Source organism: Dendropsophus ebraccatus, chromosome 9 (genome assembly GCF_027789765.1).
Source record: "Dendropsophus ebraccatus isolate aDenEbr1 chromosome 9, aDenEbr1.pat, whole genome shotgun sequence".
Classification (NCBI taxonomy): Eukaryota; Metazoa; Chordata; class Amphibia; order Anura; family Hylidae; genus Dendropsophus; species Dendropsophus ebraccatus.
In genome coordinates, this window is record NC_091462.1 from 83,103,481 (window position 1) to 83,167,976 (window position 64,496).

The window sequence follows — 64,496 nt, forward strand, 5'->3', positions numbered from 1 at the left end:
GCTATTCAAACATAAAGACAGTGTAGCATGGGCTTTAAATAAAAATACAAGACGACATCGGTGATGGTTATTAAGGAGAAACTTCTTAAAACTTTCTATACTGTTTGGAATTTCCAGAGTCACCTGAATATTCCTCTTATCATTAGAGGATGATCTGTTCAGATTGGTTACAAGGGGATCTCCCATATAGCTCTTGTTCTGAATTTTATATTTTAATTTTACACAATATGAATTGGTTTAGCTTAGGAACCTAAGCTGCTCCTGCTATATGTTAAACCATATCTTGTAATTTGTTCAGTACATATTTCTATATAACGGCCTTGTCTACCATTTCTTTGCACCATTGTTTCTGCACCATTGTTTCTCCTTGTTGTGACCTGGCAGAGGCCATAAATAAAAATACGGGATGGAGACAACCGTCTGCAGCTCCGGATGGTGATTTCCCTGAACCTAGACCCGGAGTGGACGCTGTGCCTTAGTACCCCATGGGCAAACTGTGTATTCCAGTAAGTTTTGGTGATACATATTACATCAATGTTGTTAACATATTGGCCAATGTAAATGTGCTATTCAAACATAAACACAGCATAGCATGGGTTTAAAAAACAAGATGACATTAATGATAGTTATTCAGGTGTACCACAATATCTGTCAGAGTTAAGACAAGTTTTGTAGTCTTGCATTAAACTATCTGCATTTGACAGAGTTTGCTACCTGGTATAGGCAGGGCTGTATTAACAGCTGCTGCTGCCCTATGCACTAAACCTGAAGACGCCCCATCTTCACTCACCAATCAGCAATGATTTTCTAGCTTCTGAGCATCATATTGATATCTGATCAGTCTTAGGCCGGGTTCCCAGATTTACTGTACGTCCCCACATGCAGCCGAAACCAGACCCTCATGAGGTAACCAATAGGCGTATGGCCAATAATTCTGGTAACAGCACATGACTACTGGGGAAGAAATGGGAGCGTGGTTTTGGCCAAATGCATTTCTCTTTATGCAGAAACATTGAACCACATTTTTCATGTTTTTTAACTGCTTAAAACATAAATAAAATTGCACATTGAATCACTGATAAAGCAGTCTGCATATATTTAACACCGCCGCACCAGACCTGGCCAATACCACCATAACCCCACCGGCTCGAAAAGACACCAAATTTACTGGCAAGTCTGAATGGGAGATATGAGACTAAAAAATAAAATAAAATCCTTCTCCCCCTGCTCCCTGGTGCTGCCCCCCTGCAAGGTGCTGCCCTAGGCACCAGATTACGGGTGCCTAGTGGTAAATACGGCCCTGGGTATAGAGGTAAATACAAGTTCAATAAGTGAATTGCATCTATACTTAGCTATCTCTTATATGGGTTAATACGACTTGACTACACACATTTTACATAGTTTTAATGATTTTTATTAGTGTAATAAAATGAAAGTTCAGAAAGGGGTACAGGGGTACATGTAATTGACGTCCAGCTGTCCTTCATTGCGATAATACTATGAAACTCCACCATGTGAGAAGATACTTTCAATTACACCCAAGCATTTCAGATAATGACAAGAGTTTCTGAGCGCGGCCGGTGACAAGCGATTTATATTACCTATCCAGTCTGCAGGGCTCCTTTTGCGCTCTTCTTCTCCCTGGGTCCCACGCACTCCAGCTTCAGAGCTCAGCCAATCACTGTCCGGAACCGCCACGACCAGTGATTGACTGAGCGGCCTGTGACCTGAGACAGGCCGTCCTAAAGCTGGAGCGCGCGGGACCCGGGGAGAAGAAAATCGCAAAAAGAGCCCTGCAGCCTGGATAGGTAATGTATAAAGTTTAAGCAAGGGCTGCAAAAACATCGGTAACGATGTCCATGCAGCCCTTGATAAATGATAATCGGGCCGTGGAATAGGCCCAGTAAACGAGCGCCAATCTAGCAGACCGGCGCTCGTTTACAGTTATTATCGGGGCTCCATTGGCCCGTAGAATAACACCCTAACTTGTCTCTCTATACCCTATATCAAGTCGAATCCTTAGTATCCCTAACTGTTGATGGTGTCATAGGTCCCCTTTATTGTTTCTCCTTATCATCACCTTGTAGAGGCCACACATAACAGCTTATAAATTGCTCTTTTTTTGAAAAATAATATATTAAAAAAGAAAATACAGGATGGAGACAACCGTCTGCAGCTCCGGCTCGACTGCCTCTTTCCTTTGAGTGGCCCCTCAATGTTCTGGAAACGGGTGGAGGACATTGTCTCTATTAGAATGGGCTCCCCTGTGATGCTGAGGCAGTTTGGACTCCACTTCTAGAAGGCCTAGCGGGATGGTGATTTCCCTGAACCTAGACCCGGAGTGGACGCTGTGCCCTAGCACCTCATGGGCAAATTGTATATTCCAGTAAGTTTTGGTGATACATGTTATAACAATGTTATTAATGTATTGGCCAATGTAAATGTGCTATTCAAACATAAAGACAGCGTAGCATGGGTTTAAAAAAAAAAGCAAGATGACATTAATGATATTTATTCAGGTGTACCCCAATATCTGTTAGTACCTCTTCAATAGTCCATTGTTCAGTGTAGACAAATTCCAAAGTCTCACATTGAGCCAGCTGCATTTTATACAGCTAAACTACATCAAAGACGTGTACCCCAATAGTTGTCTGTATGTTCTGAGTGGTCCAATCTACAGTGCAGACAAGTTCCACAATCTCACATTGAACTAGCTGCATTTCATACAGCTAAAGTACATCACAGGGGAATATCCCAATAGTTTAGGGTACGTTTTGAGTTCAATAAGTGAGATTCTTCTACAGTTTCCTATCTCTTATAGGGGTTAAAGTGGAACTCCAGGTAGAGGTTAAAAAAAATGAAACTTCTGCAGAAGCATAACGCATTACTTACCTATCTATCCCAGTTTTGAAACTACCAAAAATCCATTTGTTTTGGCGGGTTTTGTTTTGTATTGTGTTTCTGTACTTCCTGGTTGAGCAGTTCCCAGAATCCAGTACTGGTTCCAGAATGTAATGCTTTCCCTCAGCTGTTCATCAAAGTCCACAGTCTTTGCTGCACCTGCTTCTGGCCGGTCAGAGATGGTGAATCACTCAGGGGATTGGGGGATCCAGCCAAGCCTCCTGGGACATCACACCCTGACCCCTGTCTGCATCATCAGCCTGTCCTCAGCAAACACACACAATCTAAGACAGAGGCATGGAATATTTGTCTCCTAAGGTGAAAGAGCAGTGGGATCAGGAGACAATGTGAATTGGCACAGAGGCCATTTTTTTCCCTTCCTGGATTTTTATCAGGTACCAGTGTGGCAGAACCGCACAGATATGGTAATACATTGTATAGACACATATATTTAACTTTTAATAGAAATGTACTTTTAATAGAAAACAAATTTTCCTTATGTGGAGTTCCCCTTTAATACAAGTTGACTACACACATTTTACCTAGTTTTAATTCTTTTTATTAGTGTAATAAAATTAAGCTTCAGAAAGGAAAAATGGACATTTGGACAATTAATTGTAATCTAGTTCTGTTAATTAGTTTACATACTATAATTCATCATGTAATTAACGTCCAGCTCTCCTTCATTGCGATAATACTATGAAACTCCGCCATGTGTGAACATACTTTCAATTACACCGGAGCATTTCAGATAATGACGAGATAAATTTCTGAGTTTCTGAACTCAGAAATGTTTGTTAAGTCCATGCCTGTCATTACCGCATACATTAAGTTGTCTCTAATTTGTTGGCTCTTTAAGTTACAAGAACAACCCCGTAGCATTCCCCCCTCAACAGGACAAGGTACAAACTGTCCACCCTTGCCACATTGACAGCGAAGGCAAACCAGAAGGGTTCTGGAAGAGGAAGACAAACCCTGATCTTTCTGTCTAGCTTTTCTTTTTGATGGTCTGCATGATCTAAGAGTAACTAGTTTCTCTATACCCTATATCAAGTCATTTTAATCCCTAGTATCCTAACTACTGATGGTCCAAAAAGTAAAAGAAAAAGAATGGAGAGGGCACTCACCATAAAAATCTTCTTTATTCAGTCCAAAATATAAAATTCATGCAGAGTGTGTAGCAGTCGGCGGGGACGCCATACAATCACAGAAAGGGTGTGACAGCCGTTTCACGCGCGCATGCGCGCATCATCAGGTCTGATGATGCGCGCATGCGCGCGTGAAACGGCTGTCACACCCTTTCTGTGATTGTATGGCGTCCCCGCCGACTGCTACACACTCTGCATGAATTTTATATTTTGGACTGAATAAAGAAGATTTTTATGGTGAGTGCCCTCTCCATTCTTTTTCTTTTGGGAAGTTCGTTTTGTGTCTTGCAATTTCCGAGAGGTGCACCCCTGTTCTTAGGTGCTTTAGGTGTTGTTCCGTAGTTATCATTACTATATGTTTTGCCGATTGTTCGGAGTGGTTAGCTGCCGGCCTGCTGTCTCTCTTGCTCTGCTAACTACTGATGGTGTCATAGGTTCCTTCATTACTAAGAGCCTTCCTCCAATACACCACTCCAAATCCACCTCAATAATCCTATACACATTGACGCGTGTACTGATCTAGCAATGTTGACATATGAAATGTTACACTTTCTTTCTAGTAGTTTCAATTAATGGCCACGTGAGAACCAAGGGTTTACTTTGCTATAATTCTTCTTTATTCTCAGATCAAATCTATAACCAATATAGAGTGTAGTCCTTTTTGCTGGCTCAGAATGTCTAACCTGCCTTAACTGCCTAATCTGATCCTCTACCTATGTGACTACAATTACTCCTATCACCCCTAGTACTGCACTGACTTTCCTGCTCATGATCCAGCCAGATGACCTGGTATATTTGGCCTGTTCCCCGGAGCCTCGCACCAACTCCTTCTGGTCCTTGGGGATAGGCTGCTACTCATACCGGGACCACACTTGTGGAGCGACCTGGTGTCCTCTAGCCGTAGAAGTCCAGCTTCCGCATCCTGGAGTGGGATAAAGAGTGAAGACCTAGAGGGCACTTAGACTCCGCTCCCTGGTGTGGCCCAAAGCCAAACCGATTGAGTAGCACAGCGGGTCCACACTCGCTGTCCATTACACTATCACCTGCTGGGGAATGTATAACATTTACTTGCAGCCAGTCCTGATAATCCTTTAGTATTTGCAGTAACCTCTTTGTTAGGACACAGCTGTCTACATCCCGACTGGTAACTATGACACTACACCTGTTCATGATCCTTTGTCTTGGATAGCTCATCCTGCTCCAGCCTGCTCCTAAATATGTCTATAGACAGCCTTACAGAGTACCAGATAGTTGTGGCTACCATTTTCAAAATGCTTGAGAGTCCCAGCTTTGTGATTGGTTAAGGGCCAGTGATGTCATTGTCTCTTTCTATGCTTGCAACTTATTAATTCCTCTGGTCAGCAAGATAGACGTCCTCTGCCATAGATGGTCGTCCCCCATTCCTTCATTATGCTATTATATTAGAAGGACTGACTACTAGCATTAAGTCTGTATTTACATGCATATATAGTACACAGTGTGTGGGGTCAAACAGAGTGCTGCTGAGGTCACTGAGACTGCTGCTGCTGACATCCATAACAATGCATCATGTGTGCATTATTGCCACACCCCACAAGTATACACTCCTGCATAAAAGCATTGTCTATCAATTCTCTGCACCAAAGGTCTACATTGTTTCTTCTTGAAATCGCCTTGTAGAAGCCAAAGCTTCTACATATAACTACTAGAAGGCCTAGCAAGATGGTGATTTCCCTGAACCCAGAACCTAAGTGAAGTCTCTGCCTTAGCACCCCACGGGCAAACTGAATATTTCCAATTTAGTTGTAAGATGTCTCAACAATCTTTTTGACTTGTTAAGGGTGTCAGGCGGGTCTGCGTCAGAGGGCTGGGCACCGGGTGAGTCTATGATAGAAGGTTGGGGCCTTAGTAGCCCTTGGGCAAACTGTATATATTCTATGTAAAGATGATATAGTAAGGGTTTTAGATAATTTATTGCCAAAATTTAATTCAAACATAAAGACATCGTCAGATGAGTTTTAATTAAAAATACAGGATGGAGACAATCGTCTGCAGCTTCGGCGCAACTGCCCCTTTTCTTTGAGTGCCTCCTCAATGTTCTGGAAACGGGTGAAGGACATGGTCTCCATTATAATGGGCTCCCCTGTGATGCTGAGGCAGTTTGGAATTCACTAATAAAAGGCCTAGAGGGAGGGATGGTGATTTCCCTGATCCTAGACCCAGAGTGGACTCTGTGCCTTAGCACCCCATGGGCAAACTGTATATTTTCAGTTGAGGTGTTAAATGTCTCAACAATATTTTTGACTTTTCAATGTTAGGAGGCTGAGGTGGGCCTCAACAGCCCTTGAGCTAACTGTATATTTTCTATGCAAAGACAATATAGTAAGGGTTCTAGATAACTTATTGTCAAAATGAAACGTACTATTAAAAAAACAAAACAAGACAACGTAAGATGAGTTTTAATTAAAAATACAGGATGGAGACAACCGTCTGCAGCTTCGGCTCAACCGTCTCTTTCCTTTGAGTGGCCCCTCAATGTTCTGGAAATGGGTGGAGGACATTGTCTCCATTAGAATGGGCTCCCCTGTGATGCTGAGGCAGTTTGGACTCCACTACTAGAAGGCCTAGAGGGATGGTGATTTCCCTGAACCTAGACCCGGAGTGGACTCTGTGCCTTAGCACCCCATGGGCAAACTGTATATTTCCAGTTGAGGTGTTTAATGTCTCAACAATGTTTTTGACTTGTTAAGGGTGCTGAGTGGGTCCGCATCAGCGGCTGGGGTAGGTGGGGGCTGGGCGCTGGGTGGGACTATGTTAGGAGGCTGGGGTGGGCCTTAGCAGCCCTTCAGCTCTCTCTCTCTATTTAAATAGTTGATGCAAAGATAATATAGTAAGGGTTCTAGATAACGGATTGTCAAAATTAAATGTGCTATTACAGAAAAAAAAAGACCATGTAAGAAGAGTTTTAATAAAAAATACAGGATGGAGACAACCGTCTGCAGCTTCTGCTCGACTGCCCCTTTCCTTTGAGTGGCCCCTCAATGTTCTGGAAATGGGTGGAGGACATTGTCTCCATTAGATTGGGCTCCCCTGTGATGCTAAGGCAGTTTGGACTCCACTACTAGAAGGCCTAGAGGGATGGTGATTTACTTGGACCTAGAACCGGAGTGGACTCTGTGCCATAGCAACCCATGGGCAAACTGGACATATTCAATTAAGTTTAGGTGTTAGATTTTGTTAGATTTCCCAACAATGTTTAACAAAATTTTAAGGGTGCTGGGCAGACCTAGGCTGGGATTGCCGCTGAGCGGGTCCTCGTTAGAGGCTGGGAAGTTCCTGGAGCCTTAAAGGAGTTCTCTGTGGGTTTTTACGAAGGATAGGTAAATTAATGTTCAGAATGGGTAAAATTGGGCTAGGGAGGAGGGGCTCCCTCTTGGTGCCTTCACTTTGACGTGGTGAGGGAGCTTGCGTGCCTTGGTGATCCATTGAGCTAAGCTGGTGGGAGTAGTACTCCCGGTGGGGTCACCCGTGCCAGACTGGTCAATGGGGAGAGGCCAGACTAAGAAAGGCACCTGGAAGAAACGGCTGACAACTTTCTCCTGTACTCTGCCACAAAATCTCTATGGATAAGTGTAGTTCGGAAACGTTAACCCCTATGGAAGACAATAAATGTGTAAGTAAAGAAGAGCCTCCGACTGATGGCGTAGATGTGACCTCATCTGCTGTGGAATATGCTTAAGGGTAGCTTCACACGTACTGTATCGTTGTGTTTTTAACGCTGCGTTTTTATTGCTGCGTTTTTGGTGTGATTTTTACATGCAAGTTTTGATTTTCACATGGGTAATAGTAACAAGACTGGGCAGTGCTTTAAGGAATTCTATTAGACCAATTACCTTTTCCTCTATATGGGCCCTATTCCACAGGACGATTATCGTTCGCATAATCGTTAACGATGAATGATCCAAACGGCCGCTAATGCAAAAGACCTGAAATCGTTCACTTATTTACATGGAACGATAATCGTTACTTATGATCGTTCTTATGCAATCTTCAATGCGAACGATTTGTGAATGAGCAACAATAAAAATAGGTCCAGGTCTTATTAAACAATCAGCGATTTCTCGCTTGCAATCGTTAATCGTTAACTGCTATTCAAACGAACGATTATCATTAAGATTCAAACGATTTAGCGAAATCTGAATGATAATCGTCCAGTGGAATAGGGCCCTAAGGCTATGTTCCCACTACATCTATTGTCAATGACAGGCTCAAATAATGATCATGATCAATAGTTGGACACATTTTATCGCTAAATGACGGCACATTCCCATTGTAGGAACATATCCCAAGGGTGCCTTCACACCTACCGGATCCACAGCGGATCTCACTTCTGCGGATTCGAAGCAAGAACCGCTGCAGATCCGGTATCAATTCACCCCTATGATAGCACATATTCGCAGCGGGATTGACATCCCGCTGTGAATATGTGGTTTAACTCCCTGGTGCCCGCAGCCCCGACGTCGAATCCTCGGCGCATCACCCCCATCAGCCCACCCCCAGCCCGCCGCCACCCGCATCCCGCCGCCGAGAGCATACAGTACCTGCTCGGCCGCGCGGCTGCAGTGAGGCCAGAGCCGGGAGCCTCACTGCAGCCGTGCCACCAAGCAGGTAATTTATGCTCTCGGCGGCGGGATGCGGGCGGGGGATGGGGGATGCGACGGCTGGGCTGCGGGCACCAGGGAGTTAAAGCACATATTCACAGCGGGATGTCAATCCCGCTGCGAATATGTGCTATCATAGGGGTGAATTGATACCGGATCCGCAGCGGTTCTCGCTTCGAATCTGCAGAAGTGAGATCCGCTGTGGATCCGGTAGGTGTGAAGGCACCCTAACAATGTAATTGACTGGCCAGTGATCAAATTGCCAGTTCAAGTTGGGAAAGCACAATAATTTTAGCAAAGATAAAGCTTGGAAAAAATACAGGGTGACACCAATGAATATTTAGGAGAAATTTCCTGAAACATTCAATACTGTTGGTGATTTCCCTGAACCTAGAGTTCGGTGAGTAGGGCTGAGTCAAGGTATTTTGCTACCTTAGAAGAGTATTACACGGCCCTATGAGCAATGTAAGTGAGAATGGACTGTATATACAGTATCTCATTAGCGATGTCCGTGCAGCCCTTGCTTTCACATAGGCAATAATAAAGTTTATACTTACCCTGGCTGTCCGGTGTCCTAGTGTTTTTTCCCTGCGTTTCCTTCTCCCCGCAGCCACTTTATACACGTCTATCTCCATGTCTTCAGTGACAGGCCATTCATCCCCGCAGCCAGTGATTGGCTGAGTGTCCTGTCAGTATAGATCTGGGGCCAGAGATGTCTGAGGCGGCTGCGAGGTGCAGGAAACGGTTCAGAAGTCCTAGTGGTGTCTGCGGGTACAGGACAGAAGAAAGGACACTGAAGAGCTCAGAGAGGTATTTATAAGGGGTCAGGTATGTATGGACTTAATTTCTTTACACAGCCGTCTGCTGTCAGCCACGCATCACTATTACATGTAGCGATACGCAATCAGTAGCTGATGATTTTAGGTCAGGACATAAAGACTTGATTATGGTTGTCATCAGCTGATCATTGTCTTTATAACACTCAGCAATAATCTTCCAAATTGGTCGATTACTATGACAGCGTACAGGAAATTAGGCACTGTATAACCACAACAGCAGTCATTCCACTTCATGACCTCGGTATAGAGCTGTCAGCAATTCTCATGCCTCTTTCTTGTTAAAATGACTTGATTAATATTAGTGAATTTGTTGTGTAAACCGTACTGCTGTTCAAAGCGAATGTACTTTCAGTACATTCGCTTTAAAGGGGTACTCTGGGCTAGGGGTATTTTTATGGTGTGGCTGGGAAGGGGGTGGATATAGATACCACCGTCCAGTTACCTCCCCGGTTACCTCACGCCGGGTCCCGGATCGCGCCGCCCCGTTTTCCCGTCCCGCTGCCGCTTCCTGGTCTTAGCTTGTTACGTCTCAAGGGCGCTCAGCCTCGGCCACTGAATGGCTAAGCTTCCTTAAGACGTCACGTCTCAAGCCGCAGCTTAGACCAGGAAGCGACAGTGGGATGGGAGTACGTGTCGGTGCGATTTGGGACCCAGTGCTGGAACCGGGGAGGTAAGTGGATGGAGTGGGAAGACCCAGGCTTGGTGAACAGCCGTGGGTCTGTGGTAAAGTTATTCCGCTCCTGCTTGGTTCCCCCGCATGGTGCAAGTTTCGCTTCCTTCCAGTATCACCTATCATTTATAAAGTACATCTAAGCAAAACCTGCACCATCAGTCAGAAGCGCCAACCTCTAAAAGGCAATTGTAAAGCTCCCTTACAATTAGCAAACCTCTAATACCAATCAAGAATTCAAATACTACAACATATTTTTTTCCTGAAATAGAGATGCTTACAACTCCACTAAGGTCTCACCTTTCTGATTTGTTTGCAATCCACAGCCAAAGCTTTCATTTAGGAGAAATAATGGTAATAGGCCACCACATACATTATAATGGTTCCTCATCGGGATATTCATTGTAGACATCTCCAAATGCAAAGTTAAAAAAAATTGTCAGAGAATTCAGGTAACCGCGGAATGTTTATCTGGATCCCTCAGGGTGGAATGATGGATTACATGCCAGCTTAACCTACTAGCTATTCACACTAACAGTTATAGGGTATTTCCGGAGTCAACTCTGCCGGGTTTATTTGCATCAGTAGTGCTCAATCCTAAGGCCATGTTCACATGGCGTATAACACCGGCCGTTCTGTGACCTGGACGCATCAGAGAACGGGTGGTGTTACTGAAGATCATCCCGGCCGGTACTGATCTTCATTTTTGCTGAATTCGGATGCGGGCGCATCAGTGTGCGCCTGCATCCGACTTTGACCGCTGCACACAATAGAGTGCGTGGATAGAGCCACATGCTCCATTGTGTAAAGTGACAGGTTCTCTGCGGCCGCTATTCAATGAACCTAGCGTTCCTGGTCGGAGTGTATACTGTGGGGGGCATTTATCATCCCAAAAAGATGTATTTTTTGGCAGAAAATGGCCAATAGCTGTTTTGCAAATAAATTTTTGCATTTGGCCATTTACCGGGGGGTGTGGAATTGGGGACGCGGACTCTGGGTCCGCTTAATTTATCATTTTTCTCGCTGAAAAATGATAATGAAACCTACGCCAGCTCAGAGCTGGCATGTGTTTCGTTGGCGCACACACTGGTGCGCACTGTGTTTATGTAGAGGCAGTGTGCCTCTTTGATCAGTTGAAGTTTAGGTGTTCAAACCTGCATCGATCACTAGAACGAGCCAGGAAAGCTTCTCACTAAGAGCGTTCTCTCCCATTTCTGTGCCATGTGACTGAGATGGACTCCAATTGTCTATGTCTATGGAACTATCTTGGTTGCAGGGGGAGAGACGTGATCCTCAATGATCAATACGTTTGACACGTCTCTACAGGTACACTTTTTAACTAGTGACAGTGTCACAGCCGCGGCGGCGTCCCGCGTTCCGGGCCGCCGCCGCGACCGCTTCCTGCCCCATGCAGCAGCCGGTGTCCATAGTCGGGGACCCGGCGCTGCTATCACCTCGGCCCCGGGGGGCGCCTCACCTCTCCACGCTCCTGTCTCCCGCTGTGCCGGCCGGCGCGCGCGTCCCCGCCTCCTAGGGCGCGCGCGCGCGCCGGCTGTCTCAGATTTAAAGGGGCAGTGCGCTCCTAATTGGTAGTTGCACCTAATCACTCCCCTATAAATCCCAGCTTGCCCTGTTCCCTGTGTTGGAGCCTCTACATGCTTCCCATAGCGTTTGGCCCAGCTCCCTGTTGTTCCTGTGTCCTGTCCGTTACCTGGTCCCAAGTCCCTGTTCCTGAGTCCTGTCCGTTACCTGGTCCCAAGTCCCTGTTCCTGGTTCCTGTTCCCCTGTCACTCCACCTGTTCCCGTGTCCAGCCTGTCACGTGCTCTCTCATCTGCAGACTATTGCCTGTGCCATCTCCTGCCACGCCTCGCCTGCCGACACCAGCAACCAAGCCAGGGGTAGCGACCTGGGGGTCGCCTGCCGCAGCAAGTCCATCCCGCCTTGCGGCGGGCTCTGGTGAAAACCAGCGGCCCCTTAGACTCCGCTCCCTGGTGAGGTTTGTGCCATCGCTGGTGCCGGTCCAGTGGATCCACTACTCCGGGCGTTACAGTAGGCTCCAACCATGGATCCCGGCGAGGTGCCTGATCTCCGTGACGTCGCCAGAGTGGTCACTCAGCAGGCGCAACAAATCCAGAAACAGTCACAGCAGATCCAGCAACTCACTGCCGCCTTACAGCAGCAGACTACTGCCCAGCGCACACCACCTCCTGACGCTTCTTCTTCACTCCGACTGGCCCTCCCAAGCAAGTACTCTGGGGACTCTAAGTTGTGCAGAGGATTCTTGACTCAGTGCACCATGCACATTGAACTTTTGAGTAGTCAGTTTTCCACCGAGCGCTCTAAAGTGGCTTTCATCATCAGCCTATTAGAAGGTAGAGCCCTGGCCTGGGCCACGCCACTGTGGGACCGTGATGATCCTGTTGCTGCCAATCTCCGGGCCTTCCTATTCGAGTTTCGCTCCGTCTTTGAGGAACCTGCCCGTGCTTCTTCAGCCAAGACTGCTCTCCTCAACCTCTCTCAAGGCAGCTCCTCTGTTGGTGACTACGCCATCCAGTTCCGCACCCTGGCAGCCGAATTGGACTGGAACGAGGCCGCCCTATTGGCCACCTTCAAGAAGGGCCTGTCTAGTCGTGTGAGAGACGTGCTCGCTGCCCGAGACCTGCCTACCTCCCTGAACGAACTCATTCTACTGGCCACCCGAGTTGATACTCGTTTTTCGGAGAGGGAGGAGGAGGTTCGGCATGAACATTTACTAACCCGTTCTCGTCGCCATCCCCAGCTGGCGCCGGTTTTCCAGAATCCTGACCTTTCGATGTCCCAACCCTCTCCTGAGATTCCTATGCAGGTGGAACGGGCTCACCTGACGCCTGATGAAAGAATCCGGCGCCTGGAGCAAAATCTCTGTCTCTATTGCGGTGGTTCCGATCACTTCCGGCTGGGATGTCCCCTACGTCCCCAAACATCCGGAAAATGCTCGCACCTAGGTCCGGTGGGACAGGTGTCCCTAGGTGTGAATGCCACCATTCCAAGTCTGTCTATGCCAGTTTCCATCCGGACTCTCTCAGGACGAAATCATCAGACTACTGCCTTCCTCGATTCTGGGTCAGCAGGCAGTTTTATTGCGGCAACATTGGTCCAAAGATGGCGGCTACCCGTGACCCGACTAGCCAGGCCCCTGACTATCTCCTCGGTCACAGGCGAAATTCTTACCGACCGTGTGTACTACCAGACCGCACCTTTAGTCCTCCAGGTGGGTCCTTTACATCAAGAAGAGATATCCTTCTACGTCCTGCCCCATTCTTCCCCCGCGGTCCTCCTGGGACTCCCGTGGCTGCAAGAACATGCCCCTCAACTGGACTGGAGAACCGGGGAGATTCTCAGTTGGGGTCAGGACTGTTCCAACCAGTGTCTCAGGTCACCTCAGACCAAGTGTACTATGTCGTTTCCTGTCCCAGCCAAGCCTCTATCCGACCTACCGGCAGAAGACCAAGACTCGGCGGATGCCTTCTCTGCCGAGGTGTACCCTCTCTCCGTACCCAAGACTAAGGTAGGGTCCTCTCACCACCGGGAGAACTTACAGAAGGTCCTCGTCCACAGACCCACAGTCCCTTGCCATGTTTTACCGTCTGATCGCCTAGCATCAGTCGTCACCTCCTCGCTTCGGAGAGTACCCCCCGGAAAGACTCATGTTCACCCTGCGCTTCGAAGAGGTATTTTGAAGTGGGGTCATTCCTCGTTGGAGGCCGGGCACCCTGGAGTCCGTAAGACCGGCCAACGGATCTCTCGCCACTACTGGTGGTCCAGTTTGTTTCAAGATGTCAAAGACTTTGTGGCTTCCTGTGCCATCTGCAGGCAAGAAAGAGGGGGAGGCCAAAGGGGGGGGTACTGTCACAGCCGCGGCGGCGTCCCGCGTTCCGGGCCGCCGCCGCGACCGCTTCCTGCCCCATGCAGCAGCCGGTGTCCATAGTCGGGGACCCGGCGCTGCTATCACCTCGGCCCCGGGGGGGCGCCTCACCTCTCCACGCTCCTGTCTCCCGCTGTGCCGGCCGGCGCGCGCGTCCCCGCCTCCTAGGGCGCGCGCGCGCCGGCTGTCTCAGATTTAAAGGGGCAGTGCGCTCCTAATTGGTAGTTGCACCTAATCACTCCCCTATAAATCCCAGCTTGCCCTGTTCCCTGTGTTGGAGCCTCTACATGCTTCCCATAGCGTTTGGCCCAGCTCCCTGTTGTTCCTGTGTCCTGTCCGTTACCTGGTCCCAAGTCCCTGTTCCTGAGTCCTGTCCGTTACCTGGTCCCAAGTCCCTGTTCCTGGTTCCTGTTCCCCTGTCACTCCACCTGTTCCCGTGTCCAGCCTGTCACGTGCTCTCTCATCTGCAGACTATTGCCTGTGCCATCTCCTGCCACGCCTCGCCTGCCGACACCAGCAACCAAGCCAGGGGTAGCGACCTGGGGGTCGCCTGCCGCAGCAAGTCCATCCCGCCTTGCGGCGGGCTCTGGTGAAAACCAGCGGCCCCTTAGACTCCGCTCCCTGGTGAGGTTTGTGCCATCGCTGGTGCCGGTCCAGTGGATCCACTACTCCGGGCGTTACAGACAGCAAGTACAATCCCAGGTAAAAGTTCTATTGAAAGTCTTGGTCACACACCATGGATGCAGAGAGGTAGCTTTATTCATTTATTATGGTAGGGGAGGGTCAAATAGTTTTTTCCTTTATAGGTCTCCTATTTGTTTGTTTTTTCTTATCTAGTCTTGGTTTTCTAGGGTATTTAGAAATGAAAACATATATTTTGTTTTAAACACCTGAAATCTATGCAGATTATTTAGTTGCTTTCCAGAATTAGACTTGGAATTAGCTTTTTAAGCAGCTGATGATTTCAATGAAAAAAAAACCAAATCAAAGGCAAAATTAGTCATGTTAATGGGCCCTTATGGTGGCCAAGCACTTTTATTGTTCCAAAAGAAGAGCCCATGGAGCCTCATTTAAGAGTCTCAATCGTTCCAAGTTGACAGCTGTTTGTCTCAAAACACCCATATATATATAAAACCAGTGAGCACTGCTATAATTAAAAGAGTGCTAGACCAATGCATACAAATGACACAAACCCAAAAAGAACAAAAAGCATATGCACAAATAGGTAGCACATCACAAAAATACTTTATTATAATATAGACACAAGTACAAAAATAACACTAAATAGTTTATGCAGGAGTATAGCAAGGAGGGAGACAAACCCCAATACCACTCTACATTAAAAACAATTAAAATGTCCACATAAATCCGGCCGGTGTACCAGCAAGGACTATTAAGCCACCCTGACCCAGGACTGTGCAAGCAATATTAGAATGTAACCAAGCTGCCAAAGCAGAGTCCCTGTAACATGTAACCTACCATGTGCAGGAGAATCCGGCGTCCAGCGGTAGCGGGCGCCATCTTGGAGAGGCCGCGCATGCGCAATAAAAAAAAAAAAAAAAAAAAAGATTTATTGCGCATGCGTGGCCTCTCCAAGATGGCGCCCGCTACCGCTGGACGCCGGATTCTCCTGCACATGGTATGATATGATATCTCATTAGGATTGTAATTGTTCTCACATGTTTAAGATACATATATAGTATGCCCCCTACTCTACCACCCACATCCCTGAGGAAGCCGCTGGGCGGCGGAACGCGTGGGGTTATTCTTTTCCCACCTGACCCGTTCTTTATATTTTTCTAGGACTGACATGGTGACTATTTTTACTCCCCTACCTCATGTATATACCATTGTGGTGTTGTTATAGGTTACATGTTACACGGACTCTGCTTTGGCAGCTTGGTTACATTCTAATATTGCTTGCACAGTCCTGGGTCAGGGTGGCTTAATAGTCCTTGCTGGTACACTGGCCGGATTTATGTGGACATTTTAATTGTTTTTAATGTAGAGTGGTATTGGGGTTTGTCTCCCTCCTTGCTATACTCCTGCATAAACTATTTAGTGTTATTTTTGTACTTGTGTCTATATTATAATAAAGTATTTTTGTGATGTGCTACCTATTTGTGGATATGCTTTTTGTTCTTTTTGGGTTCAAAACACCCATACACATGTATGCTCAGCTCAGTCAAGTATGCTAAGTGGTTAGGTGTAAGTCCACGCCTGTGGTGATTGGCTAAGATACAGCCGTACCTTTGAGCCAGTGCCGATTGGGCACACAGGTGTGATGGCACGCCTGCTTTTAGTTTACAAGGCCGATTTTACCCTTTTCCCCTGTGGTCAGTGTCCTGACGGGTTGTTACGTGGTCCCTTGGGTAATAAGATTACAGATGGCCAGATTGGTGTAGTGACCCTCCCGGAGTATAGAAACCTTCACCCACAGAAAGGGGAAGTGTCCCAAGGTTGCAGTGTATGCTGTGTCGGGGGAAGCAAAGAAATCACAGAGTCTCTTTACCTTAAATGCTTACAGTAGGGTACAAGATTATGATGTTTCTCTTGATAAAGAGACAATTTGACAATACTTACAGACAAATACTGTACTTGACTGAGGAGGAGATTGGCATTGTTTCTGGAAGAAAGCAGCAATGTTTTTCTCCATTTATAGGGAATCTATGAGGTCTGTCCCAGGTATGGAGTTGTAGATCCTGGAAAACAGGTGTGGGGGAGATATAAGAGCCATGACCTTTAGTCTAGTGTAAACTTTTATAATAATCCTTTTAATTACCTGCTAAAGTGTTATGACGACAGCTGCAGCACTGCCCTGTATGTCAATCAGTCAGAACATGAGGTGCTGCTGTGGCTGGGCTTTGCCTCTGTGACACGTCAGCTGGTAATGAAAAGAAGGATGACCTAAAGGTCCTGTCACTTATATCCCCCCCAACACACGCACACACCTAAAACATTAAAAGGGGTTATCCAGTGCTACAAAAACATGGCCACTTTACCCCCTCTCTTGTCTCCAGGTTGGGTGGGGTTTCAAACTTAGTTCCATTGAAGTAAATGGAGCTGAATTGTAAACCACACCGGAACTGGAGACAAGAGAGAGGAAAAGTGGCCATGTTTTTGTAGCGCTGGATAACCCCTTTAAATTCACAACAGATTATCACAGTGTGTGTTGTACACCGCTATCCATGATATGTCGGGGAGGATATCGTCTGTGGACTGCTAAGGTTTGAGTGCCAGGGCTGATTTTAAGTCCCAGTCCAGCCCTGGTGTGAACCATATAGGGTCACTGGACCATACAAACCCCCACAGATAGGATCAGCGCTGGTGTGTGAATGGATAATCAGGGTAGTTCCCAAGTGATCATAGATCACAATAGGGTAGAAACTTTCAACAGTTTAATTGCAACACGTTTTGGCCCATATAATATCAGACAGGCCTTTGTCAAGCATCAGGGTGTTTACATGCTACCTGGTAAATGAAGCCCCTGGGTTTGAGGCCCAGGGTAGGTGTCTTTGGTGCTCAGGCACTACTAAGTCTTTGATATACTGCTTTCTTTTGATGTCATAGGTGAGGCAATATTCATCAATCTACTGCTTAAAAAAGCACTATATTGTAATCCGTATTCTTCTTCTTTTGTTTCTTATTCCAGTCATTCTTCTGGGATTAAAGCAGATGTTCGGCCAAAAGTATTTTTTCAATATGTTATTACTTATGGAATAATAATAATAATAATTAATAATAATATGTTTTTACTTATGGAAAGTTAGATAAATTCCTAATGTACATTAATTATGGGAAATGCACATATACTGCTATTTTCCTTAATTTAGTAGATCGTGGAATCTTCAAATGCTCTCAAAAACCATAACGTCACGAATCAGTTGTAATTCCTATGGAGTGTCCAGCAGGGGGTGCACTATATATAGAATTCAATGAGTACCATTGACTTCTTTATATAGTGCGCCCCTGCTGGAAACTCTATGGAATCAATGGCTGTCTATGTAACACATGGCTGTCTGCACACATATACACTGTACTACTCCCCCCACTGCCACCACCTATGCTCCGTACTACTCCTCCCATCATCTGCTCATAGTGTGAGCAGATGATGGGGTAGTAGTACCAGGGCTATCCCCATCACCGCCGTCGCTGATGCGGCCCCTGCACTGCAGTTCACCTGATGCCAAGCAGCAAGAGACCATTCTGGAGCTCCAGATCACTATTCCTGCCGCGACCTACTTCCTCTCTGAGATCGGCGTGGGCACTTTGGTAATTTAGATAGCTATTGCTATCAACTCTCTTGAAAAAATGTTTTTGTGACAATTTTATTATCTGTTATAATATCTAGATCCAGATATTCTATATGTGTGGATGAGCATGTGGCTGTAAATGATAGTCCCCACATATTTTCATTAAGACTGGATATAAACTAATTTGCTTCTGCCTCGGTGCCATTCCAGATTATAATTAAATCATCAATGTATCTCTTAAAGAAACGGATCTGTGTCTGCCAGGATGTATTTTGATAAATAAATTTTTTTTCAAATTCGCCCATGTATAGGTTTGCGTAACTGGGCGCAAAACGTGTACCCATGGCGGTTCCTCTTGTTTGTCGGTATAGTTGGCTTTCGAAGGAGAATACATTATGAGTAAGTATGAATTTTATTCCATCTAAGAAACTTTTTTTTGTAAAGGGTGCATACAAACATCGGTACTTACAATATAAGAGATACATAAAATCCCTTTATCATGCGGAATATTTGAATAAAGGTACGTCCAACGTGATCCAGAGGAGATTAGATTCCCACTGTATATTATATAGCTCACAAATCAGAGCAGTGGAGTCTTTAAGGTACGAGGGTAACTGTAATACATATAGTCTGATAGATTACTTGTTAAAGATGAAATGCCTGCAATAATAGGACAGCCTGGGGGGTTCTGAGAATCTTTATGCATTTTAAGGAGATGAAAAAATGTGGCAATAGTCGGTTCTTTTCTTTATTAGTCAAAATCCCATCAGAATACGCTTTTTCTACAAGATTTTTCAAATCGGTCATGTATTGTAAAGTAGGATCCAAGTCTATTTTTCCATAATAATTATCATCCGACAGTATATTATGTGCCTCTTCTATATAGTCGCACCGGTCTTGTATTACAATGCCACCGTGTTAGAGGCTAGTTTATTTACGCTGTGCAAACACACCTAGCACTCATGACTTCCATTTTTAACTGAAACAAAGTGGCAGGTGTGATAGCAACTCTCACTAAATAGATCTGCACTTTCAGAAATACTAGGGAAAGGGATAAGGGAATAGACAGTTCATAGGAGTCATGAATTATCTCAGTATAAAGATCTTTAAGTGATGTTCATGCTTTTCATAGATAAATACAGCATTCCCATTTTTAGCTGGGACTTAAAATTAGATTTCTTCATTTATGGCTCACGATGCAATGTCATATAATTACCCAGCAATCTGATGACTTGCTACAGTCTCCATAGCTACTGCTAATTTACGAGCGGACTCGCTTACGCGTAGACAATATATTTCTATATTAGGATTTTTGTTAATCACAAATTTAACCACCATAACTGTAATTCTGTAAGTGCCTGGTTCTGCATTGTTTCGGCTCTTTCCAGCTCTATCTTCACATGAGAAACAATTCCAAACTCAAATGGAAATTACTTTAATGGATATTAATGTAATTCTTTAAAATGTTACCAGTGGAATAAAACGATTGATGTTAAAGTTATGAGCTAAAGTAGATAGTCTATTTACACAGACAGATTTATCTTACAGATTTTTGAAGCCACAGCCAGGAACAGACTATATACACAGATAACAGGTCGTAAAGGAAAGACTGAGATTTCTCCTCTTTTCAAATCCATTCCTGGCTTTGGCTTCAAAAATCTTACAGATAATCTGTCTGTGTAAAAGGGCCCTTACACTACAGAATTAGAGCCCACAACAAGTAACTGCGTATAAATCACATCACAAAAAGATGTCTGTCTGCTTGCCATTCGTAGAATACTTATAATAAGGTGAAGATCATATTCTCCATACACCAAAAAATTATGTCAGAGTCTGTCAGGGACAGGATAACAGTACAAGACGGAGGTCCCTGTAGCTAGTTCCACCCACTGTCCTGGCCTACTTGCCTCGATTGGCCCTAGGCGGCCACAGACAACCACAAAGAAGGTCCCTATTCTAGGTAAGTGAGACACAGAACAAGACAGACAAACAAACACAACAAGAGAATAGTCGACAAACCGGGTCAGTAACAAATGAGCGGCACAGTACAAAGTCGGAGACAAACGGATGGTCAGAGGACGAAGCAGGAGGTCAGGTAACAGGTAAACAATAGCAAGGAATTAGGACGAGGATCGTAGGAATAGACAGGGGGAGCTGGGACCAGGGAGTGAAGCCTAATAGCCAATGGGGACTGACTGGCTCTGCTGCAATATATGAGGATCAAGAGCCCGGTCCAGAAGTCCATTGGGCCAGCGCTCTGATCCTCAAGGTCCTAGACTGGAGGAATCCTCTGTCAGTCACCGCACTGCTCAGCTGCAACAATAAAGACTAGTTGTGAGCAGAGTAACCCTTGCACTGCCAGGGTGCTGGAATGAAAGCGGGTGTGTCAGACAAAAAGTAAAACAAGCCCTGTTCAGACCCAGCACAGAGTATAATCCTGACAAATTACCTGAACTTCCACTCACAGCTATTATAATTCCTAAGTCTCATGGACACAAGTGTGGAAGCACATATAGTCAATATGCCTGGGTGCATGAAATGTCACAAACAGTTTGTGCAAGAATTATTTTTCTAACCCAGAGCTTAGCACTTACAGTTACTTTCACGGTTTCTATCACACTTAGTGGGGAAATGATCTTGATCAGATTAACAGTAGAAAAGTTGCAGAAATGCAGGCAATCCTTTGTGTGCCAGAGAAAATGCTAGGTTTTGCCCTCTGAACATAGTTGTTTTCTTTTCTTCTCTCTCTGACTTATTCCGATTTATACCACTCTGCCATTTACCTTCATGCAATGTGTTTTGATCTTGTAATGTTCCTGTTTGTTAACCCCTATCCCTTGTATAGCGCTCTGGAATCAAGGGTGTTTTATACATAAATAATAATACCGCAACTGTGGCTTGTCTCTGTAGAGTATAGTGCCTCCATTAATAAGCCACACAGTAACAATGTCTTCACTTATGATGCCCCAACAGTGCCCCCATACTGTAATAATGCCCTCTGTGTCCCCATATATTAATAATACCCCCCATGACCACGTATGGTAGTGTCCCTTAATGCCCTCATATAGTAGCAGTGACTCCTGTGCCCCCTCCATATTATAATTATGTCTCCTGTGCCCCTTATATCTATGATGTCCCTCATGCCCTCATACGATAACAATACTCTCTTTACTAATAATACGCATTGTGGTAAAAATAGATAAAACTAATACTCATCCCGCTCTGTTGATTTTCATTACGACAGGTAGGCCAGCCAGGGTTGGTTTGGTTCTCTGGGGGCGAGTGCTACAAACTGCCCGATTAGCATAAGGATCTAACTACTAACTGCATTAAATAACTTACCTTCATCCTCAGCTTCCTGTGCACAAAAGGGACATATCAGCAGGTTAGATTCGTCTTACATTACTTATAGTTTCCCTTTAAGAATATGCCTCACTTTACCTACAGAGATAGAATCAAAGAAATCATGAAGATGCCATTACGACTGAAGAACCCAAAAGAAATCCTGACACTACAGGGAGACATTCTCCATATGGTCATCAGAAGCAGAACTCTACTACTGAAAGACGATGCCCACAAGCAGATGCACTTCATAAAGAACTCCACGACCTTTCTTATAAGATGTCATAAGTTCCTTAAATATATTTTCAAATGACAGGACGCTGAGGTCACATATTTTATTGAGTTTGCAGATGGCTGCATTTCCCAATCACACATTGGGCATCTGTGCTTGACACACAAAAACAAAAAAAATGCAACATACCCTTACGGTGGCCACATGCTCGGGACAGTCCTACACTGTACTATGGCCTCTCCATGGCATGAAATAAGCCTATGCTCTGGGCATGCAAGATCCGTCTAATACCAGCAAGAGTAATTACACCACCTGGGTGGGACAGGAGGAGTGCACGACCAAGTAGAGGCAGCCACTCCTCCATCTGGAACACAGAAAAAAAGGGGCAAATTTGGTCAGCTCATCTGTGCTTGAATTTGCCCATAAGTTGGCACATTTGTATGTAAAATGCTCTGCTGTCACTATTGTGTTGTTTGCAGAAATACTAGAAATGCACATCTGAAGGTGCTGATTAGAGATGAGCAAATCGCTCATCTAATCAAATTAAAGCTCTTAGTTTGATCAGCACTTAGTTTTGCTCATCATGCCGCTGGCCTTTCAGCGCTGCTCCGCTCCCTGATGCTCCACTCTGGATGGTATCCCAGGATTGGATTCAGGATTGGCACAATGAGCAGAGTGCTGATCAAACTAAGCACTTTGCTCATCTCTAGTGCTGATATTCTGTTACATGGCAGTGGAAACCAGTGCACAGAACAAGGCGCAAAGATAAGAAAAGAAAAATGATAATAGTCACTGTCACACCAAAATGACTACCAGATAGTATTGTAAATGCAAAGCAAGGTTTAGAAATACTTTTCAAAAAGCAAGGTTGGGCTATCATAGCAAAATCTCATTTCTTATCAATATTTAAACACTATAGACACCTTTCGAGAATTTTTTTTAAATGTTTAACCCTTTAAGGACATGGCCCATTTTCGTTTTTACGTTTTCGGTTTTTCCTCCTTGTGTTTAAAAGGTCATAGCACTTGCATTTTTCCACCTTGAAACCCACATGACCCCTTATTTTTTGCGTCACTAATTGTACTTTGCAGTTACAGGCTGAATTTTTGCATAAAGTACACTGCGAAACCAGAAAAAAATTCAAAGTGTGGTGAAATTGAAATAAAAAACGCATTTCTTTTATTTGGGGGAAATGTGTTTTTACGCCATTCGCCCTGTGGTAAAACTGACTTGTTATGCATGTTCCTCAAGTCGTTACGATTAAAACGATATATAACATGTATAACTTATATTGTATCTGATGGCCTGTAAAAAATTCAAACCGTTGTTAACCAATATACGTGCCTTAAAATCGCTCCATTCCCAGGCTTATAGCGCTTTTATCCTTTGGTCTATGGGGCTATGCAAGGTGTCATTTTTTGCGCCATGATGTGATCTTTCTATCGGTACCTTGATTGCGCATATACGACTTTTTGATCGCTTTATATTACATTTTTTCTGGATTTGATGCGACCAAAAATGCGCAATTTTGCACTTTGGGATTTTTTTGCGCTGACGCCGTTTACCGTACGAGATCAGGAATGTGATTAATTAATAGTTCGGGCGATTACGCACGCGGCGATAGCAAACATGTTTATTTATTTATTTGTTTACTTTTATTTAAAACCTGGGAAAAGGGGGGTGATTCAGACTTTTATTAGGGGAGGGGGCTTTTTTACACATATACTAGAAGCCCCCCTAGGGGACTTCTAGTATATACACTTGGATCTCTCATTGAGATCTCTGCAGCATAGATATGCTGCAGAGATCCATGAGATCGGCACTCGTTTGCTTTCGGCTGCTGCAGCCGAAAACGAACGAGTGCCGAGCCGAGGACGGCGCCATCTTGGACGCGTCCCCGGCCGGCATCAGTAACGGAGATCGCTCCTCCGGGACAAGGTCCCGGAGGAGCGATCTCCCCCACTAGACACCAGGGAAACGTTGCCTCCGGTAATCGGAGGCAGCTGTCAACTTTGACAGCTGCCTCCGATTAGCTAATTAGCGGGCACGGCGATCAGACCGTGCCCGCTAATAGCGGCGGTCCCGGGCTACACGCGGCACCCGGGATCGCGGCCCCGCTTTGAAGTGCAAGTGAGGACATATGACGTACCGGTACGTCATATGTCCTTAAGAGGTTAAATTGCACTTTTTTTCCAATTAGTTATGTATGGCTTCATGCGCTTCTCTGTCCTTTTACACGGGTCGATAGGCTGCATCAAGCGAACATCGAACGTTGTAATCAGCCAGGCTGCACAGACGATTGCTGCATTTTTAATATGGACCGCTCAATCCATCATTGTTGGTGGCACATTGTAATATGTAAGCAGTTGATGTGTGGCTGACAAGGAGGCATTGAATGGGCTGCACAAAAGATCCACTCATTTAGTGAATGAGAGTTCACTGACTTACTGTTGGTCTGTCTTTTTTCATGAGTTGATTGTCGGCAATGAACGTTCCTAAAATGCTGATTTTCCCAACGATCAGCTTTTGTAAACAGTAAGGTTGTGCTGGCATGGCAAATTCACGCTCGGCTCCCGGCATCGCCTGAGCGCTGCCGTCCTGTCGGACGCGGCACTCATTGACTTATTGTTGGTCTGTCTTTTTACATGGGTTGATTGTCGACAATGAACGTTCCTAGGAATGCTGTTTTTTCCAACGATCAGCCTTTGTAAACAGTAAGGTTGTGTTTGCATGGCAAATTCACGCTCGGCTCCCGGGACTGCCTGAGCGCTGCTGGCCTGTCAGAAGCACAGGCAGCATCCCTGGTAACCAGCCTGTTCAGCCATGCCTGCTTACTGTGATGCTGACTGGCAGGTGTAGCTGCCAGTCAGCTTTGGTTTTCTGCAGGAGGTTGGAGTCCCAGACCCTAATCAGTCCTAGGGCTGGGACTTGACTTTCCATATAAGCCTGCCTATTTCCCTCCTTCCCTGCAATAGTCAGTTCCTGAGTATCCCTTGTTAGCAGTTATTCTGATTGTTTATCCTAGTTCCTAGATTCTGGCTTTTGACCTTTGACTCACGACTTTGTACTGCGCTGACCATTTGTTGCCGACCTTGATTTCTGACCACAAGCTATTGTGTTTTGTATGTCTTGTCCCCGTTTTGTGGTACACCTGTGCAGGCTAGGGAGTTATCTGCTGGGTCGGTGTCAGTGCTAGGGCATTACTTGTCTTGTGTCCTCCAGTCTCAAACCTGACACCACCATTGGCCACCACATATGCACATGGATTCATCCGCATGTGACAGTCACTGCATGTTTGATGGCTCGGCCTGCGGCCCCTCTCTCCTCTCCTGTATGATCTTTTGGTCAGTTCTAACCACTGCATACTGGGAATACCCACAAGACCTGCCAATTAGATAATACTCTCACCCAGTTGCCTTGCAGTAAAGTTTTTCAGATCCTTATGTTATTCCATTCATCTGTTGGTGGTTTTAGAGTTATGGCATATATGAGTATGTCATAACTCTGCTGAAAGTCACACATCAATGATTTATTATATTGTGTAATCAGGTGAAGATGAGTTATCGATCAGCTTCAAGGCTTCAGTCACTTCAATATTGGTAAACCCTTAATCTTTAGGATTACCAGAGTGTTCCTAGTAAAAGGGCCTTCTATAAAGGTTATTCTCAGCTCAACCAACATAGATAAACTTGTAGGTCTAGTCAAAATAGTCTTATAGATTGTACGTCTTTGTGGGCACGGTCTTCTTTCCTCATGTACCAGAAGGCCATTTGCCTTCAATGTGTTTTGATCTTGTATTGTTCCAGTTTGTTAACGCCTATCGCTTGTTCTGTTATTAAGGACGCTTTATAAATAAATAAATAATAATAATAAAAAATATTTTTTGCAAATACATTCATTTAGCAAACTTGCCTCCTTCTATTGAAATGCTGCACTTTCCCTTTTAATGTTGACAGCTCATTGTCTGGGTTACCGACAACCACTCTGCTCTTAAAACAGTGGTCTGGCTGGTGTATATATAGCTATAATATATAAGTATAGAGACATAGGGGGACATTTATGAACATTATGGCCGGGGTGTATATGAGCATTATGGCCGGGACCCTTCTCCCTGGCGTAATCCTGCCGTATGCCCTGCTCATCGATGGGTGAGCAAGGGGGACACAGAGGGGCGTGGCAAGGCCGGGAAGAGGCGTGGCCTCCTCTCGCGCCTCATTTATCACGATTTACGCTTGCCTGCAGGCGTAAATCATGATCCAAATCTACACCTGCTGGAAGAGTTGTGCGCCTCTTAGCAAATTCGGCTGGGGAAACTAATTTCAGACCGGTGTACGAGTACTGTTTTTAGAGTAAAGAGTTGGTCGACAAACTAGACAACAAGCTTTCAACAACGGGGAGGAAAGAGCAGCATATCAGCAGAGGGAGACAGGTTAAATGATTGTATTTGCAAAAATATTTAACTTGCAAGTTAAATGCAAGTCCTACAAGTCTTATAGTTGAAATGGGAATATCCCTTTTAGGTAAGTTTACTATAGACTCTGTCTTATAACTCCCTTAGTTGTAAAAGGCCCTAAATATGGTGCTATAAAGTCAAAGGGCCCTACCGTACCTCTGGCTTTAAATTGACATAGCATACAGATTTCCCTCGGATTATCTATGAATTTCACAGAAGAAAATCACACTATGTTCCATTGAATGGCTCATTCTAGAACTATTCTCCCTAAAAGCATTGCTTAGTAGGGACCATGTCTCGAGGACGCCTTAACGTGGCGACATGGTACACTCTGTTTGATCAAATAGTTTGCTAAGATCCTCACTTTTCTAAAAACAAAATTTATATTTTAATTTTTAATATCTACAGAGCAGGTGTTTACCGTGTGTACGCTGGGAGGAGTATACAGTATATGGTAAGCCCTTGCACCTGTGGGTTGCTGTTGCACCTTTTGTTTTTTTGTCTGTACTTAAGCCACAAGCAGCGTGCAACCTGCAGTGTGAACAGAGTCATAGATGTGCTGCCAAAATTTCCCTTTTTTTCTGTTGAATGTGGGGTGTGTGGCTACCTTCTGTTGGCATGCACTCCACCCATGTCCCAAGGCTGCTATAAAAGAGATCTTTGGTTCCTATCTGCCCAGTTGTAGGCTTATTCATCCTAGGAGAGGCCATTGCTAGTGTGAAAATGCTAGAGTAGGGACCATGTCTCAAGGACGCCTTAACGTGGCGATATGGTACACTCTGTTTGATCAAATAGTTTGCTAAGATCCTCACTTTTCTAAAAAAAATATATATATTTTTAATATCTACAGAGCAGATATTAACTGTGTGTACACTGGGAGGAGTATATATGGTAAGCCCTTGCACCTGTGGGTTGCTGTTGCACCTTTTGTTTTTTGTCTGTACTTAAGCCACAAGCAGCGTGCAACCTGCAGTGTGAACAAAGTCATAGATGTGCTGCCAAAATTTCCCTTTTTTTCTGTTGAATGTGGGGGATGTGGCTACCTCCTGTTGGCCTGCACTCCACCCATGTCCCAAGGCTGCTATAAAAGAGATCATTTGGTTCCTATCTGCCCAGTTGTAGGCTTATTCAGCCCAGGAGAGGCCATTGCTAGTATGAAAATGCTAGAGTAGGGACCATGTCTCGAGGACGCCTTAACGTGGCGACATGGTACACTCTGATTAATTAGTTTGCTAAGATGCTCACTTTAAAAAAAATAAATAAATTATACTTTAATTTTTAATATCTACAGAGCAGGTGTTTACCGGGTGTACGCTGGGAGGAGTATATACGGTAAGCCCTTGCACCTGTGGGTTGCTGTTGCACCTTTTGTTTTCTTTCAGTGGTCAGATCTGTCTCTGCCTTTGTAGCCTTTGAAGTGGATATAGGGTCATAGGAGCCAGCTAGTGGATACAGTCAGAGCCATCTAACCATTTGATTCCGCTGTTATGTACATCCTATCATCTCTCCGGCTGAATCATGTTCCATTATTCTCACATTCAAAAGCAATAAAGAGATTTCAAATTCGGTCTTTGAGAAAGAATGTATTTCTCCCCCGAGCAGCATCTATTTTTACAGTGACATTTACACCAGCTTTTTTCATTACCAGCCTTAACTTGTCAAAGCTAAGACAAAAGTGATCTGTGTTTAACATTGCCGTGAATCACAGCACTGAAAATAGAGAGCAGCAACCACATCCAGCCCTTCATCCGCTCAGGATCCATTACAGCTGGCTTTGTTTGCTCGGAATATCTCGCCGGCGCTATATGTATTAATTATACAGTAATTAGAACCCCGACATCTGCATGGAAAGAACGGATCTGCCTCCTCACCAAAGAGTCATCATGTGCTTTACCTGTGGGAGATTAACTATACCCATGTGATCTGCTAAATATAGAGTCAAATACCAAGAAAACATTAGTATCTATGCAATATGGCACAAAGCCTGCCAAAATTTTTGACCACCATATATCAGCACAATATGTGGGGAATCTCTATAGGAAAAATGGACTTATTTGTTATGAATATTAATAATTTATTATCCCTGTCCTGTTGTTCATATCCTACCTCTAGAAGCAGTATCTGACACAGACAATTTGCACCTCTGCGCAGGGGCCCATAATGCTGTTAAGACGACCCTGATTATGTGGCGGTCAATCTATGGCAGTGATGACTCTATATATACAATATATACAGACCAAGATATAACTGCCAAACAGTGACCACCGCATATATAGAGTCATTATACAGTGGTCAGTCTATGGCAGTAATATTGGTCTGTATATAGAGTCATTATACAGTGGTCAATCTATGGCGGTAATATTGGTGTGTATATAGAGTCATTATGTGGTGGTCACTCTATGGCAGTGATGTTGGTTTGTATATAGTGTATATAGAGTCATTATGTGGTGGTCACTCTATGGCAGTGATATTGGTCTGTATATAGTAATTATAGAGTCATTATGTGGCGGTCATGGTGTGGTGCTAATATTGGCCTGTATATAGTGTAGATAGTGTCATTATGCAGTGGTCACTCTATGGTGGTAATATTGGCCTGTATATAGTGTAGATAGTGTCATTATGTGGCGGTCACTCTATGCTGGTAATATTGGCCTGTAACCTCCTAAACTGACTCAATGTGAATAAGGGCCCTAATACATGGAACGAAGGAGGAGAAGCCTGTGTGCTGCAGGGCCCAGGATGTAGCAGCTTCCTGTGGGACCCGGTTATCCTGCAGTCACACACCCATGCTGGCCTTGTCTGCAGTGAGTGCCGAGGACATGCTGGTGGATTTTATCGCTAATCTAGAAGCTCAGCTGGTGACAGGTACACTAGCAGGTCTTGCAGGGATGGCACCCTATGTCCCCCTGCCACACCCCGCAACACGTCCTCAGCACATACCGCAGACATGGCCAGCATAGGTGGGTGATCAATTCCCACAGGAATCTGCTACAACCCAGGCCCTGCAGCACACAGGCCTTCTTCTTGTTCCAGACCACCACAGGGACCCAACACTGTCACAGCAGACACACTCGCAGCGGCTCTAGCTACAACAGGGCTGTCCTCCGCACCTGATTGTGAGGAGACCAGGATCGCCCCCTGCTGTGACGACCCAAGATGGCGCCCAGGAGAAGTGGACGGGGCTGACAGTGTTTTGGTATGTCTACTTTATTTAACTTCCGGGGGGGGGGGGGCTTGGTGAACAGCCTAGGCCTATGGTAAACTTAATCCACCCCTGGGCAGGATTATGGTTGTGTAAGGCCTCATTCACATGTCCAGTGTTTCTTATGGAGCATGATTTTGTCTACTCCGTGAAAAACACTGGATATCTGTTAACTGAATCCGTTTGGATGCGCTGGGTTGGGAGCGGGGGACATGGGAGCCAGTGACAGGAGCCAGGGAAATGGCAGCTGGGAGCCGTTGACAGGAGCCAGGGAAATGGGAGCCAGGAGCCGGTGACAGGAACGGGGGAAATAGGAGCCAGGAGCTGCCACTATGACCTGTCCTATTGTTTCGCAGCAAGGATCATGGCACAGATGACGTCACGGATGATGTGAATGCACACATAGGATTTCATGGGCCCTAAAATTCCGCAAATCCGCGACCACAGACAATTTTATCATATGTGTGAATAAACGCCTAAATGTGGCCTTTGTTGTGGCCAGATTCAGGCCTGGAGTTTTTCATGGGACCTGTCTTAAGTGCTTATATATTGCATAAACAACTTTCTATTGGTTATTCTAAACTGCTTTACCATTCCTGTAAGGAATCTTTTTTGCTAGCTATAATTAGAATCGGTCAGTGAATCTCCGGATTTGTATCCTTTTAACCGTAAAGAACATTTCTTACTGAGCTTGTACTAGGATTCATACTTAGATCTCTTCTTTCAGCAACATTGACCAGGTAATTTTTGTGCCTTTCCTAGACCTTGAAAACCCTATGGAATAAATAATATATTGATATATATCTTGATTTAGCCTAATGTATCTACCCAGTTAGGAGTATCCACCTCTGCAGTTGAAAACCTGATACTATCTTCCTAAAGCAATGTGCTGCAATGATAAAGGGTAATAGATAACTTTACATTACAGTTTGGTAAAAGACCAGTATGCAAATAAATGATAAAAGGTTACCACACCTTCAGTCCTATAATATCAGGTTTCAAACATTTACAATTTTGGAGGCATCTTGCAATTCAAATTCTGTGGTAGGGAGCGCCCTCTAGTGGTCATATTCAATATTACATCTTTAGACATGCAATATCTTTTCTAACCTTATATTACCTATTAGCTTGCTTTACACAGGTTTCTTTGTGCCACAGTTTTGGCACACTGTGGCCAATTTCAGACCATGTCCATTTCTGCAATTTTTCTTTTCATTTGCAATAGTAAATCTGTGCCAATGGCCCAAATATATGGAAGCAAAAATTGAATTCTTAGTCTAAATATGGACTAGACAGCCTAAGAATGTACAAAATTTATCAAAATTACTCATGCTTTCAAATAACTCTGGCACAACTGGCTCAAACTGTGCCAGAATCCTGTTGCATGTTTTTTGGTGCATGTTTTTTGGGTGCATGGTACTGCATCCTAAAGTGTCTTTTTATCCTGAAGGCATGCCCCCTTTGTCAAATGCTGCTCAAAAAGTATCTAAACATGCAATAAACACAGTGAACAGCATGTATGCCAGTTTTGTTGTGCCAGAATGATGTATTCTGATGCATTCTTGGTGGTACATCTGGGCCAATATATTTATTTTAATAATTGTGTTTTGTGCATGTGTATTATATGGATAAGACTGTTTCACAGCCTGATTTCAGAGTAATGGATCAGGCAGGGCTCTATTTGCCATTAGGCACTCTTGGTCCTCTGCCCAGGGCAGCAGTGCTGAGGGGAGCAGCACTTTGTTAAGTAAAAAAAAAATACTTTTAACACCTTGCCTCCCGTTTGTCAAATTAAATAGTGAATTGCACTATATATATATTAGTATATTATTGTAGAAAGATACTGAAAAACTTGCTTACTAAGCACTGCCCTGTGCAACAGTTATCTCCTATTTGTTTGCTTTGTTTCTGGTTAGTTGCAAAAATGATTAACACATTTTTAATAAAAAAAAAAATATTGCAGATGTAACAGTGGTCGGGTGTCAAGGTTGCTGTCCGCTCAACCACCGTTGTGGACATCATATGAAATCTGCAGTGGGCGGTGCCCCCACTTTCCGCCGCTAGTGCTTCTGGCTTTTGGACATGGACACATGGAGCAGCAACATGTGTCTCTTAATGCAGTATAGATCCGCCCACTAGAGATTTAAAGGCTCAGTGCCTTCAAGGACAACTCCCATGAAAAACTTTTTCCCAGTAATTGAAGCACATTACAAAGTTATATAACTGTGTAATGTGCTTCAATCATCTATCTGCCCTTCTTTCCTGTCTTTTCCCCCCTTAACCCCCCACCAGGAAGTGAAGGAAACTCACACATACCTAATTACTGTTGTCCCCATGCTCTTCTCTCAGCTCCTTCTTGTGACGATGAGTCATCAGCAGGAGGGCTGGTCAAGCTACTGTTACACCAGCCTCCCCCTCCCCTGCCTTGTCAGGTGACTCAGCTTGCTCAGCTCCGATTGGCTGAGCAACTGCAAGCCATCTGAGTCATGCCACTTGCTTATCTTCCCTTGGACTGACTCCCAGCACTTAGCCAGCTACAGGATCCCCCCCCCTGCTGCCGAGTGGACTCAGTGAGTGAAGGAGTCATGTCACTTATCTTCCCTCATGACTGACCCCCATCTTATCTCTGTCCTGCTGCCCTGACATAATTAGGGACGGCCATCCTGCAGATGTCACTTAGCAATGTACACTACATTGCAAAGTAAAAGTATGTGTGTGCAGCTTCAGTGCAGGGGCTGACAACCTGTGTGATTATATAGCAGCCTGATTGGAGAGAAAGAGAGGTGTCATGTTTAGTGTATGATGGGAGTTGAAGTGAATGGAGGGGCAGGCACTTGCAACGTCACAGCAGCCAAAGTGCATCATGGGAAGCTGAAACCAGGAAGTAAGGAAGAAATGAAGACCAAGACTAGAAATCAAGGGGTACACAGACGGTGGGAAATTCAAACAGTAACAGCTCAGGAGGGATGATAAGTATAAAAACTATGTTTCTGATTGTTTTTTCTTAGCACAGGAGTTGTCCTTTAATTATGTCCACCTGTGGCGTTCTGTACATTCCCTGTCTGAGTGTCAAGATCCTTTGGTCCTGATAAGGTCTGATATTGCTCTTTTTGCAAGGGCCTCCTGTACCTGTATTAGCCAGCTACAGTGTTCCTCTACTCTTTTTCCTGGTTCCTGTGTTCCTGCTGTGATCTTTCTGTATCCTGGTGTTGTTCTTGCTGTCTGGCCCTGCACTCCCAGTTGGTTCCTGAATTCCTGCGTGTTCCCGTTGTTAGTGTGAACCTGACACGACCCATATTTGTACCATCTACTCTTTCCTGCACCAAGTTACCTGCACAGTGTGACCTGCACCTGTGTCTTCATCTCCAGCATCTGGTGTATCTATATATTTGTCTGTACTGTCTGTTTGGCAACTTGGGTGGTTGTCACCCTTGCCACCTGGTCTGCCCAGACCAGCTCCACGTGTTCCATATGTCTCAAGAGACAGCAACCTGGCATATCCTCCGGGAAAGCCTATCTCTATCATCAGGAGTATTTTGTGAAGAATGGAGGATAAGCTTATATAATGCCCTTAAGGACAGACGGTCACGTGGCTCACTTCCACTGATCATTAGTGGGCCCAAGTCTGCTGATCCTGACAGTAGATAGAATTGTTTAAACTTGTTTAAGCTTAAAGGAGGTACCCCGGAGACTAAATAAAAAAAATACATTACTTTAATAATGTTATATTACTTTGTTATATTAATTTTAAATTGAGTGGCAGCAGTGAGGGGCACCACGGGCCCCTATGCTGGTCTACGGTTCACAGTCATCTGCTGTGGTCCATTGCTTACCTTTAACTGTACATATCATGGTAAATACTTGAAATCAAAGTATTTTAGGAGTGATACCTTTATTGGCCAACAAAAAACTGTTAGAGCTGTGAGCTTTCGGGATTCACAAGATCCCTTCGTCAGACAAGTTCACAAATGAATGACTTACAGAAACAGCACAACATTTTAGGGATGTTACAAGCCAGAAGGGAGAGACATCTGTGAATGGGGGGGGGGGGGGTGAGGGGGTATATACATCACATAGATAAGCCAGGGCAATAAAAAGGACTTGTTGTAAATTAAAGCTTATTTGGAAGTCCAAGATTGTTGGTCAGTTCAGTCTTATCTGTGGAGTGTGTCCATGTAGTGGGTCATAAATCCAGGTGCCAGGTTTAATCCATGTGTTAATGATTGGAATGTTTTTATCAATTTGAATTCCCACACTTTCCTCTCTCTGTCACTCTGGAAGTGACCTTTGAGGACCATAACCCTTAAATCTGTTATTCTATGGTCCAGTCCTGAGAAATGTTGGCCTACAGGGGTGTTGAGACTTCTTTTTATTGTATGTCTATGTAAGTTCATTCTAGTTTGTAGTTTCTGTTTTGTTTCCCCAATGTAAATCCCTGTGGGGCATCGTGTACACTTTATCATGTAGACCACATTGGAGGATGTACATGAGAAAGCATTGGTGATTTTGTAGTCTCGCTGTGTGTTGGGGATGCGGATTGTGTTTGTTTGTAGTATGTGGGGACATGTGCTGCATTTTCTGTTGTTGCAGGGGAAGGTGCCAGTTTCTGTTGTTGATGTCAGAGCGCTTTTTACAAGGAGGTTTCTTAAATTCGGGGGTTGTTTGAATGAAAGAAGAGGTAATTCTGGGAAAATCTCTTTCTGTCTGTTGTCCCTCTGGAATATTGGTTGTAGTTCAGCAGCAATCTTTTTTAGGATCTTCATATTAGGGTTATAGGTGACCACCAATGGCACCCGGCTGTTCTCCTCCTTCTGCTTATATTCCAGGAGGCTTTGTCTTGGAATTCTTTTGGCTCTGTGGATCTGTTCATCAATGGTTATTGGATGGTAGCCTTGTTTTAGGAATGTCTCTCTTAAAGATGATAGATGGTGTTCTCCATCTTTATCATCAGAACAAATCCTAATGTATCTGAGGGCTTGGCTATAGATGATGGACTTTTTTTGTGTGGTTTGGATGAAAGCTGTTCCATTTTAAGGTCACTTCCAGAGTGACAGAGAGAGGAAAGTGTGGGAATTCAAATTGATAAAAACATTCCAATCATCAACACATGGATTAAACCTGGCACCTGGATTTATGCTATAAAAAACGTAGAAAGTCCACAGCTTCCAAAAAAAGTTGAATCTTTATTGAAGCATATAAAAAATACAAGTAATAAAAATGCAGGCCTACATGTTTCGGGGAAAAAACCCCTTGATCACGGCATCAACATACACAATGGTTCAGTGAGTATATATGCTCCTATCTAAACACGTCACTTGAGTAACGCCCCCCAAGGGGGAGGGACCGCAAGAGGAAAAGCACCTGAAAATGTATAAACAAAATATAAGTAAATATATACAGATCAACACAAAAAGTTAAATCAATCTAGGTTAAATCAATATAAATATGACAGATCGGTTTTACAATTCAAACCTTTAGGTGCTCTAGTGTCCAGGCGGAGTATCCAAAAAGCCTCACGTTTGCGGAGGAGGCGGACCCAATCTCCCCCCCTCTGTAGTTTTGATACTCTTTCAATGGGAATAACACACAAAGAGCGACACACCCCCTGATGGGAGTCAAAGAAATGTCTGGTTAGACCTGACATAGCTCTGCGGGAGTTAAATCTTGCTGCTGCTGCTGCATCAGAGATATGCTCCGCAATTCTCTGTTTTAACTTTCTTTTTGTACTGCCAATGTACTGTAAATTACATTCGGTGCACCAGGCAAGGTATACTACAAACGTAGTGTTACAATTAATAAAGGATGCTATATTAAACTTTTGGCCTGTGCTTACCGATGTAAAAGTCGAGCTCTTTTGGATGTGACCGCATAAACCGCATCTGGGCATCGCACATTTATGGGAGCCTTTGATGGAAAGCCAGTTTTCTCTCCCCGGGGTCTGGTCATGAACAACCGTAGGGGATAGAATATTCCCAAGGGTCCTGCCCCGTCTAGCGACGCAACGTATTCCTGAGGATAGAATAGTATCGCATTTATTGTCTTGGAAAAGAATAGGGATATACTTCCTTATTATGTTTTCAATCTCCCTAAATTGTGAGCTATAGGGAGTGGAGAAAGTTAACGGGACAGGGGATATAATGGAAGGAGAAACGTTAGTACGATTTCTGTCCCTGAGATGGTAATCTCTATCCCTGCTCTCCGCTATTCTCTTAGCCCTATCAATATTATACCTGCGGTATCCTCTCAACAAAAGGCGTGTGGTCAGATTGTTACACGCATCCTCATAAGCAGAGGCGTTGGAACAGGCCCTACGGACTCTGATAAACTCACCAATTGGAAGATTACGTGTCACATGGGACGGGTGATGGCTATGTGCATGCAGTAGTCCGTTACCAGCCGAAGGTTTTCTAAAGAGGCTGGTCTGAATACGGCCCTCCTGAAAACGCAGGGAAATGTCCAAGAAAGAAATTTGAGATGGTTCATACTGGTATGTGAATTTTAAATTTAGGTTATTAAAATTAATATACTTCACAAATTCACTACCAAGAGAGGGACCACCCGTCCATATTAGGAGGAGGTCGTCAATGTACCTCCCGTACCACTGGATGTATTCGTGGAAGGGATTATGTGGATTGTACATGACGACCTCCTCCCAGTATGACATGTATAAGTTGGCTAAAGAAGGGGAGAATTTAGCCCCCATGGGGCAGCCAACCAACTGTAGGTAGAAAGTATCGCAAAACTTAAAAAAGTTATGGGAAAGTAAAAATTCAGTAACAATAATAATGTAATCTTTTAGAGACTCACCATAATTACTAAATTTTGCAAGATGATATCTCAAGGCAGTAATAGCTTTGTCGTGCGGGATGCAGGAAAAAAGTGCGGTCACATCCAAAGACAGCCAGGAGCTGGAGGAATTACAAGGTAAGTTATCCACTTCTGCAAGTAAACTCTTACTATCCCGTATATAGCCAGATGTTCTTGTGACCAGAGGTTGTAACAGGTTATCTAGCCAAGCACAGGTCCTCTCAACCAAAGATCCCACACCTGATACAATCGGCCTAAATGGGGGAGGGAAAATACCCTTGTGGGTCTTGGGGAGTGCATGGAACATAGGTATCAAGGGGTGTTCAACCAACAAATATTCTTTTTGTTTGGTGTCTAACAGATCCAAATTAACCCCTAAGTCTATAATGTCCCGAAGTTTTTTTCTAAACACCTCGGACGGGTCACCAGAAATGATTTTATAAGTTACTGGGTCATCTAGCATTTTTTGAACCTCTGTAATATAAAGAGTTTTATCCAATACTACCACAGATCCCCCTTTGTCAGAGGGGCGTATTATGATATTAGGATTATCATTCAAATCTTTGAGGGCTCTTTTCTGGGGAAGTGTTAGGTTGTTTTTAGAGTTTACCTGCTCGGTGGATAGGGATCTCAACTCTTCCTCGACTCTGTGTTGAAAAATATCCATAGCTGGGACACGTGAATTTATCGGATAGAAGTAAGGATTAGGTGTACGTGTCCTGTTGATGGTAGTATTCACAGTGTCAGTAGAGGGAGAATCCCTGGTTTGAAGGTCCTGCAACGTATGTACCGCTATCTGTTCCTGAAAAGACATGCTAAGGGGAGTGTAACCCACACCTATGGAATTCAAATCAGGTGGTAACTCATTACATACATCAGCATTATCAGTAGTGGTGAAAAAATGTCTCTTAATGGTAAGAAGTCTAACAAACTTGTTCACATCCTGTAAAGTCTGATACAAATCGAAATTACATGTAGGAACAAAGGACAGTCCATAGCCCAAAACCTCCATCTGGGTGGGAGAAAGTATACAAGCAGATAGGTTATAGACGTCATAGGCACTGTTCAGACTCTGTGTCTGTTGTGTGTGTTTCCTCCTCTGCCGGTGTTTCCTCCCTGCCCTCCTTGTCCGTTTTTTGGCGGTTGGAAATTGTAGTCACTAGTAGATTCGCCTGTGTTGTGATGTGATCTCGTATTGGGACGGGGTCCTGTCCAGTTAGAAGTTTTTTTTGGGTATTTTCTCTTTTGTTTAGTATTTTTATGTGATGTCTGAATTGGTACCACTTCTTGTTCCTCAAATTCTGAGGCCTCAGTTTGGGTATCAGATGTATCACCCTCTGTATTACTGAAAGTTACAGAGCGACGTGATGTTTCACCTTCAGTGTGTTTTTTTAGGATAGGATGTGGTAAGCGCTGCATCCGGCGTTTTTCTTTCCACGTATACACACTGTCCGACAAATAGTCTTTTAAATCACGATTAAATTTGTTTTTCTTAGTTTGTGTTATTTCCTCCTCCAGATCCGCAAGATTTTTGTTCATTCTTTCCACAGCATTGATATAATTGTCCAACGTTTCATATTGGGTTAAAGATGATTGTAATTGGATTAAAGTTATATCCAGGTCCGTAAGTTTTTTTTGGAGTTTTGCTGTGCGTATTGTCATAAGTCTAAAAGAACAGTCCGTGAGTGCTTGATTCCATTCCTTGACATAATCATCTCCCTCTGTATTGTCTGGTGGTTTTTTCAGTCTCAGGCCACGTGGTATCATTTTTTTATCAATATATTGATTCAACGTGGTCATGTCCCACCAGATGCGGAGTTGTTTGCTTTTTGTCTTTTCCATATCCCAAATAATTTTTTGCATGTCCAGATTTTGATTCTCATTATTGGATTCGGAAAAAACTTTAGCAACTCTCTGTAAGCGATCCTCATTATCCAGTGACATGTTAATACTTCGTTACAATGATTTAATATTTATAAAAAAATTCCTTTTAAGGAAGTAGGGATAATAGCCCAAAAAAAAAAAAAGGTCAATGAAAAAATTAGTCCATGTTCATATTGAAATTGCAGTCAAAAAGAAGGGAGCACGACAAGCAAGGAGATAAATCTGATATGTAAAAAGAAGTCAGCTCACCAAGACTTTGTGCAGGGTAGGCAAATTATCCCAATGGAAGCAGGTGGATGTGAAGCGGGCCGCACCCGGTAAATAGGCTATAAAAAACGTAGAAAGTCCACAGCTTCCAAAAAAAGTTGAATCTTTATTGAAGCATATAAAAAATACAAGTAATAAAAATGCAGGCCTACATGTTTCGGGGAAAAAACCCCTTGATCACGGCATCAACATACACAATGGTTCAGTGAGTATATATGCTCCTATCTAAACACGTCACTTGAGTAACGCCCCCCAAGGGGGAGGGACCGCAAGAGGAAAAGCACCTGAAAATGTATAAACATGTTTATACATTTTCAGGTGCTTTTCCTCTTGCGGTCCCTCCCCCTTGGGGGGCGTTACTCAAGTGACGTGTTTAGATAGGAGCATATATACTCACTGAACCATTGTGTATGTTGATGCCGTGATCAAGGGGTTTTTTCCCCGAAACATGTAGGCCTGCATTTTTATTACTTGTATTTTTTATATGCTTCAATAAAGATTCAACTTTTTTTGGAAGCTGTGGACTTTCTACGTTTTTTATAGCCTATTTACCGGGTGCGGCCCGCTTCACATCCACCTGCTTCCATTGGGATAATTTGCCTACCCTGCACAAAGTCTTGGTGAGCTGACTTCTTTTTACATATCAGATTTATCTCCTTGCTTGTCGTGCTCCCTTCTTTTTGACTGCAATTTCAATATGAACATGGACTAATTTTTTCATTGACCTTTTTTTTTTTTTGGGCTATTATCCCTACTTCCTTAAAAGGAATTTTTTTATAAATATTAAATCATTGTAACGAAGTATTAACATGTCACTGGATAATGAGGATCGCTTACAGAGAGTTGCTAAAGTTTTTTCCGAATCCAATAATGAGAATCAAAATCTGGACATGCAAAAAATTATTTGGGATATGGAAAAGACAAAAAGCAAACAACTCCGCATCTGGTGGGACATGACCACGTTGAATCAATATATTGATAAAAAAATGATACCACGTGGCCTGAGACTGAAAAAACCACCAGACAATACAGAGGGAGATGATTATGTCAAGGAATGGAATCAAGCACTCACGGACTGTTCTTTTAGACTTATGACAATACGCACAGCAAAACTCCAAAAAAAACTTACGGACCTGGATATAACTTTAATCCAATTACAATCATCTTTAACCCAATATGAAACGTTGGACAATTATATCAATGCTGTGGAAAGAATGAACAAAAATCTTGCGGATCTGGAGGAGGAAATAACACAAACTAAGAAAAACAAATTTAATCGTGATTTAAAAGACTATTTGTCGGACAGTGTGTATACGTGGAAAGAAAAACGCCGGATGCAGCGCTTACCACATCCTATCCTAAAAAAACACACTGAAGGTGAAACATCACGTCGCTCTGTAACTTTCAGTAATACAGAGGGTGATACATCTGATACCCAAACTGAGGCCTCAGAATTTGAGGAACAAGAAGTGGTACCAATTCAGACATCACATAAAAATACTAAACAAAAGAGAAAATACCCAAAAAAACTTCTAACTGGACAGGACCCCGTCCCAATACGAGATCACATCACAACACAGGCGAATCTACTAGTGACTACAATTTCCAACCGCCAAAAAACGGACAAGGAGGGCAGGGAGGAAACACCGGCAGAGGAGGAAACACACACAACAGACACAGAGTCTGAACAGTGCCTATGACGTCTATAACCTATCTGCTTGTATACTTTCTCCCACCCAGATGGAGGTTTTGGGCTATGGACTGTCCTTTGTTCCTACATGTAATTTCGATTTGTATCAGACTTTACAGGATGTGAACAAGTTTGTTAGACTTCTTACCATTAAGAGACATTTTTTCACCACTACTGATAATGCTGATGTATGTAATGAGTTACCACCTGATTTGAATTCCATAGGTGTGGGTTACACTCCCCTTAGCATGTCTTTTCAGGAACAGATAGCGGTACATACGTTGCAGGACCTTCAAACCAGGGATTCTCCCTCTACTGACACTGTGAATACTACCATCAACAGGACACGTACACCTAATCCTTACTTCTATCCGATAAATTCACGTGTCCCAGCTATGGATATTTTTCAACACAGAGTCGAGGAAGAGTTGAGATCCCTATCCACCGAGCAGGTAAACTCTAAAAACAACCTAACACTTCCCCAGAAAAGAGCCCTCAAAGATTTGAATGATAATCCTAATATCATAATACGCCCCTCTGACAAAGGGGGATCTGTGGTAGTATTGGATAAAACTCTTTATATTACAGAGGTTCAAAAAATGCTAGATGACCCAGTAACTTATAAAATCATTTCTGGTGACCCGTCCGAGGTGTTTAGAAAAAAACTTCGGGACATTATAGACTTAGGGGTTAATTTGGATCTGTTAGACACCAAACAAAAAGAATATTTGTTGGTTGAACACCCCTTGATACCTATGTTCCATGCACTCCCCAAGACCCACAAGGGTATTTTCCCTCCCCCATTTAGGCCGATTGTATCAGGTGTGGGATCTTTGGTTGAGAGGACCTGTGCTTGGCTAGATAACCTGTTACAACCTCTGGTCACAAGAACATCTGGCTATATACGGGATAGTAAGAGTTTACTTGCAGAAGTGGATAACTTACCTTGTAATTCCTCCAGCTCCTGGCTGTCTTTGGATGTGACCGCACTTTTTTCCTGCATCCCGCACGACAAAGCTATTACTGCCTTGAGATATCATCTTGCAAAATTTAGTAATTATGGTGAGTCTCTAAAAGATTACATTATTATTGTTACTGAATTTTTACTTTCCCATAACTTTTTTAAGTTTTGCGATACTTTCTACCTACAGTTGGTTGGCTGCCCCATGGGGGCTAAATTCTCCCCTTCTTTAGCCAACTTATACATGTCATACTGGGAGGAGGTCGTCATGTACAATCCACATAATCCCTTCCACGAATACATCCAGTGGTACGGGAGGTACATTGACGACCTCCTCCTAATATGGACGGGTGGTCCCTCTCTTGGTAGTGAATTTGTGAAGTATATTAATTTTAATAACCTAAATTTAAAATTCACATACCAGTATGAACCATCTCAAATTTCTTTCTTGGACATTTCCCTGCGTTTTCAGGAGGGCCGTATTCAGACCAGCCTCTTTAGAAAACCTTCGGCTGGTAACGGACTACTGCATGCACATAGCCATCACCCGTCCCATGTGACACGTAATCTTCCAATTGGTGAGTTTATCAGAGTCCGTAGGGCCTGTTCCAACGCCTCTGCTTATGAGGATGCGTGTAACAATCTGACCACACGCCTTTTGTTGAGAGGATACCGCAGGTATAATATTGATAGGGCTAAGAGAATAGCGGAGAGCAGGGATAGAGATTACCATCTCAGGGACAGAAATCGTACTAACGTTTCTCCTTCCATTATATCCCCTGTCCCGTTAACTTTCTCCACTCCCTATAGCTCACAATTTAGGGAGATTGAAAACATAATAAGGAAGTATATCCCTATTCTTTTCCAAGACAATAAATGCGATACTATTCTATCCTCAGGAATACGTTGCGTCGCTAGACGGGGCAGGACCCTTGGGAATATTCTATCCCCTACGGTTGTTCATGACCAGACCCCGGGGAGAGAAAACTGGCTTTCCATCAAAGGCTCCCATAAATGTGCGATGCCCAGATGCGGTTTATGCGGTCACATCCAAAAGAGCTCGACTTTTACATCGGTAAGCACAGGCCAAAAGTTTAATATAGCATCCTTTATTAATTGTAACACTACGTTTGTAGTATACCTTGCCTGGTGCACCGAATGTAATTTACAGTACATTGGCAGTACAAAAAGAAAGTTAAAACAGAGAATTGCGGAGCATATCTCTGATGCAGCAGCAGCAGCAGCAAGATTTAACTCCCGCAGAGCTATGTCAGGTCTAACCAGACATTTCTTTGACTCCCATCAGGGGGTGTGTCGCTCTTTGTGTGTTATTCCCATTGAAAGAGTATCAAAACCACAGAGGGGGGGAGATTGGGTCCGCCTCCTCCGCAAACGTGAGGCTTTTTGGATACTCCGCCTGGACACTAGAGCACCTAAAGGTTTGAATTTTAAAACCGATCTGTCATATTTATATTGATTTAACCTAGATTGATTTAACTTTTTGTGTTGATCTGTATATATTTACTTATATTTTGTTTATACATTTTCAGGTGCTTTTCCTCTTGCGGTCCCTCCCCCTTGGGGGGCGTTACTCAAGTGACGTGTTTAGATAGGAGCATATATACTCACTGAACCATTGTGTATGTTGATGCCGTGATCAAGGGGTTTTTTCCCCGAAACATGTAGGCCTGCATTTTTATTACTTGTATTTTTTATATGCTTCAATAAAGATTCAACTTTTTTTGGAAGCTGTGGACTTTCTACGTTTTTTATAGCCTATTTACCGGGTGCGGCCCGCTTCACATCCACCTGCTTCCATTGGGATAATTTGCCTACCCTGCACAAAGTCTTGGTGAGCTGACTTCTTTTTACATATCACCTGGATTTATGACCCACTACATGGACACACTCCACAGATAAGACTGAACTGACCAACAATCTTGGACTTCCAAATAACCTTTAAAGGACAACTCCGGCGAAAATTTTTTTTGGCTTATTTAACACACATTACAAAGTTATATAACTCTGTAATGTGGTTAAATACCCGGTCTGGCCCCCTTCCCCCACTTTCCGACCTCCGACCCCCCACCCCGGAAGTTAAAGAATATATACATTACCTATTACGGTCGTCACGGTCCTCTTCTCTGGTGTCGGGTGATGTCAGAGCTGGGGGCGGTCCGGGTCTTCTTCCTCCTCGGCGTCTTCATTGAGAGTGAATGGGAGAGAAAAGGCTGCTGGTGCACATGCGCACCAGCAGCCTTTTCATTGGCTGGAGCGCATCACATGGCTTCCAGCTTGCTCAGCCCTGATTGGCTGAGCTTGCTGGAAGCCATGTGATGCGCTCCAGCCAATGAAAAGGCTGCCGGTGCGCAAGCGCGCTGGCAGCCTTTTCTCTCTCATGGACCCGGAAGAAGGAGACATCGCTGGACGGCGGACGCAGGTGACGGTGAGGCGGCCGGCGGCCGAATGGAGTGGCGATCGTCACCGGAGGGATGGTGAGTATGGTGTCTGTGTGTGTCTGTGTTTTTTTTTTTGGGGGGGGTCCCGCCGGAGTTGTCCTTTAATTTACAACAAGTCCTTTTTATTGCCCTGGCTTATCTATGTGATGTATATACCCCCTCAACCCCCCCCCCCCCCCATTTACAGATGTCTCTCCCTTCTGGCTTGTAACATCCCTAAAATGTTGTGCTGTTTCTGTAAGTCATTCATTTGTGAACTTGTCTGACGAAGGGATCTTGTGAATCCCGAAAGCTCACAGCTCTAACAGTTTTATGTTGGCCAATAAAGGTATCACTCCTAAAATACTTTGATTTCAAGTATTTACCACGATATGGATTTTTCTGGCTAACACGGTACCATACTATACATTTTTCTTTAACTGTACACAACTGTTTGGGATTATTATCCTCTCATCAGTACAGAGACATGTGCTGGCTGGCTCTTGAAAGGATTATAGTCATGGGACGTCATAAAGATGTATTAGGGCTTACAAGCCTTAAAGGGAAAGATACCTAATACCTAAGAGCTAATTTGTATATGCTTATTACTTGCTGGTCATTCGATAAGTCCTGCACTAGAACGAGGCCAGAAACAGTTGGCTCCATACTGCATTTAGTGGCATCACCATGTTACTGCAGCTTCAGCTCCTATTGAAGTAAGAGCCGAGGTTTCAGTAACTCAGCACCGCCACTACAAGGAGTACGGAGCCAACTGCCAATATCCCTGTAGTGTGGGCATCGAACAGATGAATGGTATGTCGCCACCCCATCAATCAACTAATGATAGCTGAAGCACTGGAGGCAGGCCGACCCCCCCCCCCCAGTGGGAGGAAACACCCACCCCTCTATGATACAGCTCCATAGATTCTAATGGAGTCGCGTCATAGAGGGGCGGGTATTTCCTCCCACTGGGGGTGGTTCGGCCTGCCTACAGTGCTTTAGCCCAGGCCTGATAGTACCTTCAATTTAAAGCTGACAGAAGTGAGGTCATATAATTATTACTAATAACCTACATGTCCCAACTATATAAAACAGCACAATAAATGTGCATAGTCAATGTGTAAAATTTTTCACAAGGCTTCAATTAATATTTGAAGCCAATGCTTACAGAACAAAATGTCCTCTTGAACAAATAACATTTCTTTTTATATTTGCACAGGTCACATAACAAACAATTAAGAAGCTGATCCATATTTGCTGAGTGACAAAGTACAAAATGAAGAGAACAAAAATAGTAGTGATCTTCCATATATAATTCGATTTATACGGGGTGTTTTCTACTTTCCTATAAAAATTTAATGTCTGTAAATGGGTTGCTAATGTATTTATCTGTTTCTTGCTTTCTGCTGTGGCTGGGGATTTTCTTTTTTACTTTTTTTTTTTTCAAGCAGGAAGATGAAACGTTGGGTTAAAAGAGTGAGAAAGAGTAGGGGTAGGAGGACAAACGCGACAGCATTTCAGTCCCCAGCTGTCAATCAATTCTAAGTTGCTCACTCCATTAAAACCCTTTCAAGCAAAAGTCAGTAAATGTACTGACCTGCTTCAGATGCTCACTGTTTACACAAACAGAGACCAGGAGCTGCAACGGCATCGGCAATTGCCGGCATTGGTGGATCAGTAACGGTAATTGGTGTTGTAAAAAACACATAGGATTACATTGGAATCTCTGGAAAGAAAATGCTAATTTTAACTTTTCACTCTTACTTTGCAGTTATTCCTGTGAAATGCAGAAAGGGTTAAATAACTGAATGAATGTACATTTAAATACTTGAAAGAGTGAATATTTCAAAATGGGTTGAATTGTGGGGGGTTTTAGTATACAGGCCTCTAAATATACTCCAAAACTGAACTGGTGCCGAAAGAATTTCTGAGTTTGAAATTTTCACGAACATTTTGAAAATTGCTACTAAACATTTACGGCCTCTAACATCCCAAATAAGTAAAAGCATGTTCACCAAATGCTTTCAAAATGAAGTAGACATGTTATAGATGTGAATTAATAAATAATGAATGTAGTATTACTATTTTCCTTATTGGCAGAGACTTTCAAATGTAGAGAAATGCGCTTTTTTTTTTTACATTTTTAACATTTTGGAGTTATTCACAAAAAAATTCTAAAGCTATCAACTCAAATTTACCACTAACATAAAGTAGAATATGTAACAAAAAACAATCTTGGAATCAGAAGGATTGGTAAAAGTATTCCTAAGTTATTGATGAATAAAGTGACACAGGTCATATTCATAAAATTTGCCTTGGTCCTGAAAGGGTTAAAGCCTAAGGGTCGTATTACACTGGAAAATTATCGTTTGAAAAATTGTTAGATAGTTCTGATTTAAACGATAGTCGTTTTGTGTAATAGCAAGCAATGATTAAATGACCAAGGATAAATCGTTGATCGTTTGATAGAATCTGGACCTATTTTCATGGTTGATCGTTTAAGTCAGACATAAGGTACAACCCTCCCCTTTCTTTGTGGTTTTTGCACTCCTCCTTATAAGACCCATATGTGACCAATTAGCGGGATGTGATGTGCATGGTAAGAACCTCCTCTTTCCCAGTCTAGCTGGGAGCAAATGGAGTGGGCTTTTAGATCTATTCACACTAGCTGTGCGCTGCCGGCCATTGCCAGGGTGGTGCAGCTCTGGCCCTGGGGGCCTGGTTCTGCGGCAATGGGGTCGCTGGACCGCTGGGCAGCTTCGCCCCCCCCCCCCCCCGTGGGCACTGGCCTTGCGGTGGTGGTGGGCGGTTGTGGTAGTGGGCGGTGGTGGTCGCTGGCGAATGCTGCACCATGGCTAGAGTAGGGACTCATGTGGATCAGAAGACCTGTGTGTGGTACATGGGGCAATATGGTTTGATAAAATTATATACTAGCTTCTGATGTTGGTTTTTAATGTAGCTGAACAAGCTTTAGTATCAACCATGGGTGTAATGTGCAGCCATTTCTGTGTTCTCCAGGCTTGTGCATAAGGTACAACTCTGCATGCGATCCAAACCCACCAGGTCTTTTTTACCAGCATGCTGTTAAAAAAGACCAGGAGGGGTTGGATCGCATACAGAGTTGTACCCTATTTCTAAATAAAACTATAAGCAGTCAAGACAGCAAGTGCCAGGATTCATTTTCTTCCAGTGTTATTCTATGCCTCAAGCACCTCGATACTGTCCAGAGTGCTGGTCTACACAGCACAAACTTTTGATAGGCCTGCCACATTAACTAACTTTGTTTCTGAAGTTGCTGTTTGGGACGTCGATAGGCTGTCTCATTCCTCAGATGCCATAGATGCACTACTGATATGGCATCTTTAGAAAACTAATGACTATGGCATCTAAGGGGTAAAAACAATCAAGGACCAACTTTATTGGTCTCTGATCTCCTAATAATGTAGCAGAGCCAAACTCTGCTGTAAATCCTGGCTCTGTAGGTAGCTGTACACCATCTCTTCCTCTTGATGACATTAGTCTATTAATAATTCTCTGTACATTAAAGGGGTTATCCAGCGCTACAAAAACATGGCCACTTTCTTCTAGAGACAGCACTAATCTTGTCTCCAGTTTGGGTGAGGTTTTGTTATGGTGCGTTTACACGTAACGAATTTGCGATAATGATAGAATTCGAAAGATAATCGTACGTGTAAACGCAGCGAACGATGAAACGACGAACGAGAAATCATTCATTTTGATCTTACAACATGTTCTCAAATCGTCATTCGTCGTTCCGTGTAAACAGTCGTTCGCCGATTTAACCAATGTGTGAGATAGGCTTAAGCGATCGCAAAACGATTTTCCTTACGATATAATGTACCGTCTAAATGCTGATCGTTACGGAAAAAAAATTGTTACTCTGACATCGTTAATCGTATGATCGGGCCAATTATCGTTTCGTGTAAACGCAGCATAAGTCAGTTCCATTTTAGTGAATGGAGCTTAATTGCAAACCACACCTGAACTGGAGACAAGAGCAGTGTTGTCTCTGGAAGGAAGTGGCCATGTTTTTGCAACGCTGGATAATCCCTTTAAAAATCACCATTTTCTTCCCACATAATTTAATAGAAGTAAAATTAAATAGCACATGCCATAATACATTCCCTTCTTATTCTTTTATTTATTTTTTTTAATATTGTTTGTACTTAATTTGAATCAGATGCTGTTGGTCTAGGATTTATTTTATTTAGAATACTTTTTAATAACCATAAGGCTCTGAACTGGATGGTAAAATATGCGTGGGCCTTTTATAAAGCGGAAAATGGAGACACATTTAATTAACAACAAATGCACCGATATTCATTTCCAATGCATCCACATTCCGCTGGTGTGACTGCCCTTGCACAGATGCTCTGGATGACTTTGTGGCATGGTGGGTCTGGTAGTAATGGGTTTAGTCACACGCATGTCGATCGATGCAATTTGTTTTCATACAAGATGGTGCTGGGAATGAGGAGTCATCGTGTCTGCTTATACTGCCTTATTGTCTTCCAATATTAATGCTTTTCATTCAGAGAACAGCACAACATACATGATGGTATAGTCTCTCTACTGTGTGAGGTATTCTAGTCTGGATTTCTCCCAAACAGGGCTGTGGAGTCGGAGTCGTGGAGTCGGAGCTAGTTTTGGCTGGAGTCGGAGTCAGAAAAAAAATGTACCGACTCCGACTCCAGCTTTAAAAAAATCTTTTATAAATGTAGAATTAAATTTTGATATGAATTTTACAAGTTTTGCTCATGAATATATATTATGAGTAACATTCTAATAGGACACTGTCCCTATTACATAAGGGGGGGTCAGGGAATATATCAGTAATAGTACACTGGCCTTATTAGATAAGGGTGGTCGGGGAATATATCAGTAATAGGACACTGGCCTTATTAGATAAGGGTGGTCGGGGAATATATCAGTAATAGGACACTGGCCTTATTAGATAAGGGTGGTCGGGGAATATATCAGTAATAGGACACTGGCCTTATTAGATAAGGGTGGTCGGGGAATATATCAGTAATAGGACACTGGCCTTATTAGATAAGGGTGGTCGGGGAATATATCAGTAATAGGACACTGGCCTTATTAGATAAGGGTGGTCGGGGAATATATCAGTAATAGGACACTGGCCTTATTAGATAAGGGTGGTCGGGGAATATATCAGTAATAGGACACTGGCCCTATTAGATAAGGGGGGTCATGGAAAAGTTGTTGGTCACTATTTGGCAGATTGTTTCTGAGCTGGAAGAGTCCATTGTGTGGGGGAGATCTGTGCTGTTCTCTTCCTGAATGGTGGATGACTGTATATGAGCAGCAGTGTAATATGAAGATATCCTGTGTAATATAGAGGAGGAGGAGAAGACATAAGTAGTGTAGTAGTAACCTCTGTCCTCAGTGTGGTGTGTTCTCTCTGGGAGATTATGTGTTTTTCTTCAGTGTTCTATGGCTGCAGCTGTGTGTGTGTGCGCGCGTGCTATGGCTGCAGTAGGCTGTGTGTGTATGCTACGGCTGCAGCAGGCTGTGTGTGTGTGCGCACTATGGCTGCAGCAGGCTGTGTGTATGTGTGCTATGGCTGCAGCAGGCTGTGTGTATGTGTGCTATGGCCGCAGCAGGCTGTGTGTGTGTGTGTGGTGTGCGCTATGGCTGCAACAAGCTGTGTGTGCTATGGCTGCAGCAGGCTGTGTGTGTGTGCTATAGCTGCAGCAGGCTGTGTGGGTGTATGCTATGGCTGCAGTAGGCTGTGTGTGTGTGCTATTGCGTGCCCCTACAGTGACCTTCTATATGACTGTGTGACCCATCTATATCACTATGTGTGACCCCTCTCTATATCACTATGTGTGACCCCCTGTATATCACTATGGCTGACCTCTATATCACAGGGATCTGGCATTGTTAGCAGTGTTTCTTTAAGTATGGTGAATATTTAGTTAGAAACATAGAAGACTGTCAGCAGGAAAAGATCACCTGCTCCATCTAGTCTGGTTCTGAGTAGTTCAGGACATAGAGGCTGGAGACTGGCTGCATCCACTGCACACACAGGAGAAGCTTCCTTTCTATGTTTCATAAGTCGCCCCAGGATCATGTAATACATTAGGGAGAAGCTGCTGAGCCAGTGTGATAAAAAAAACTCCCCTGGTACATGACTGGCCATTTATGAAGGAGTCAGAGTCGGTCCTGATAAAATTCAGGAGTCGGAGTTGGTCCTGATAAAATTCAGGAGTCGGAGTCGGAGCTGCGGCTTACCGACTCCACAGCCCTGCTCCCAAACCTTTTTATTTTTCCTAAGTGTCATTCCGGTGTAATGGGAAAGATATAGCAGGGATTCACTAATCAAGATACACCGATTTCTGGTACATATTGTGCTAAAATTCAGTATATAATATAAAAAATTGGCTAACATGTCTACTGAGTTGCTCCAAATGTATCACTTTGACAATTTGTGCCACTTTCACTATACATGCAAAATGTATATATGGCTGTGGGTGGGAACCTATACTTACCTGCTCCTATCCCCTGCAGCGTGTGCACTTATGCTCATGGTCCTCCCAGCTACTTCCTGGTTGTTGATGCCTTGTTGTCCCTGCAAGAACTGCCCTGCTACGCCATTCACTGGCCACAGTGGTGTCCCGCTTAAGTCCACGATTGGCTTAGAAGGGCAGTTCCAATGAGAACAAAGTGTCAACTCAGGAGTAGCAGGGAGGACCAGGGGATCAGGGCAGGTAAGTACAGTTTTGTTTACAAATTGCACTTGCCTAGGTTCTGGCCTGGGGTGACCTTGCAATGTGAGAAATGAAAACTTGTGTTCCAGCTTGGCGAGCCAAATTTTAAAACTGAATTAAAAAAAGAATAATTCACATACAGTATCTGTAGAGCTGTCCGCAGCAGTGGACCCCCTACCACGCACAGCACTACAAATGTGCATTCGTAACTGTTCAAATCGGCACAGAGCTATTCTTTGAGAATAGGTGATCCACGTCACAACTGCGACTGCTCAATGGCTTTCCCTTATTTCTTTCAATTGCGGCCAGAATATGCAGATGTGTGAATGGGGTCTTAGTGCCCTCGCCTTATCTTGGAAGTGTTCAACTACCTTATTCTAAATAAAGGAAACAGGAAGTTGTATTTCAGCCTGAAAAAATAAATGTTGAATGCCAAATTATATGTGCTCCAAAATGTCAGCATGAACGTACTGTACAACTCATTCTGCCAAAAAATCTGGATTGTAATTTCGGGGTGTAAATGGACAATTTAATAAAAAATAAGATTAGTTTATCCTCCCATTATAAGGCTGGTGAGGGCACAGGGCTGCCCCATTGCTCCGTTTTCCCGTCATGGTGCTGGTTAGAGATGAGCGAATCTCGAGCATAGGCTATATCCAGTTTTCCAGAACTCTCGAAGGCTGTGTCCAACTTCTGAGGCCCCCAGTAATCAAATGGCACATGCTCAGGTTCGGAAGATTCGCTCATCTCTAGCTAGCACCATGACGGGAATATAGAGCAATGGGGCAGCCCTTTACACTCACTCCCTCTATAATGGGAGGATAAACATTTGTTGCTTTTTTATTATATTATTTGAGGTTTTCTAAAGGTAAACTTTTTTTTAAGTAACTACAGATGGGAACGTTAAACAGATGACTCACATGCTATTTAAAAGCACAGGGAGTGTATGCGTCTTCCTGTCTAACGTTATGTATGCTTATTCCATTGTATTTCCATCAACAAGTTATACCAAACTCCTTCTAAAATTGAAGCTGAATCTAAGAATAAGACTGGCATAACCTTTGTTTAGAGATTCATTAAGGAGATTTAAAAGGTTTACGATCCAAAGTACGTAAGAAGGAAGACTGGCCCCATATCTATGTATAGAAATCCGCTTGTTGAGGCTTTCTATCCAAATAAAATTAGTAATATGCTAGTAAATCAGTAAAGACTCTAAGTTACCTTTATTTACTCACAGAGATATCGGTACTGGCTTGTTGTAGTAGCCGTTTTACAAACCTAACGAAAAGCAGCCATATTGATTATTAATAAATTAATAATTTATCACTAAATTAAATTCTTAGTAACTGAAAGTAAATAATCACATTGATCACAGACTGACACTCATGAAGTAAATTAAACCGATATGACTGTACTTGTACTATGACGTGTCCTGCAAAGGTAAAGAATGATGGTTGACCTTAGGGAGATCAATCAAAACACCCAGAAGCTTAACTATTACCATAGCAGAGATAGCGGCTGCTATGGGGCCTGCTACATTAGTGGGGCCATCCCTGCAATACACCGGGCCTCCTGAGCTGTCATTATACAGCGTACCAAGGAGGACAGTATGTACTGGGGGGGTAGGATACTAGGAGAGATGCCTATTTTGGGGGACATTATCTACAGGGGGATTAGTGCAAAGTTGCTATAGTAATGTAAAAGATTTGGCAATGGTTATATCGGGTATGTGTAGCATATGTCTCTAGAATTAAAGTCCCTGGTGGGCCCAAGGTACCCCAGTCTGACACTGTAAGTTGCTAGAAACAAAATATAAGCTATGTGATGATGTAAACAGTGGTGGTTCCACCATTATATATACTTTTCTCTGTATATATATATATATATATATATATGCCTTTGAATCATTATGGTGTAAGACACTTAATAAAAAGACCGGACCGGTCTCGAAACTCGTTGTGTCGCTGGCATAATTCTTTTAATAAATTTTAGGATATTTTGTATCACTATTACCCCTTGGACCTGCGCCTGTTTTACCCGTCTTGGAGTGGAGGAGGATACTGACTGTAAGTTGCTGACTTCTTTCTACATACTGTAGCTGCCCACATAAGATTGCACTTCTGTGTAAGCAAAAGTTGTAGCCAGCAACCAGTAAACCTACATCATGCTGTTTTGTGGACTTTATTGACCACCTGGGCCACCCAAATACATAAACTGCTGTGAAGAGTACAGCCAGGTAAGTCATCATTTACATGTGGCACATGGGGATGAGGTCTTGCCAACCACCTACACCTATTCAATGCCATTTACTTTTTACTCATATTATTATCATTATTATTGTTTATTTTTCTTTTGGTTCAAATTGATACAACTATATAAGCATCCCCTTTTATCCCATATGAGCATCCCCGCTTATGCCACATGAGCATCCCCTTTTATGCCATATACCTTCATTTGCAACTCTTTTGCAAATATATAATGCAAACTAAGGGTCACTGTGTTCAAAATTCAGTCTCTTGTAGGTGAATGTATTGCACCATGGATGTTGTCCCTTTTATTATTATTTTTATTTACATAGTTCACACTAGGGTATGTAGAGGTACAGGAACATGGACTGTTCAGATATGTAGGAATCTGCTATTATAGATGCCAGACTAGCAATAACTCCACTTTTATAAATCAGGTCAGGTTAATATTGTGGTGCTCACACCCATTCAGAGAAATGCATGTGACACAGCAGGCATACTTTAATAATAAACTCCATTGTAGTAATTAAACCTGATTGGTATATGTCATTATCAGTGGTTCCGAATATTCTCGATGTCTGGGGCCCTCATATTCAATTATTATTTAAAGAACAAAGTTTTGCAACATAAAATGAAATAAAGTACTTTTTTTTTTTAAACATTCTTTATTTAAGATATTTTCTCATTTCATAAATACATAGAAACAGACTGACTTTGATCATAAACCGGTAATATTTTCGAAATAAAGTACTTTTAAAGCACTAAACATGAATTCGACAGCTGCAATTCCCGTTGCTAATTGCTAACACTTTTAGATAGCTGATAGATCATAGAGACCAATGGTACCTTTCATATATTTGTCTGTACTTCCTCAACATAGAAACATGCTTTAGGTAGCCTTCCCAAAGCTCCTGAAGTACAGAGGGCTGTAATGCCTCTTCACTCCCCCTCCTATCCCTGTCCTGACACAGGTGTCACTATCACTGCTGCATGCTGAGCCTCCCCTTATGTTTGTTCTAATACATATTTGCATTAGAATAGACCTGAGACCTGGGAAAGTAGCCTGTGTTACTGGAGCTGCACCCGTCACTCAGAGTAACAAGTGGAGAGAACTGTCAATCATTGCTCGCTCTGGTACCGGCTGCCGCACCTACAACTCTGGTGCCACAGGCTGCTTCTCCAAGGTAACATTTTATTTTTGTATGCAGTAGAATATACATCAGAGGAAGCTCAGGATCGCCGGCGCTGCCTGCAGTAGTGCTGATGGTATGCTAAGGTTACGTAACTGTCCTGGAACAGAGCTTGTGCAACCCTGAAGTTCATGCATACACTTCTATACTTTTCAAGGGTACAAAAACATAAATACTTGACACATTGTGAACAGATTTAAAAAACACGGCTAATGTGTATATGTTGTAACAATACCATATCCTATTATAATGATGATGATGCTAATGATAGGCATATGGTACCGGTACCGATAACCAGGCACAGCACTTGGTGCACACCTATGATGGCACGGGGGATGATAACTCTGGCACATCACAACTGCAATTGCGTCATTACTCATAAATATACTACTTTTGCAGGTAACCTTACCTCACGTTTGTTGCCAGTATGAACTATACATCTTGCTACAGTCGTCTTTCTAACTCACGGCACAATTATTTATTACACAATTATTTATTACATAATTAATTATGTAACTATGTAATAGTGAGTTTTGTTGCAATTGCGCTCCAGTCTGAACTACACCTAAATGGCTAGGTCTGTTTGCTTGGTGGAATTCTAACATTCTTTAGCTTCTCAAATATATGAACACAAATCCATGCACACCTCCAATGATAAATGCCCCCCAATGTGTCTCTTTATAGCAGGGGTCTCAAACTCGCGGCCCGCGGGCCAACTGCGGCCCGCGGGACACAAGTTTGCGGCCCCCACCACTTTACTGCCCGGCGGCCCCCCTCCGCCGCCTGGCCCATTGATCGATCTTGTGACCGCAAGCAGTGTTTTGCTTGCGGTCACAAGAGTCTGTGTTGGACGGCCCCGGGCTGATGCTGCCTCCCTGGGGGTGTCCCCGGGATTCCCGGACAGCACGCGCACCAGGGAGCTGTGTGCGCAGCAGCTGTTGCTTCCGGGTCAGGGAGCGCTGACCCGGAAGTAACAGCCTGGCGCACATAGCTCCCTGGTGCGCGTGCTGTCCGGGAATCCCGGGGACACCCCCAGGGAGGCAGCATCAGCCGGGGGTCCGTCCATAAGAAGGGAGCTGCGACGGGGGATCGATGTGTTAGGTGAGTTGTTTTTTTTATTTTGTTCTTTATCTACCTTGCGAGGGACAAGATATGGGGACAACATCTACAAAGAGGGGGGGCATTTATTTGGGGGGAAAGATAAGGGAGGCATCTATATGGGGGAAAAGTTAAGAAGGGGGCAACATAAAAGAGACATCTATATGGGGGGGAGATAAGGGGGCAACATAAAGGAGGCATCAATGTGGGGGGGAGATAAGGGGGCAACATAAAGGAGGCATCTATATGGGGGGAGATAAGGGAGGCAACATAAAGGAGGCATCTATATGGGGGGAGATAAGGGGGCAACATAAAGGAGGCATCTATGTGGGGGGGGGGGAGATAAGGGGGCAACATAAAGGAGGCATCTATATGGGGGGAGATAAGGGAGGCAACATAAAGGAGGCATCTATATGGGGGGAGATAAGGGGGCAACATAAAGGAGGCATCTATGTGGGGGGGGGAGATAAGGGGGCAACATAAAGGAGGCATCTATATGGGGGGAGATAAGGTGGGCAACATAAAGGAGGCATCTATATGGGGGGGAGATAAGGGGGGCAACATAAAGGAGGCATCTATGTGGGGGGGGGGAGATAAGGGGGCAACATAAAGGAGGCATCTATATGGGGGGAGATAAGGTGGGCAACATAAAGGAGGCATCTATATGGGGGGGAGATAAGGGGGCAACATAAAGGAGGCATCTATATGGGGGGGAGATAAGGGGGGCAACATAAAGGAGGCATCTATATGGGGGGGAGATAAGGTGGGCAACATAAAGGAGGCATCTATATGGGGGGGAGATAAGGGGGGCAGCATAAAGGAGGCATCTATATGGGGGGGGAGATAAGGGGGGCAACATAAAGGAGGCATCTATATGGGGGGAGATAAGGGGGGCAACATAAAGGAGGCATCTATATGGGGGGGATAAGGGGGACAACATAAAGGAGGCATCTATATGGGGGGGATAAGGGGGCAACATAAAGGAGGCTTCTATATGGGGGAGATAAGGGGGCAACATAAAAGAGGCATCTATATGGGGGGGAAGATAAGGAGGGGACTACATGGGGGGCATCTACTATAGGGGAACTACACAGAGAGGGGCTCCCAAGGAGATGCACATGGGGCCATCTATATGGAAGACTGAGCAAGGGGCCATCTTTACACAGAGGGAGGCATATACTATAAGGGGGGTCACATAGAGTCAGCCTACCCACTAAACGAGGGTGTAAATGGGACAATACAGATGTGCAGTTAGTAGAGAGATGAGGATGGTGCCAGTGTGAGGAGCCTAATATGTTTCTCTGGTAGATTCCGTGGATTCGCAGCTCAAAGAAGTTCTCACAATGGCCGAGGACAGAAGGAGAAGATGATAAAAAGGGAAGAACTCCGATCAATGAAGACGTCCCCTGTGAGTCACCTGATGTAACTTTCATGTTCAGAAAGTTAAATGTTAAGGAACTGTCAATACAGACATTTGAATATGAATAATAATTACATTTGATGACATTGGAATGTTTTTGTAAGAGCTTTTCTTGTGGAAACCCTGATGCGGCCCAGCCTCACCCAGACTCTACCTCCAGCGGCCCCCGGGTAAATTGAGTTTGAGACCCCTGCTTTATAGTATCTTATTATTTTCATGGCCACCATTCCAAGCTCTGGAGCACTGCTCGAGGATGTATTACATTACACAGTTCTCACATCACTCACCGATATCAGGGAGCCCAAGGCAGGGAAGGGAGGGGCCCATTGTGAATTTATTATGGGGCCCCTTTTCTGAAGAGAGAACTGCTCATCCTATAACATGTATAGAATTATCCAATTATCCTGACAGACTATTAAATACGATTCCGGGTTGCTGTTTGGCAATTTTGGGCATGAAGAGAATAATGTTTCAGGTAATGTGACAAACACAGACACAGTTTGTTATATAACACAGGACTAGAAGTTGGTGTCCACTCCAGAAATCTGCCTACTTTGTCATGGTGATATTATACGCTAATAGAGGATACGCCATTGTCACATACTGTATCTCAAGTTACCTGCTAGTAAAGCAGCATTACTGTAAGTCTTGTGTGCTGTAATTCATGGAAGGGAAATGACTCTGCTTCATGCCTAGATGATATGGTGTCATTTACCCAGCTTAATCATAACCCTTTTGCATCTAATGGATCACGTTTTATCGGTAGAGAATGGCAATTCCTAATTCCATTAGAACTTTAGTGGATTATTCTCTGAGCCAGGACATATCGGATATAGTTACAGGAGAAAGTTGTTTCATTGGTCTCTAAATCTTGGTTAGTAGTTACTTTATTTATTATTCGAAAAGCTATTATGATGTATTTTTAATATAAAAAATGATGGTCTGTTAAACTGTTTGATGGTATTATTTGGGCACTAAATAGTACAACATGAAGACTGAGGGTGGAAGTAGAGGGCGCTGCACAGGGCACCATCTAACCTTAGGCAGCCACTGGTTACATAACTGCACTAACCATACAACAGTCACAAAAAAAAAAAAACACTGACATGCTTCTTGTCATGATTTTAGTGTTGTGGTATTTCTGTGTTTTTTGTTTTATCATTACCACATTCTGTAAATAAACATTTTGATCTGTTCAGGTCTTTGGCCTCTGGCGCGGGGAGCTATGAAACACTGATTTACTTCGCCTGTGCGGGCTTATTTACTCTTTATTGCTTTCTGGCCTAAATGACCAGGCCAATTTTATTTTTTTGCATTCTACTTCAGACTTCAGATTATGATGATTAGGAGAAATCCTGCCCTCTTCATCCCTCCCGCCTCTCCATCCCTCTTCATCATTAGGAATGATGAAGAGGGTGGGGAAGAGGGATGGAGAGGCGGTGCAAGCCTAGGGCACAGACACTCTAGACTTGCCAATTTGACACAGGGCTGCAAGTTTAAAAGTTGTTTTTTAGGACAATAACTGCATCACCTGCCGAACAGACCCCAGGACAAATCGTGGATATAAAGCAGCTATCCGAAGGTACAAGCAGTTGGGGGGGGGGGGGCAGTGGCGTAGCGACCACCGGTCGCCGCTGCGACCAGGCCGCTACCAAGGGGGGGCCCGCGAGGCCCCCCTTGCCACTGCACTGCTCCCCTCCCACTCCCTCTTGTGACCGCAATCAATGTTTTGCTTGCGATCACCAGAGGCAGGCTGGGGAAGTACTTCCGGCGCAGGGAGCATCGTGTTGAAAAAATCCAGGTCCCGCAAAGCTCCGCCCTCTCCACGGGAAGCCCTGCCAGCGCGTGTGACTAGTGGACTAGAGAAATCATTCAGGTGAGTATAGATTTTTTTGTTTTAAAGGGGATGATGAGGGGTGGTGTAGTGGTATGATGATGGAATAAGAGGATAATGAGGGGTGTAGTGGTATGATGATGGAACAAGAGGATGATGGGGGGTGTAGTGGTATGATGATGAAGGAACAAGAGGATGATGGGGGGTGTAGTGGTATGATGATGAAGGAACAAGAGGATGATGGGGGGTGTAGTGGTATGATGATGATAGAACAAGAAGATGATGGGGGGTGTAGTGGTATGATGATGAAAGAACAAGAGGATGATGAGGGGAGTAGTGGTATGATGATGGAACAAGAGGATGATAAGGGGTGTAGTGGTATGATGATGATGATGGAACAAGAGGATGATGGGGGGGTGTAGTGGTATGATGATGATGGAACAAGAGGATGATAAGGGGTGTAGTGGTATGATGATGATGGAACAAGAGGATGATGAGGGGTGTAGTGGTATGATGATGATGGAACAAGAGGATGATGAGGGGTGTAGTGGTATGATGATGGAACAAGAGGATGATGAGGGGTGTAGTGGTATGATGATGGAGCAAGAGGATGATGGGGGTGTAGTGGTATGATGATGGAACAAGAGGATGATGGGGGTGTAGTGGTATGATGATGATGATGGAACAAGAGGATAATGAGGGGAGTAGTGGTATGATGATGATGGAACAAGAGGATGATGAGGGGAGTAGTGGTATGATGATGGAACAAGAGGATGATGAGGGGTGTAGTGGTATGGTAATGAAGGAACAAGATGATTATGAAGGAACAAGACGATAATGAGGGGTGTAGTGGTATGATGATGAAGGAACAAGAGGATGATGAGGGGTTAGTGGTATGATGATGGAGGGACAAGAGGATGATGAGGGGAGTAGTGGTATGATGATGGAGGGACAAGAGGATGATGAGGGGAGTAGTGGTATGATGATGGAACAAGAGGATGATGGAGGGGTGTAGTGGTATGATGATGGAACAAGAGGATGATGAGGGGAGTAGTGGTATGATGATGAAGGAACAAGAGTATGATGAGGGTTGTAGTGGTATGATGATGAAAGAACAAGAGGATTATGAAGGAACAAGAGAATGATGAGGGGTGTAGTGGTATGATGATAAAGGAACAAGAGGATGATGAGGGGTGTAGTGGTATGATGATGAAGGAACAAGAGGATTATGAAGGAACAAGAGGATAATGAGGGGTGTAGTGGTATGATGATAAAGGAACAAGAGGATGATGAGGGGTGTAGTGGTATGATGATAAAGGAACAAGAGGATGATGAGGGGTGTAGTGGTATGATGATGAAGGAACAAGAGGATTATGAAGGAACAAGAGGATGATGAGGGGTGAAGTGGTATGATGATGAAAGGGCAGGAGGATGAAGGGGTAGTAGTATTATGGTGGAGGTGGTTGTAGTATGATAATGGAGGGGCAGGAGGATGAAAGGGGTAGTAGTATGATGATGGAGGGGCAGGAGGAGGGGACAACATGGGAGGCATCTGTATGGGGGATAAAATGGGGGGGCATCTATATGGGGGATAACATGGGGGCCATCTATATGGGGGATAACATAGGGGGCATCTATAATAGGGACAGCACAGGGGGCCATCTATAAGGGGGAAACATTGGGGGTCCATCTATAAGGTGGACTACATGGGGGGTGTATACAATAGGGGGATATGTACTATAAGGAGGTCACATAGTGTCAGGGCTACCTACTAAATGAGGGTGTAAAGGGGTCAATACAGATGTGCAGTTTGTAGAGAGATGAGGATGGTGAGGAGCGAGGAGCCTAATATGTCTGTCTGGCAGATTCTGTGGATTCGTGGCTTGGAGAAGTTCTTATAATGGCCCAGGCAGATGGAGAAGATAAAAAGGGAAGAACTCCGATCAGAAAATACGTCCCCTGTGAGTCACTTGATATAACTGCACTGTAATGTATATGGTGTATAGAGCCTGTGTACAGTGCGTCCACCTCTATATGACTTTATGAAGTGATATTGGTTTATGGTTAGAGGATTTTATTCAGTAGCAGTGGTGGTGTTAGTCAGTATGTGGTGGTATTAGTCAATAGCAGCGGTGGTGTTAGTCAGTATGTGGTGTTAAGTCAGTATGTGGTGGTATTAGTCAGTAGCAGCGGTGGTGTTAGTCAGCATGTGGTGTTATTAGTCAGTATGTGGTGGTATTAGTCAGTATGTGGTGGTATTAGTCAGTATGTGGTATGGGGGGGCCCAAGTTGACCTCTTGCACCAGGGCCCAAAAGACATTAGCTACGCCCCTGGGGAAGGGGGGCAGATTGTGGGTACAAAGTTGCTTTACGTGTCAAATTAGTAAAATAGTTGCAGTGCGTAGATGAGATTTGAAATTGCCCTTAATATTTCCTGATTCACCCACAGTGATCTCAGCTCTAATGCCATTCTGGGACATAATGAAGTCCAGGGGTGTCAACCAAGCAGCCCTCTGGCTGTTGCAAAACAATTTCCCTCATGCCTGCACAGCCAAAGCCTTAACTATCCAGGCATGATGGAAATTATAGTTTTGCAACATCACCAGTTTGACACCTGAGCTGTACACAAAAAGCTAAAGTGAATTTTTCAGACTGAAAAACAACAATATTTGGCATTTGTGGTGTTTATGGTATAATGTTTTCCTATACACTTGGATTGTTCATCTGACTGAATCTGCATATTTACCTAATGATATTTTCTTGTACAGTCAGCACATGTACAGCTGGAGCTCTATGAGCGTGCAGCTATTGTGCCCTGCTGTAATCTATATGTTTGTCTGTACTGTACATGAAACACGCACATGACTGGTGACATCACATACAGTAACAAAGACTTGTCCTCTCCCCCGCTGCTTGGCTCTCACCAGCGGGGGGTTTCCGCTCTTTCTGGCCTCTTTTTTTTAGGTTTTACAACACTCCATTCAACCAGAGACACAGGAAGGAAGAGCAGAGAGCTGTGTGCTGGGATTTTATATCCACTTACAATGACAAATGCATCATTTTCATAGTTTTTATTATGTAAACTCCACAACACTGGGTTACTCAGAATAATGCACAGCTGATGTACCAGTGTGTAAATGTTGGTAAATATAAACAAATAAAACAAATACTGACAAGCTTAACCCCTTAAGGACTGGGCCTGAAATGGCCTTAAGGACCGGGCCAGTTGTCACTTTTGCGTTTTTCGTTTTTCTCCTCCTTACCTTTAACACTTTTATTGTTCTACCTACAGGGCCATGGGAGGGCTTGTTTTTTTCAGGAACAATTGTACTTTGTAATGGAATCCTTCAATCTGCCATAAAATGAATGACGGAACCACCAAAATATCATTTATGGGGTCAAAAAATGAGATTCCGCAAATTTTGGGGACTTCCATGTTTACGTAACGCACTTTACGGGAAAACTGGCTACAGTAAAACTGGCTATAGAAATTACAAAAGGGCCATTTTAAACATGCATATTTATTCTATAGGTCGGTCTGAACACAGTGATATACATGTTTACTAGGTTTTCTAACATTTTACAATTTTTCTTAGGAGTAAAACTTTTTTTTTGCAAATAGGCATATTTAAAATGGCCCTATTGTAACTCCTTATAGCGCATTTATTTTTTCACCTATGGAGTCGTATGGGATGTAATTTTTTGCATCATGATCTCTAGTTTTTATTAGTAACTTTTTTCCTACATTAAACATATTGTTTGCTTTTTATAAAAAAATTTTATACATAAAATGTCATTAACAAAAACCAATGTCTGAGGTTTTTTTACTTCTTTTTGTTTACGCCGTTCACCGTGCAGAAACAATATTGCTTTATTTTAATAGATCGGACGATTACGCACACTAGGTATATAATATGTTTATTAATTTTATTATTAATGTAATCGGACAATTACGCACGCTCCGGTATATTATATGTTAACTTTAGAATTTTATTGGGGGAGGGGCTTTGGGACATCGATTAAAACTTTTATTAATTTTTTTTTTTTACAGTTTTTAAGTCCCCTTAGGGGACTTTTACATTATTACATTTGATTCTATACACTGATCTTCTGTTAGAGCCTGCTTGTGGCAGACTGTATCAGAAGACTGCAGACCTGACTGCACTGAGGAAGGTAAGGGACCTCTGGCAGTCAAGAAATGCGATTGGGGGTCCCGATCGATAAGTGACTGGAGATGCTCCGGTCACTTACACTTAAACGCAGATTGCAGCGTTTAAGGGGTTAATGGAGGGCGACCGCACGATCGCGGTGGCCCGCCATTGAGGGTGAGGGCCTGGCTGCAGATAGCAGCCGGCCCTCATCCACTATGGGGCGAGCTCAGCTTGTGAGCCCGCTCCATAGCCGGTTGTGCCGCTATGGTTCCCAGCTGGACAGAATAATTCTATTGCGCAGCCTTCCGAAGCTACCAGCCGCGTCTGCGGCAGCAGTTTTACATCAGGAAAAGTTGTTTTATTTCAGTACGTGAGGCTGGGAGAGGGGGAACAACTAGTCATCTGGGCGGGGAGCCTCTTGTGACTCGTCATGGGCTAGACCCTACCCAGATGACTAGTTGCCGTCTCTTTCCCGGCTTTGGGTGCCGGAATATAACACCTGTTAGACTCAGGAAGGTGCACAGTATATCTATACTGTGCAGCTGGGAACCATATCAGTACAAACATGCTGATTGGTTCCCTTTAACCTGCAGCTATAGCTAGCAAAACCTGCATAGATTCAGAACTGTATGATTTCTAATATCTATATGTACCATATGTATCCTTTATGTAATTGATCATTTCCTTCCTTTGCTGAAAAGCGCGTTTTATCAGGCTTGATCGCAATGGAAAAAAACAACTATGATAACAACTAGAGAATGCAACCATTGCAACTATGGGTGAAAATCTGTTGAAACTGTTGAATATTTGCCATGTACATTTGCCAGTTTGAAGTGTTATAATCAATTAAAGAATACTTCTCAATAAAAATAACTTCGCCCATGATAAGGCATGTCAAAAGTTACTGATTGCAGTGGGTCACGCTGCTGAGACCCACCGCGATCGGGAGATATAGCCGAGAAAAGAACGTGGCCACCGTACCGTACATCACCCGTAGTGAAGCATTGTTGTCTTCGTCACCAGCGTTGGGACCTGTCATTCCTGCAGATGCAAGTGAAAGGTATGGGCCAGGGACGAAGCTAGGATTCACGGGGCCCCATAGCAAAAATTTTTAAGGGGGCCCCCCTACGCACAACACAAAGCACTGCGCATATATATATACTTTACTGGTGGTGCACTGATAACCCTCTGCAAGGAGCTCTGCACATTTTCCTTTCCTACTTGATTGTGCAGCTGGAAAACAGGTCAGAGGTTATCAGTGCAGTGAAGCAGAGATCTCTGTCTTCTGCTTGTTAACCCTTTTTTGTGTTGCAGCATGTAAGTAAACATTGGGACACTTACACACTACAGTACATAAGGGGTTAAGCAGAAGGACACGCTCTTACCTTCTCCCCCAGGCCCCCCTTCTGCACAGGCCCCATAGCAACTGCCTATCCTGCCTATATGGTAACTACGCCACTGGTACAGGCTCCAGTTTGCAATTACTCTAACTGCACTTGCACTGCGACCTCTTGCTAAAGAGAAGGAGGACAGGGAGGAAGACTGGAGAGGCATTGCAGGCCTAGGGCACAGACACTCTAGGCCCTGCCTCCTTAACACTGCGCTGCTGGATTAAAAGATGTTTTTTAAGTACTTAAGACCATCAGCAACCAAACGGACCCCAGGACAAATCATGAATTTAATCTGTCTATCTAGTGGTAGCAGCAGTTTAGAGGGGATGGCTTTTAGATACAGATTCGCTATAAATATTGCCGCCTCTTGCTGTAAAACATACTTTCCCCCTTGCTCCCCTTTCTGCTCACTGACTGAGTGACTGGCTGAGCAGGGAACGTGACATGACTGGAAGCTGGCAGAACAGGAACACAGCTTCAACCTGAAGATCCCACAGCTGGGGCAGTGGAGGAGCTGCACTGGGGTTGGGAGTGATATAGGCTAGCTTATTGTTTTACTGTAAGGAAAGGCAATATACAGATTTACATTTCCCTAGAAAACCCCTTTAACTAATTATATTAAAACAGTAACTGAAACCTTTATTTTAGTAATTGTCCATGCCATTGTATTAGGTTCACTGACAATCTACACTATAATTATACACAGTCACAGAACGGCCACCCTGTCATTTATCCTGCACACGGTGTCATATATCCATGTCATATATAGCACACACTCCTGC

The 64,496-nt window shown here is 43.8% G+C and overlaps 3 long non-coding RNA genes across 3 annotated transcripts; 1 reads left to right on the forward strand and 2 right to left on the reverse strand.

The window, feature by feature from the left end:
* Positions 1-34,748: 34,748 nt before the first annotated feature.
* Positions 34,749-35,140, reverse strand: LOC138802228 (uncharacterized). Its single transcript, XR_011364705.1, has 2 exons — positions 35,058-35,140; positions 34,749-34,946 (listed from the first exon to the last, which is right to left on the reverse strand). It is a non-coding gene; the product is annotated as an uncharacterized lncRNA (long non-coding RNA).
* Positions 35,141-38,106, reverse strand: LOC138802227 (uncharacterized). Its single transcript, XR_011364704.1, has 5 exons — positions 37,003-38,106; positions 36,393-36,493; positions 35,916-36,021; positions 35,419-35,594; positions 35,141-35,190 (listed from the first exon to the last, which is right to left on the reverse strand). It is a non-coding gene; the product is annotated as an uncharacterized lncRNA (long non-coding RNA).
* A 1,984-nt stretch (positions 38,107-40,090) lies between these two features.
* LOC138802229 (uncharacterized) lies at positions 40,091-42,942 on the forward strand. The gene is made up of 6 exons (XR_011364706.1): positions 40,091-40,685; positions 41,195-41,295; positions 41,667-41,772; positions 42,094-42,269; positions 42,501-42,633; positions 42,745-42,942. It is a non-coding gene; the product is annotated as an uncharacterized lncRNA (long non-coding RNA).
* Positions 42,943-64,496: the final 21,554 nt, after the last annotated feature.